The 72089-nt window shown below is 39.0% G+C and overlaps 1 protein-coding gene across 1 annotated transcript; it reads left to right on the top strand.

The window, feature by feature from the left end:
• The first annotated feature begins 39391 nt into the window (after positions 1 to 39391).
• Positions 39392 to 69030, top strand: LOC140819991 (loganic acid O-methyltransferase-like). Its single transcript, XM_073180283.1, has 3 exons — positions 39392 to 39484; positions 39575 to 40231; positions 68647 to 69030. The coding sequence occupies exons 1-3, from the start codon at positions 39422 to 39424 to the stop codon at positions 68986 to 68988; spliced, it is 1062 nt and encodes a 353-aa protein (XP_073036384.1). The 5' UTR covers positions 39392 to 39421; the 3' UTR covers positions 68989 to 69030.
• Positions 69031 to 72089: the final 3059 nt, after the last annotated feature.

Genomic DNA, 72089 nt, shown 5'->3' with positions numbered 1-72089 from the left:
AGATCCAAAAGTTGAAAGAACTTGTATTTGCAGGACATCAGTCTGGATTTCAGATGGCTTCTGATGGTTCTTTACGACTTAATGGTCGACTAGTAGTCCCTGATAATTCTGATTTGAAATCTGCCCTTCTTCGATAAGCACATTGTAGCAAATACAGTATTCACCCAGAAGGACGAAAAATGTATTTGACATTGAGACCTCAATTCTGGTGGAGACGTATGAAGAAGGGCATCGTTGAATTTATTTTCAAATGCCTTGTATGTCAGCAAGTGAAAGCCGAGAGAATGAAACTTGGAGGATTACTCCATAGTCTTGAAATCCTGAAATGAAATTGGGAACATATTGCTATGGACTTTGTGACTCATTTACCTCATTTGCCCACGGGCTGTGATGCTATTTGGGTTGTTATTGATCAGCTTTCGAAATCTGCACATTTTATTCCGTATGAGCGGAGTTATCCTTATCAGAGAATCTCACGTTTATACATTGAGAATATTGTGAGACTGCACGGTGTGCCAGCATCAATTGAATCAGATCGTGATTCCAGGTTTGTTTCTAAATTCTTGGGTAGTTTCCAAGAAGCGATGGTTACGTCTTTGGAGTACTGCTTATCATCCTCAAATTGATGGCCAAACTGAGCATAAAATTCAAACGTTAGAAGATATGTTACGTGCGATTGTGATGGATTTCAAAATGGGATGGCAAGATGCTTTACCATTAGTGGAATTTTCTTATAATAATAGCTTCAAAACGAGCATTAGTATGGCACCTTTTGAAGCCTTATAAGGGAGACGATGTAGGTCAATGTTATTCTGGGATGAAATTGGTGAAAAAAAATTGACTGGACCAGAAATGATACAAGAAATTGATGTTAAGTTTCAGTTGATTCGACAGTGGGTGAATGCTGCTTAGGATCGTCAAACGAGTTATGCGAATAAACGAAGACGACCCTTAGAATTCCAGAAAGGTGATAAAATATTTTTGAAAATATCTCCCTTCAGAGGCACTGTTCGATTTGGCATGCGAGGGATGTTATCACCTCAATATGTTGGTCCATATGAGATCCTTGATCGAGTTGGGGATCATTCTTATCGATTAACATTGCCACCAGCTTTATTTGTCATTCATGATGTATTTCATGTTTCTATGTTGAGAAAGTATGAACCAGATCCATCACATGTAATGCCCGAGATTTTATCCTGTTAATTCGAGATGATTAATTTATGAATTGATGTGATTATGAAAGGGCCACCCGAGACACGAATTGCGATTGCATGTGATGTTTTATGTGCGAGGACCTAAGGTCTCGCGCATATGCGCGGCACCGATGCGCGCATATCACATATGCGCGAGACAGGCAGAGGACCTCGTGCATATGCGCGGAACCGATGCGCGCATATGCGCGGGTATGGCAGAGGACCTCACGCATATGCGCGGAGATGGTGTGCGTGCGCGAGCTGCCGAGAAGACACGTGCCGAGACAGAATGTGAAACGTCTTCCCTTTTTATTGCTTTAAAAGTACAAGAATTTTTTTTTTAACTCTCAATTTTCGACCATATACATTTCCCACATGAAAATATTTTTCTATAAAATATTTTACCCCTTAAAATAAAACACCAATCAACTAGCATTTTAAAATTCAAGTGCAATAGTCATAAAATGAAATCATCAACTGTTTTACCAAACCTAAAAAAACAATAAGTTTGAAAAGTATAGCCCATACTAAACATCTCAAAAATCTCCCAAAAAGCATAAATAAATAGTCTTAAAAATCTTTAACATAAATCATGAGTCATAAATCATAATGCGGAAAAAAAAGTAGAAGCGCTAGTCCTCAGGTTGTGTGTGCCATCAGTCCAGTCAAATCATCCGTCAAGACCTCCCTCAACCTCACCTGCATCCATCACACCTAGTGAGTCTAAAGACTCAACACACCATAATCTTAATAACAAATAATACGTAATACAGTCAATATATAACAGTGAAAAATACTTGTACTTAAAATATCGTTTTCATGAAGATGCATAAACTTCAAACATGACCATTTTCATAAATATTTTCATGATGCATAAAATTTAAATAGAAACATTTTAATAATAATGCATCAACATGACTTAAAAATCGATTTTAACTTCAAAATACTTGTACTTAAAATATCGTTTTCATGACATGCATCATATATACCTTAACCTTTTTTTTCCTTTTTCTTCAACATGACTTAAACCTTTTAACATGATCATGAACATTTTCCTTTACCTTTGTTGAATTCTGTAATGCCCAGAGCAATGATTGACATGTACGAATTCATAGATATGTTGTGAAGATTGTACATAACCATAAGAAATAAGAAATGATATCTATTGAGATTAGATTGACCGATATCGAGAATGTTGGATTATTTATATTCGGTGAGACCGGAAGGACCGAACCAGGATCGGATCGTCCGATGCGTTCGGATCGTCCGTTCGGCGTTCGGAGCGTCCGAGCCAGGTGGCTGGACACATGGATGGCATGCAGAGTTCGGATCGACCGATCGTAGTTCGGATCATCCGAGAGAGTTGGCTAGAGACGTGGAAGACATGCAGGATTCGGAACGTCCGAAGTGAGTTCGGAGCGTCCGAAGTGTGTCAGATCGGAGCGTCCGAAGTGGATCGGATCTTCCGATCATTGTCTATAAATAGAGGCGCGAGATTTCATTTGATAAGTAAGTGTTAAAGAAACATTTCCTAGAAAGTGTTAGACATTCTATTGCAGATTCATCTTCACGACTGTAACAGCAATTCTACGACGAAAGGTATAATACATGTTTTGTTTTGGGGAATCACGACTCAAATGAGATCACATTTGAGTTTCCCAAACAAAACCACATACGAGTTTTATTGTTTATATCTTGATATAGGTATTATTATTATAGATTTGTTTATAGATCTTGTATGCAAATCTCGCTATGCTTTGTTTACAGATCATGTTACATTGCATTAGATGTTTATTAGAACTTGTATTCAATTCTTATTATGCTTTGTTTACAGATCATGTTACATTGCATTAGATGATTATGCTTGTTTACAGATTTTGTATTCATGCATTAAGATAGGACAGTCTGGAGATCAGGCAGACTTCTAGATGTTCGGTTCTATCCCAGCTTAGGGGAAGATCACCGCCCCTTTGTAGACGTGGATACAGATCAGGCCGAAGTCTAGGAATAAGACGTACCGTCACCCCGATTGGGAGGGTAGGTGATAGATCGTCTTATTCACACCGGGATCCCTAGAGTTTTAGTCGAGTCGCATCTAGACATGATTAGACTCGCATTACATGATTTTATATGAATGACATTCATATCAGCATGTTTCATGTTTTATAGTATTTATATGCATGTTCACATGTTTATACTGGGATGTGTTCTCACCGGTTTTCCGGCTGTTGTTATGTCTGTATGTGTGCATAACAACAGGTGGGGCAGGATTTGGGTCGAGACAGAGATGATCGTGTTAGCGTGGAGATCTCGGGCCTAGCAGACGGACCAGTAGTTGTCTTTTGTTATGTACTGTATTTTATTACTGGTTAGTTGAGGACATACAGAACAGGACATAGATTTTATGTTTGTATGTTGTAAATTAAATAAAGAACTTGTGCTTGTCTAGTTACATTTTGATTTAAATATAAAAGCGAAAAATTGACCCACATTTTAGAATAACAATCCATTTAATCCCAAGAAAAAGATTTAGAGCCCGGGTCCCCACAACAGGTGGTATCAGAGCCGATAGTTCCGTTAGACTGAAATAGGATAGAATGAGCGGGGTAGATCGAGTCTTCTTCCTTGCTTGATGATGTGCTAGCATGATTATTGCTTTCCTATTACATGTTGTTTGTGTTTGATTTCTTTCAGCATGTGATTGACTGAATCAGAACTGATTCTGGATCAGAGGTAAATGACCAGAGGAGGGCTGAGACAGTAGTATATTTTGTATACTAATCTGTTGGTTTATTAGATATGCCTCCTAGAAGAGCAGCAGTTCCTCTACGACCAGCAGCGCCAGAACAGGGGAGCACATCCGGAGATCCTATGGATGTTACGGCGACCCCTATGGAGACGTTGCTGAAGCGATTCCAATCCTTTCGACCTCCCACCCTAAAAGGTACCGAGAATGCCATCGAGTGCGAAAGCTGGCTTGAGGATATCGAAATGCTATTCGACTCTTTGGAGTACAATGATGAGAAGAGGATCAAGCTAATTGGCCATCAATTGCAAGATATAGCCAAGAATTGGTGGTTGAACATTAGGAGAGCTTTAGAGCAGCGGGGTACCGAGATTACCTGGAAGGTGTTCAAGACGGAGTTCTATCAGCGGTTCTTTCCCATCTCCTATCGCAAGGATAAAGGCGCTGAATTCGCAAACCTGAGGCAAGGAGCTCTGAACATTGAGGAGTACGTTGCCAAATTCTCTTCTTTGCTTCGTTTCGCACCTCATGTTTCAGGAAATGACGAAGCCATGGCGGATCAATTTATCAATGGCCTAAATCCTGACATCTTCACGTTGGTAAATACCGGAAGGCCTGATAATTTCGCTGATGCTTTAAACCGTGCGAAAGGAGCTGAGGCAGGCTTGCTTAGGCAAAGGAGTGCTCCGTTTGTAGCACCGAGTTCGAGACCGCCACTACCCCCAGCTCAGGTTCCTCCTCCTCGATTTGAAAGCGGCGGTAGTAGCAGCGGCAAGAAGGATCAGTTAAAGGCCAAGGGGAAACAGTTTAAAAGACCAGGGAGTAGCTCATCTAGCTCTAGTGGATCAAGACAGAGTGGTTTTGATCAAAGTTCAAAGGTTTCAGGTGTGTATTGCAATAATTGTGGAGGTAGACATGCGACTGAACAGTGCCAAGGAGTTACGGGCCGATGCAACGTTTGTAGGCAACCGGGGCATTTTGCCAAAGTCTGTCCACAGAGAGGTGCACAGCAATTCCAGAGTGGAAGAGCATCCGGTTCAGTACCTCAGTTTGAGCCGCAGGCATCATCGGTTCACTCCTTTCAGCCTCCCCCAGCACCGACTCCACCCAGAGGCCGAGGTAGTCAGACGGTGAGTCAACCTCCGAGGCAACAGGCCCAAGTGTTTGCTTTGACAGAAGAGCAAGCACAAGATGCACCTGATGATGTGATAGCAGGTAACTGCTCTCTTTATGGTTATCCTGCGTATATTTTAATAGATACCGGTGCATCACACACCTTCATTTCTGAACGATTTGCATTGTTGCATTCACTGCCTGTTGAGTCTCTAGTGGATGTTGTGTCTATTACTTCCCCATTAGGGAGTGGATTGATATCTGTAACTACTGTTAGACACTGCATTTTACAGTTTGAGGGGCATGAGCTTGACCTAGATTGTATAGTATTGGGTTTAGCTGACTTTGATTGTATAGTTGGTATTGACATGCTAACTAAGTACAGAGCTACCGTAGATTGTTTCCATAAGATTGTCAGATTCAGACCCGAGATGACAGACGAATGGAAATTCTACGGGAAGGGTTCCAGATCTCGGATTCCCTTGATTTCGGCTCTGACTATGAACAGATTGTTGCAAAAAGGAGCAGACGGTTTCTTTGTTTATGCTGTAGATATGCAGAAGTCGAGCCCGGCATTGGCAGATCTGCCAGTAGTACGGGAATTTCCAGATATTTTTCCAGATGAGATCCCAGGATTACCTCCGGTTCGTGAGGTAGATTTTAGCATTGAACTTGCGCCAGGTACCGTCCCTATTTCAAGAGCTCCATATAGGATGGCACCCATCGAACTCAAAGAATTGAAAGCACAATTAGAAGATCTTCTAGCCAAGGGATATATCAGACCTAGTGTATCTCCTTGGGGCGCTCCGGTGCTGTTTGTGCGGAAGAAAGACGGTTCGATGCGATTGTGTATAGACTACCGGCAGCTGAATAAGGCAACGATCAAGAACAAATATCCTTTGCCTAGGATCGATGATTTATTTGATCAGTTGCAGGATCCTCCGTGTATTCGAAGATTGATTTGCGTTCTGGGTATCATCAGCTCAGAGTTCGAGATGTAGACATACCGAAGACAGCGTTTCGAACCAGGTATGGACATTATGAATTTATTGTCATGCCTTTTGGTTTAACCAATGCTCCTGCGGTATTTATGGGCTTGATGAACCAAGTGTTTCAGAGATATCTAGATGAATTTGTAATTGTTTTCATTGATGACATTTTGGTGTATTCAAAGAACAGAAATGAGCATGCAGAGCATCTCAGAATTGTGTTGCAGACGTTGAGAAACGAGCAACTGTATGCTAAATTGTCCAAGTGTGAGTTTTGGTTAAACCAAGTTGTCTTTTTGGGACATATTATTTCTGGAGATGGTATTGCTGTGGATCCAAGTAAAGTGGAAGCTGTGATTAGCTGGCCAAGACCGACTTCAGTGACAGAGATACGCAGTTTCATGGGTCTGGCAGGATACTACAGAAGATTTATTCAAGATTTCTCCAGTATTGCAAAACCAATAACTCAATTGACACAGAAAAATGCACCATTTGTTTGGTCAGAGGAGTGTGAGTCTAGCTTTATAGAGTTGAAGAAAAGGCTGACCAGTGCTCCAGTGTTGACCATACCTTCAGGTACGGGTAATTTTGTTGTATATTGTGATGCTTCTCATAGAGGTTTGGGATGTATACTTATGCAGCAAGGACATGTGATCGCATACGCCTCGAGACAACTGAAGCCACATGAAGTACGATACCCCATTCATGACTTGGAATTGGCGGCTATCGTGTTTGCATTAAAGATTTGGCGTCATTATCTCTATGGCGAGAAATTTGAGATCTTTTCAGATCACAAGAGCCTGAAGTACCTATTTTCGCAATCAGAACTGAATATGCGACAGCGTAGATGGCTGGATCTTTTGAAAGACTTTGACTGTGAAATCAAATATTATCCAGGTAAGTCAAATGCAGCAGCAGATGCCTTGAGTCGTAAGGTATGTTCATTGTCCTTATCGACGATGGGTGTTAACAAGTTAGTTGAAAATTGCTGTATGTCTGGATTAGAATTTGATACAGATAGTAAGCCACTACGACTTGCTATGATTCAAGTGGAGCCTGATTTGAGTATGAGAATCAAAGAAGCACAAAGAACAGATCAGAATGTGCAAAGATCGATTCAAATGGTCAGATCAGGGCATGTATCAGAATACCAGGTACGTGACGATGTGCTCTACGTGAATAACCGTCTTGTGGTGCCAGATATTGCAGATTTGAGACAGCAAATCTTGTCAGAAGCACATTGCAGTCGGTTCAGTATTCATCCTGGTGGCAGGAAGATGTACAATGACTTGAAGATACAGTTCTGGTGGAAGCAAATGAAGTCAGACATTGCAGCATATGTATCTAAGTGCTTGAACTGCCAACAGGTGAAAGCTGAAAGAAAGAAACCCGGAGGATTACTTCAGAGTCTAGCCATTCCTGAATGGAAATGGGATCACATTTCCATGGATTTTGTGACGAAGTTACCTCGATCTTCTAAAGGCTGTGATGCGATTTGGGTCATTATTGACAGATTGACCAAATCTGCTTGTTTCATTCCGTATAAAATGACCTATCGACAAGATCAGATGGCGGAGATATATGTACGAGAAGTAGTCAGATTACATGGAGTGCCGAAGTCCATCGTATCAGATCGTGATCCACGATTCACTTCTCACTTGTGGCACAGTTTACAGCAGGCTTTGGGTACGACTTTACACCTAAGCACTGCTTATCACCCTCAGACAGACGGACAGTCAGAACGGACTATCCAGACGCTAGAGGATATGTTGAGAGCCGTGGTGCTAGATTTTGGCATTAGTTGGCAAGATTCCCTACCTCTTTGCGAATTCTCGTACAATAATAGCTATCAAACGAGCATTGAGATGGCACCGTTTGAAGCTTTGTATGGCAAGAGGTGCAGATCTCCCCTATATTGGGATGATGTTTCAGAAGTACCAGAACTTGGGCCAGATATGATTCGTGACATGACTGAGAAGGTAAAGGTTATTCAGAAAAGAATGAAGACAGCACAGGATAGGCAAGCAAAGTACGCCAATATCAGATGTAGACCGTTAGTATTTGAGGTAGGAGATAGGGTATTCTTGAAAATTTCTCCTTTTAGAGGCGTTGTGCGATTTGGCAAACGTGGGAAGCTATCTCCTCGATACATTGGTCCGTACGAGATTCTTGAAAAGATTGGCGATCGAGCTTATCGACTTGCTCTTCCTCCTTCTTTATCCGGAATACATGACGTATTTCATGTATCAATGTTACGCAGATATATGCCAGATGTTTCTCATGTTATTCAACCGAACGAAGCTGAACTTGATCAAACCTTGAGCTATATAGAACGACCGATACAGATTCTTGATCGGAAGGACAAACAGCTCAGAACGAAGACCATTCCACTTGTGAAAGTTCAGTGGAGTCGACATGGCATTGAGGAAGCGACGTGGGAAACGGAAGAAAACATGAGGCAGAAACACCCCGAGTTATTTATATGATATGAGTATGTATTCAGTTTTAGATTATCAAACTGTTTTAGATACTTTGTATGGTTACTTCAGTTCGAGGACGAACTTCTGTCTTAGAGGGGGAGAAATGTAATGCCCAGAGCAATGATTGACATGTACGAATTCATAGATATGTTGTGAAGATTGTACATAACCATAAGAAATAAGAAATGATATCTATTGAGATTAGATTGACCGATATCGAGAATGTTGGATTATTTATATTCGATGAGACCGGAAGGACCGAACCAGGATCGGATCGTCCGATGCGTTCGGATCGTCCGTTCGGCGTTCGGAGCGTCCGAGCCAGGTGGCTGGACACATGGATGGCATGCAGAGTTCGGATCGACCGATCGTAGTTCGGATCATCCGAGACAGTTGGCTAGAGACGTGGAAGACATGCAGGATTCGGAACGTCCGAAGTGAGTTCGGAGCGTCCGAAGTGTGTCAGATCGGAGCGTCCGAAGTGGATCGGATCTTCCGATCATTGTCTATAAATAGAGGCGCGAGATTTCATTTGATAAGTAAGTGTTAAAGAAACATTTCCTAGAAAGTGTTAGACATTCTATTGCAGATTCATCTTCACGACTGTAACAGCAATTCTACGACGAAAGGTATAATACATGTTTTGTTTTGGGGAATCACGACTCAAATGAGATCACATTTGAGTTTCCCAAACAAAACCACATACGAGTTTTATTGTTTATATCTTGATATAGGTATTATTATTATAGATTTGTTTATAGATCTTGTATGCAAATCTCGCTATGCTTTGTTTACAGATCATGTTACATTGCATTAGATGTTTATTAGAACTTGTATTCAATTCTTATTATGCTTTGTTTACAGATCATGTTACATTGCATTAGATGATTATGCTTGTTTACAGATTTTGTATTCATGCATTAAGATAGGACAGTCTGGAGATCAGGCAGACTTCTAGATGTTCGGTTCTATCCCAGCTTAGGGGAAGATCACCGCCCCTTTGTAGACGTGGATACAGATCAGGCCGAAGTCTAGGAATAAGACGTACCGTCACCCCGATTGGGAGGGTAGGTGATAGATCGTCTTATTCACACCGGGATCCCTAGAGTTTTAGTCGAGTCGCATCTAGACATGATTAGACTCGCATTACATGATTTTATATGAATGACATTCATATCAGCATGTTTCATGTTTTATAGTATTTATATGCATGTTCACATGTTTATACTGGGATGTGTTCTCACCGGTTTTCCGGCTGTTGTTATGTCTGTATGTGTGCATAACAACAGGTGGGGCAGGATTTGGGTCGAGACAGAGATGATCGTGTTAGCGTGGAGATCTCGGGCCTAGCAGACGGACCAGTAGTTGTCTTTTGTTATGTACTGTATTTTATTACTGGTTAGTTGAGGACATACAGAACAGGACATAGATTTTATGTTTGTATGTTGTAAATTAAATAAAGAACTTGTGCTTGTCTAGTTACATTTTGATTTAAATATAAAAGCGAAAAATTGACCCACATTTTAGAATAACAATCCATTTAATCCCAAGAAAAAGATTTAGAGCCTGGGTCCCCACAAATTCAGATCGTTAATTGTGACTTTCATGACATGACTTGAACATGAAAAATCGATGGATCCATCTACCTGAAACCGCAGTACTGGGCGGCAGGGGACACCAGCAACACTCTCACCGGTCAACTGGGCCCTGGCCTATCCTTATCGAATAAAAATACGATCGTCGGGGTTCCCTCGGGGGCCTTTTCCCATAAACGGGTTCCCTCTAGGGCCATTTCCCCTCACGATATTCCCATTCTTACCGTTACCACAAAACCGTTACTACATATTCGTAATGATGAAAATACGATCGTCGGGCTCCAACTGGGACCGTCACCCTCACGACATCTCCAACATTAACGAATTAGTCACAATTACTTCACTTCCTTCACCAATTAACATTCTCATCACTTTATAAAATCATGCAAAACATAACATTTTCGTTTTTGAAACCAAGCATGCAACATGTGTTTTTAATATTTTCCTTAAATCATAAAAATCCCATAGACATTTAAAAATCATAATTTAATCATGAACATTTCATAAACATTTAAAAATAATCATTATATCATAAAAACAGCATTTAGGGCACTGCCATGACGTTTACTAATTTCTAGGTGTAAAATGACTGTTTTACTCCTGGACTTAAAATTTCCCGTTTTTGACATTTTCTTGAATTCATTGACTCTAACATGTCCCAAAAGTTATTTAAGCCTACATGAGTTTTCCCATATTTTTATTTAGTATAAATCAAGGACTTTAAAATTAATCTTTAAATAAGACATATCATTGCGTTTTAATCCCTAATTAAACCAAACTTTAATAGAAAATTCCCAAATTAAAAACCAAGACTTATAATAATTATTTAAGCTTAAATATAATTTTTCATGAATTTATGAAGAATAAACTAGGCGTTTCAATTAACTCGTTAATTAGCGTTTCGGGTGACAATCAAATCCCGAATAAATCCAAAACTCATTATTTTGATCCCAAATTTTAAACATAAAATTTTTAAGATTTATTCTACCCTTCCAAGTCATAAGCCACCCCCGTGGACCCATGGATTCAATTTTACTTCTTTAATTTTTGTTTTAGACACCTTATCGAACCACCCGAGCCATCTCCCAATTTACTCGAGCTACGCCCGAGCCACCTTGGGCCAAAACCTAGCCAACCCACCTAGGGACACTACTGAACCATTAGAACCCATTGGACCTGAACCTAAGCTCCAAAACCGAAGAAACACCTAAGGTGCAGAAACAGCCCAAAAACCCACCTAGGCCCCCTTGAGCAAACGAGACATACATGCTTCTAACCACTTCATGCTTAAACCGACACGAACCGGACCCAAACCAGGCCCTAGATGTTACCCTTAGACAAAAATTAAGACCATGGTTAAGCCCCTTTTTACTCAGAACCAGCACCTAAGTCCCAAAAATCAGAAACGTGACAGCCCCTCATGTGAGGCCCATTTCTGTGCAGCTTTCGAGTTTCTGGTTCCAGCTCTCTACCCGACCATCCAGCCCATTAACCACCACCACAAGACTCAACCTAGGACCCTAAGGTACTACCAAACCACTGCCCTAGGCCCTGGAACGATCCAAGCCCCTAAAACCGAAGCTACACCAGCAACACCTGTCATGGCCGAGAATTTCACTCCTACTAGGACTCTTGTTTTCTGTTGCTAGCCACCCAACCATCGAGCCAGCCTTTGAACCATCCCCTCAGGCACTCTCCTAGGACCCTAACCACTTGACCTAGCCCAGCCTAGAGCCACCAGGCCGAGCCCCTTCCTCCCTGAAACAGCTGCCAACCTGCGCAACTTCAACAGCTTGTAGTTGTTCTCGGGTGGAGTCCTTCTTGGCAAGGACTCCTCCCAGCCCCTGGTCTCGAGTCCTAGCATGGCTAGGACTCTTCCCTTGACCCATGACATCCCCTGGCCTAGCCCTGGCCCAATCCAAGGCCACGCCAACCCCTTACTCATGGAACCCGGTCCCCCAAACATTTGACAGCAAAAATCGGTTTTTCTTTGCTTCCTTGTTTTTTTGGTGTTCGGTGTGTGTCTAGAATCCCCTACCTACGTGTAAAAACATCACTTGATCAAATCGTAACATCATGGCAGCCACTTAGGTGTAAAAACGTGAGACATGGCATAAAACAGATGGCACGTAAAGCATGCACATGTGAAAACGAAAACAGCATATCTGGACTTCATGCTTTCATATAAAAAAAAACTTTTAAAAATATATTATGACATGATGGATGAGAAAAGGAGATGTATGGCGTGCTTTTGCGTTATATACGCACGAAAAACCTTTGGCGACGAGAAACGGGACGCAACCTTGGCTTGTTTTTCCTTGAGCTCCTTCGAAAATCCCTTCAAAAGCTAGTGTATAGTGTCGTGTGTGATGTATCTTATTGGGAGAGTTTTCTGAATTCTGAAGTGTGGCCGTATATTATTGGTGGTGGGGAGAAGAGTTTTGAATTGATTAAAAGTGTGTGGCCGTGTGTTGGGTGGGTGGGGGAAAGGGTTTGATATAATAAATACTCATATAATTATTAATCAAGGCTAAGGCCTAATAAGCCACTAAATTAGTCCCATTAGTCATAATTAGGATTTAATAAAATATTAAAAATGTTTTTTGTTTAAATAAATTTGTGAATTTAATAGCTGGGTTGCCAAGAAGCTCGTATTTTAGTTGAAAACTCAACACCGATAAAATTTACGTCCGGCGTATAAAATCACCTCAAAACCCCCCTTTATTTTCAAAAATATGAAAAACCACTAACCATATTTTAAATAATTAAATACAATTATTTAATAAAATTATTTTCCATTTTTCAGCCATCAGTCTCTGTTCCTCGATCGCAACTCGAATAACTTTTTAAAAATATATTTTACTGCAATCATGTAGAAGAATATATTTTTAAACATGCAAATATGCACAACATAATTAATTCATGCAATTAAAACATTTAATTAAAATAAAAATGAATTTAATAATTGCATGCATGTGGTTTGCGTGGACCTTTAAATTTCTGGGACGTTACAATCTTCCCCCCTTAAATTGAATTTCGTCCTAGAAATTCGCTTATCCTTAATAACCTAAAGTTTAGTCTTAGTTCTAGTCTCCCAAAAATCCACGCTTCCGATGCGCTACTGTGATAAAACTTAAATTCTAGAATGTCCTTACGTCTCCTCGATTCCAGTTAAATTTTTCATTCTAAATCCTTATTTTCAACTTGCAACATAAAAGACCCAAATGACTTAGTGCTATTACTATTATAACCTCGAATTTCAATTTTTCTTACAATTCCCAATATTAAAAGATGGATAATCATACTTATCGTATATTACTTTCTTTATTTTTTACCCAAAATGTTCATCAACCTATCAAATTTCGATCTTAAAATCCCAAATGCATCTACTAACGATTAAATTTTCAAGCTTAATATTTATTCAATCTTAAAAATCCTTGATTAACATTCCTTACAACACTATAACCATGATATCACAAGGTTCCATATATTCTTAAAAAGTCTAAATCCTCAAAATTCTTACTATTTAACCCATTCAATTTGTTCTTATTACTAACTAGTCCCCAAATTTCCTTAACAATTGCAAAATAAATTCTTAATTTCCTCAAAAATTATCTTAATTGTCCTAAATTTCGAAATCATAGGATTAACCCATAAGTTCTTGGCATTCTTAATTTCCTTCTATTGGTTTCCCATAACATAAATTTTGATAATTTAAACTTATTTACCCACAAGTCAATAACTATAACCAATCTTATCTTTCATCAAAACTTAAAATCCCAAATTATACATTTTTTTATTCTCAAATTCGTTGCAATCCTCGAATAATTATTACTTATGAGTAATTCCCAAAAAAAATTAATTCGACTAGATAAATATTTCTTAGAAAATCTATGTGTCCCAAAACATTCATAATCTTCACGATTAGCTTATGACTCAAACAGTAGAACGTCACTACTAAAACCAAAAAAATCAACATAATCCAATTCCACCACGAAGCCAACATGCGTTGAAATCAAATAATTTCTTATTTCATATCGTATCACGTATAAAAATTCCAAAGCATATAAAACATATTTTATCATGAATCTAATAAACATGTGACGTGAACATATAATTCTTGTACTTATGTAGGTAACATCATAAAATCGTATAAAGCATGTAAACTTACAGATTGAGGCTTGACGACTGATCTTTCTGGCGCTGATGGTGGTGCAACCCTTTACAGGACCTTTTCTCTGATACCAACTGAAACGTCTGCCATTTTTATTGCTTTAAAAGTACAAGAATTTTTTTTAAACACTCAATTTTCGGCCATATACATTTCCCACATGAAAATATTTTTTATAAAATATTTTACCCCTTAAAATAAACACCAATCAACTAGAATTTTAAAAATCAAGTGCAATAGTTATAAAATGAAATCATCAACTGTTTTACCAAATCTAAAATAAACAATAATTTTGAAAAGTATAGCCCATACTAAACATCTCAAAAATCTCCCAAAAAGCATAAATAAATAGTCTTAAAAATCTTTAACATAAATCATGAGTCATAAATCATAATGCGGAAAATATAGAAGCGCTGGTCCTCGGGTTGTGTGCGCCATCAGTTCAGTCAAATCATCCGTCAAGACCTCCCTCAACCTCACCTGCATCCATCACACCTAGTGAGTCTAAAGACTCAACAAACCATAATCTTAATAACAAATAAAACGTAATACAGTCAACATATAACAGTGAAAAATATTTGTACTTAAAATATCGTTTTAATGAAGATGGATAAACTTCAAACATGACCATTTGAATAAATATTTTCATGATGCATAAAATTTAAATAGAAACATTTTCATAATAATACATCAACTTTAAGCATAAACATTTTCATGACATGCATCATATAAACCTTAACCTTTTTTCCTATTTCCTCAACATGACATAAACATTTAACATGATCGTGAACATTTTCCTTTTCCTTTGTTGAATTCAGATAGTTAATTATGACTTTCCTGACATGACATGAACATGAAAAATCGATGGGTCCATCTACATGAAACCGCAGTACTGGGCGGCGGGGGACACCGGCAACACTCTCACCGGTCAACTGGGCCCTGGCCTATCCTGATCGAATAAAAATACGATCGTCGGGGTTCCCTCGGGGGCCTTTTCCCATAAACGGGTTCCCTCTGGGACCTTTTCCCCTCACGATATTCCCATTCTTACCGTTACCACAAAACCGTTACCACATATTCATAATGATGAAAATACGATCGTCGGGCTCCCACTGGGACCGTCACCCTCACGACATCTCCAACATTAACGAATTAGTCACAATTACTTCACTTCCTTCAACATTTAACATTCTCATCACTTTATAAAATCATGCAAAACATAACATTTTCGTTTTTGAAACCAAGAATGCAACATGTCTTTTAAATGTTTTCCTTAAATCATAAAAATCCCATAGACATTTAAAAATCATAATTTAATCATGAACATTTCATAAACATTTAAAAATAATCATTATATCATAAAAACAGCATTTAGGGCACTGCCATGACGTTTACTAATTTCAAGGTGTAAAATGATCGTTTTACCCCTAGACTTAAAATTTCCCGTTTTTGACATTTTCTTGAATTCATTGACGCTAACATGTCCCAAATAATTATTTAAGCCTACATGAATTTTTCCATATTTTTATTTAGTATAAATCAAAGACTTTTAAATTAATCTTTAAATAAGACGTATCACTGCGTTTTAATCTCTAATTAAACCAAACTTTAATAGAAATTTCCAAAATTAAAAACTTAGACTTATAATAATTATTTAATCTTTATTATAAATTTTCATGAATTTATGAAGCTTAAACTAGGCGTTTTAATTAACTCGTTAATTAGCGTCTCGTGCAACGATTAAATCCCAAATAAATCGAAAACTCATTATTTTGATCCCAAATTTTAAACATAAAATTTTTAAGATTTATTCTACCCTTCCAAGTCATAAGCCACCCCCTTGGACCCATTGATTCAATTTCACTTCTTTAATTTTCATTTTAGACACCTTATCGAACCACCCGAGCCATCTCCCAATTTACTCGAGCTACGCCCGAGCCACCTTGAGCCAAAACCTAGCCAACCCAACTAGGGACCCTACTGAACCATTAGAACCCATTGGACCCGACTCTAAGCTCCAAAACCGAAGCAACACCTAAGCTGCAGAAACAGCCCAAAAACCCACCTAGGCCCCCTTGAGCAAACGAGACATACATGCTTCTAACCACCTCATGTTTAAACTGACTCGAACCGGACCCGAACCAGGCCCTAGATGTTACCCTTAGACACAAATTAAGACCATGGTTAAGCCCCTTTTTACTCAGAACCAGCGCCTAAGTCCCAAAAATCAGAAACGTGACAGCCCCTCATGTGAGGCCAATTTCTGTGCAGCTTTCGAGTTTCTAGTTCCAGCTCTCTACCCGACCATCCAGCCCATGAACCACCACCACAAGACTCAACCTAGGACCCTAAGGTACTACCATACCACTGCCCTTGGCCCTGGAACGATCCAAGCCCCTAAAACCGAAGCTACACCAGCTGCACCTGTCATGGCCGAGAATTTCACTCCTGCTAGGACTCTTGTTTTCTGCTGCTAGCCACCCAACCATCGAGCTAGCCTTTGAACCATCCCCTCAGGAACTCTCCTAGGACCCTTACCACTTGAAATAGCCTAGCCTAGAGCCGCCAGGCCGAGCCCCTTTCTCCCTGCAACAGCTGCCAACCTGCGCAACTTCCACAGCTTGTTCTCGGGTGGAGTCCTTCTTGGCAAGGACTCCTCCCAGCCCCTGGTCTCGAGTCCTAGCATGGCTAGGACTCTTCCCTTGACCCATGACATCCCCTAGCCTAGCCCTGGCCCAAGCCAAGGCCAAGCCAATCCCTTAATCATGGAACCCGATCCCCCAAACATTTGACAGCAAAAATCGGTTTTTCTTTGCTTCCTTATTTCTGTGATGTTCGGTGTGTGTCTAGAATCCCCTACCTACGTGTAAAAACATCACTTGATCAAATCTTAACATCATGGCAGCCCCTTAGGTGTAAAAACGTGAGACATTGCATAAAACAGATGGCACGTAAAGCATGCACATGTGAAAAACGAAAACAGCATATCTGGACTTCATGCTTTCATATAAAAAAAAACTTTTAAAAATATATTATGACATGATGGATGAGAAAAAGAGATTTATGGCGTGCCTTTGCGTTATATACGCACGAAAAACAGTTGGCGACGAGAAACGGGACGCAACCTTGGCTTGTTTTTCCTTGAGCTCCTTCGAAAATCCCTTCAAAAGCTAGTGTATAGTGTCGTGTGTGATGTATCTTATTGGGAGAGTTTTCTGAATTCTGAAGCGTGGCCGTGTATTATTGGTGGTGGGGAGAAGAGTTTTGAATTGATTAAAAGTGTGTGGCCGTGTGTTGGGTGGGTGGGGGAAAGGGTTTGATATAATAAATACTCATATAATTATTAATCAAGGCTTAGGCCTAATAAGGCCACTAAATTAGGCCCATTAGTCATAATTGGGATTTAATAAAATATTAAAAAAGCTTTTTGTTTAAATAAATTTGTGAATTTAATAGCCGGGTTGCCAAGAAGCTCGTATTTTAGTTGAAACCCAACACCGATAAATTTTACGTCCCGACGTATAAAATCACCTCAAAACCCCCCTTTATTTTCGAAAATATGAAAAACCATCAACCATATTTTAAATAATTAAAAACAATTATTTAATAAAACTATTTTCCATTTTTCAGCAATCGGTCTCCGTTCCTCGATCGCAACTCGAATATCCTTTTAAAAATATATTTTAAAGCAATCATGTAGAAGAATATATTTTTAAACATGCAAATATGCACAACATAATTAATTCATGCAATTAAAAAAATTAATTAAAATAAAAATGAATTTAATAATTGCATGGATGTGGTTTGCGTGGACCTTTAAATTTCTGGGGCGTTACAGAATGCTTCGCGCATATGCGCCGAGGAGGGGCACGCATATGCGGGAGACGTGCTGCACAAATATGAAGCCACATGTACCTTGCCATACATATGTAATATGTAATGCTTCATTTCATTCGATTCAGCAGCAAAGAAGAAGAACGAAAGCTCCAGGGAATATTACAAGTTTCTTGATTTTAGAATTTTGATTTTTCAACATCCGCCCGTTTGATTTTTGATCCGAGCTCAGTATTGTATTCCTCTCGTTACAGCCTTCTCACAGACGTAAGTTTTCTTATATTTTGATATGATTTGAAAATATGATATTGAAGGAATCAGATATGATTGATGTATGGTGTTCTTGATATAGTAGACATCATATAATCGAAACCTGATTGAAGAACAGATAGCGTATGAAATTGTTATGATTTATCAAAGTTGATTTGATTGAGATTATACATATTTGATATCATATTATGTTTTTCGATCGATTATGAGTTGAGATTGGCAATTATTGATATTTGTGTTGCTGGGTATATTTAGATTGTGTCGTTATGCCGTTGAAACAAAATTAGATTGAGTTCTGATTATATTCAGTATTGATTTGAGTGGTATATGGAGATTGTACTCCTCGATATTGTCATTGCCAGATTGAGAATTGACATATTCGAATTCGAGACTTCGACTTCGTCAGATCGACAAGAGAAATGTATAAATCAATGTTAACCGGGAGATCGACTCGAGTCAGATTGGACTTGAGTTTCACAAAAACCACATACCTTATTTCCTTGCATTGATGTTTGCCATTCATGAGATTGATATGCTTAGTCTATTGAGTTATAGCAAAGCGTGTATTGAATCATGGGCGGAGATGCCTAGTCTTTGGCGGAGATGCCAAGTCTTTGGCGGAGATGCCAAGACTCTGGATGTTTGGTTTATAGCGATGTTGCGTAGGATCAGATCGGCTTCTATTGCGGAGATTGCGTATATTGTGCCAATGTCTAGGAACCGGGATCCTTAGATTAGAGATGAGTCAAGTCTGAGATGATGAGTCACTAGTTGATTTACAGTTTTATATCGATTCATGTCTTTCAGATTTTGATACATGTTATTCATATATGTTTCATGCTTTTATATATGTTATATGATTGCATGTACACGTTGTTTATATTGGGAATGTATTTCTCACCGGAGTTATCCGGCTGTTGTTGTGTTTGTATGTGTGCATGACAACAGGTTGGACAGGATCAGGGTCAAGAAGAAGATGAGAGATTACAAGGTTAGCGTGGAGACTCGGACCCAGAAGTAGAATAGGATTCAGCATTGGATATATAGTAGTTGAACCCTAGTTTGATTTTAATGTAATTGTACAAGACTTGTACTTTTATGTTGATGTTTATATCAGATTGATTCCATTATGTTTCCGCACTTGTATTTTTTTTAAAAAAAATTAGACCCAGTTTATTGAATTGATCCACGAATAAGAGATGAATTAGTGTCTGGTCCCCACAGCAAGTGGTATCAGAGCAATATGTTCTAGAACTGTAGGTTCCTTAGACTGAGATAGAAAGAAGTGAGCGGGGTAGATTAAGTTTTCTTTCATGCTTCTACATGCTAGCATTGCATTATATTTTACTACTTTAATAAATGTTGACTTGAAATATCTGATTTGATTGATAACTGTATTATTGAGAATGTATCAAAACCGATTCTTGATCAGAGGTAAGATGATCAGAAGGGGAATGAGACAGATTTGTCAAATGTGATTGCTAATCATTTTGATAATCAGATATGCCTCCTCGACGAATCCCAGAACAGGGCACTACCTCTACTAATCAGATGGATGTTACAACAACCCCTATGGAAACACTAGTGAAGAGATTTCAGTCGTTCAAACCGCCAACCCTGAAAGAAATAGAGACTTTTGTTTCATTGGATTACATTGATGAGCGGAGGGTCAGACTGATAGGGCACCAATTGCTTGATGTTGCGGAAAATTGGTGGATCACGACGAAGAGAGCATTGGAGCATCAAGGTATGAATATTATTTGGAATGTCTTTAAGACAGAGTTGTATCAGAGATTTTTCCCAGTGTCGTACAGAAAGGAAAAGGGAGCAGAGTTTGCTAATTTGAGATAGGGTCAGTTAAACATTGAAGAATATGTGGCCAAGTTCCCTACCTTGCTACGATTTTCTCCACATGTTGCCGAGGATGACAAAGCTATTGTTGATCAGTTCATCAATGGGTTGAATCCCGAGATTTTTACATTGGTGAATACCGGGAGATCGAATAATTTTGCTGATGCCCTGAATAGAGCCAAAGGAGCAGAAGTGGGTCTGATGAGACAGAAAGGAGCTTCGTATGTTCCTCCAGCACCGAGACCACATCAACCCCCTCCCAGATTTGAGAGTGGCAGCAGCAGTGGTGGGAAGAAAGATTATCTGAAAGCCAGAGAAAGACAGTTTAAGAAGTCTGGCAGCAGTTATTCTAGCTCCAGTGGTTCCCGACAGAGCCACAGTTATAACAGGGGCTTATTGCAGAACTTTCGGAGGGAGACATCCGACCGAGCAATGCCAGGGAGTGATTGGTAGTTGTCGTATTTGCAGAGAGCGGAGACATTTTGCTAGAGTATATCCATAGAGAGGTTCCCAGGGATCCCAGGGAGCAGAATCAGCTGGATCAGTGGCTCAAACTGATAGACGATCATCAGCTGTTCATTCTTTCCAGCCAGCACCAGCCTAGTCACAGCCAAGGCCAGGAGAAAGCCAAACAGTTAGCCAGCCTCCGAGACAGCAGGCCAGGGTATTTGCTTTGATGGAAGAACAGGCCCAGAAAGCACCATATGATGTTTTTGCAGGTAACTGTTCTCTTTGTGGTTACCCTGCTTACGTATTGATTGATACGGGTGCATCCCATACATTTATACCCTTCTTACAGCCTCGGATTTGCATTGATTCATGCCTTGCCTGTGGAGTCATTATCTGTTGTAGTATCTGTCTCTTCTCCTTCGGGACAGGTTTGATTTCAGTGAATTCTGTTAAACATTGTGTACTACAGTATGACGGTCATGAGATTGAGTAAGACTGTATTGTACTTGGGTTGTCTTATTTTTACTGTATTATCGGTATCGATATGTTGACCAAGTACAAAGATGCCGTCGATTGTTTCCATAAGATTGTGAGATTCAGACCTTAGATGGCTGAAGAATGGAAATTTTACGTTAAGGGTTCTAGATCCAGAATTCCTTTGATATTTGCGTTATCTATGACTGGATTATTACAGAAAGAAGCAGATAGATTCCTTGTGTATTCAGTAGATTTATTGAAATCGAGCCCATCATTGGCAGACTTGCCAGTGGTATGTGAGTTTGTTGACGTCTTCCCAGATGAGATTCTGGGATTGCCTCAAGTCAGAGATATAGACTTCAGCATCGAATTGGTACCAGGTATAGTTCCTATTTATGGAGCTCCGTACATAATGGCACCAATTGAACTGAAAGAGTTGAAAGATCAGTTTGAAGATTTACTGGCCAAGGGAAACATCAGACCGAGTGTTTCTCCTTGGGGTGCACCAGTATTTTTTCTGAGAAAGAATTATGGTTCAATGAGACTTTGCATTGACTACCGGCAACTGAACAAGGCTACGCTAAAGAACAAATATCCCTTGCCTCGTATAGACTTTGTTTGATCAGTTGCAGGGTTCTTCGGTATATTCCAAGATCGATCTGAGATCTTGATTTCATCAGCTGAGAGTCAGAGATTCTGATATCTCGAAGACAGCATGTAGAACCAGGTATGGCCATTATGAGTTTATAGTCAGCCATTCGGTTTGACAAATGCTCCAGATGTATTTATGGGTTTGATGAACCGTGTTTTTCAGAAGTACCTTGATGATTTTGTGATTATTTTTACCGATGATATTCTAATTTATTCGAATAATATGATTGAGCATGCCGAACATTTGAGAATTGTTTTGAGAGCTCTGAGTACTGAGAAACTGTATGCTAAAATGTCAAAATGTGAGTTTTGGCTAAGACAAGTTGTATTTCTAGGGCACATCATATCTGGAGATGGTATATATGTTGATCCCAGCAAAGTTGAGGCGGTGATCAGTTGGCCGAGACCGACATCAGTGCCAGAGATACGCAGCTTTATGGGTTTGGCAAGATTTTATCGACGATTCATTAAAGATTTTTCAAGTATTGCTAAACCTATTACGCAGCTGACTCAGAAGAATGCACCGTTTGTTTGGTCTGAAGAGTGTGAGTCCAGTTTCTTAGAGTTGAAGAAGAGATTGACAAGTGCTCTGGTGTTGACTATCCCATCAGGTACTGGTGATTTTGTGGTTTATTGTCACGCTTCTAAAGAGGGTTGAGTTGTGTTTTGATGCAGCGAGGACATATCATTGCTTATGCCTCGAGACAGTTGAAGCCGCATGAGACTCGCTACCCAATTCATGATTTTGAATTGGCGGCCATTATATTTGCACTGAAGATATGGCAACACTACCTATACGGTTAGAAGTTTGAGATCTATCATGATCACAAGAGCTTGAAATATATGTTTTCACAATCAGAGTTGAATATGAGGCAGCGAAGATGGCTTGATTTATTGAAGGATTTCGATTGTGAAAACAAATATTACCCAGGGAAGTCCAATGCAGCAGCTGATGCACTGAGTCGTAAGATATGTTCTTTGTCCTTATTGACTATTGGTGTTTCAAATTTGATAGAAGATTGCTGTTTGTCTGGATTGGTATTTGAGACAAATTGTAAACCGTTGAGATTATCTTCTGTTCAAGTTGAACTAGAGCTGATTTTGAGAATTAAAGCGGCTCAGAAAGTGGATCTGAATGTTCAGAACTCAATTTTGATGGTCAGAGCAGGGCATCGATCAGAATATCATGTTCGTGACTGTGTTTTATATGTGAATAATCGTCTTGTTGTGCCAGATGTTTCAGATTTGAAATGACATATATCGTCAGAAGTGCATAGCAGTCGATTCAGTATTCATCCTGGAGGCAGAAAAATGTACGATGATTTAAAAAGACAGTTTTGGTGGAAACAGATGAAAGCTGATATTGCTGAATTTGTATCCAAGTGTCTGAATTGCCAACAGGTAAAAGCGGAAAGAAAGAAACCAAGAGGTCTATTACAGAGTTTGTCCATTCTTGAATGGAAATAGGATCACATTTCCATGGACTTCGTGACGACGTTACCGCGTTCCTCCCAAGGTTGTGATGCGATTTTGGTCGTGATTAACAGATTGACAAAATCCAAATGTTTTATTCCATATAAGATGACGTATAGACATGACCAGATGGCAGAGATCTATGTCAGAGAAGTGGTCAGATTGCACGGAGTGCCGAAGTAGATTGTATCAGACCGTGATCCTCGGTTTACTTCTCACTTTTGGCACAGTTTACAGCAGACTCTAGGTACGAAGTTACATCTTAGTACTGCATATCATCCACAGACCGACGGACAATCAGAGCGGACTATCCAGACACTGGAGGATATGCTTAGAGCTGTAGTGCTAGATTTTGGCACTAATTGGCAAGAATCTTTGCCACTTTGTGAGTTTTCGTACAACAACAGCTATCAGACGAGTATTGAGATGGCACCATTTGAAGCGTTGTACAGCAAGAAGTGCAGATCCCCTCTGTATTGGGATGATATATCAGAGCTACTTGAGATTGGGCCTGATATGATTCGAGAAATGACAGAAAGTGAAGCTAATTCAGAAGAGAATGAAGACAGCTCAAGATAGATAGGCCAAATATGCAAATATTCGACGTAACCGTTGGTATTTGAGGCAGGAGATAGATTATTCTTGAATATTTCTCCTTTGAGAGGCGTTGTCAGATTTGGCAAGAAAGGGAAGTTGTCTCCACGCTATATTGGGTCGTACGAGATTCTCGAGAATATAGGAGATCGTGCCTATCGACACGCCTTACCACTTCTCTATCTGGAATACATGATGTCTTTCATGTATCGTTATTGCGTAATTATATTCCTGATGCATCCCATATTATTCAGCCAGACGAGGTCGAACTTGACGAGACTCTGAGTTATTTTGAAAAGCCGATCCAGATTCTTGATCGTAAAGAAAAACAACTCATAACGAAAACTATTCCGCTTGTGGAAGTTCAGTGGAGTCGTAATGGCATTGAAGAAGCTACCTGGGAAACTGAATCAGATATGAGACAGATATTCCCAGAGTTATTTCACAGATCTGAGTTTTCTATTTAGCTTCTATTATACCTTCTGATTTGATATAATTTGATTGCCTGTGATTTCGGGAACAAAATCGTATCTTAGGGGGGAGAAATGTAATGCCCGATATTTTATTCTGTTAATTCGATATGATTAATTTATGAATTGATGTGATTATGAAAGAGCCACCCAAGACACGAATTGAGATTTCATGTGATGTTGTATGTGCGATGACCGAAGGTCTCGTGCATATGCGCGGCACCGATGCGCGCATATGCCCGGGTATAGCTGAGGACCTCGCGCATATGCGCGGAGATGGTGTGCATATGCGCGAGCTGCCGAGACAGAATGCCTCGCGCATATGCGCCGAGGAGGGGTGCGCATATGCACGAGACGTGTTGCACAAAGATGAAGCCACCTATACCTTGCCATGCATATATAATATGTAATGCTTCATTTCATTTGATTCAGCAGCAAAGAAGAAGAACGAAAACTCCAGGGAATATTACAAGTTTCTTGATTTTAGAATTTTGATTTTTCAACATCCGCCCGTTTGATTTTTTATCCGAGCTCAGTATTGTATTCCTCTCGTTACAGCCTTCTCACAGACGTAAGTTTTCTTATGTTTTGATATGATTTGAAAATATGATATTGAAGGAATCAAATATGATTGATATATGGTGTTCTTGATATAGTAGACATCGTATAATCGAAACCTGCTTGAAGAACAGATACCGTATGAAATTTTTATGATTTAACAGATTTGATTTGATTGAGATTATACAGATTTGTTATCATATTATGTTTGTCGATCGATTATGAGTTGAGATTGGCAATTATTATTTGTGTTGCTGGGTATATTTAGATTGTGTCGTTATGCCGTTGAAACAAAATTAGATTGAGTTCTGATTATATTCAGTATTGATTTGAGTGATATATTGAGATTGTACTCCTCGATATTGTCATTTCCAGATTGAGAATTTACATATTCGAATTCGAGACTTCGACTTCGTCAGATCGACAAGAGAAAGGTATAAATCAATGTTAACCGGGAGATCGACTCGAGTCAGATTGGACTTGAGTTTCCCAAAAACCAGATACCTTATTTCACTGCATTGACGTTTGCAATTCATGAGATTGATATGCTTAGTCTATTGAGTTATAACAAAGCGTGTATTTAGTCATTGGCGGAGATGCCAAGTCATTGGCGGATATGCCAAGACACTGGATGTTTGGTTTATAGCGATGTTGCGTAGGAGCAGATCGGCTTCTATTGCGAAGATTTGGTATATTGTGCCAATGTCCAGGAACCGGGATCCCTAGATTAGAGATGAGTCGAGTCTGAGATGATGAGTCACTAGTTGATTTACAGTTTTATATCGATTCATGTCTTTCAGATTTTGATACATGTTATTGATATCTTTTTCATGCTTTTATATATGTTATATGATTGCATGTACACGTTGTTTATACTGGGAATATATTTCTCACAGAAATTATCCGGCTGTTGTTGTGTTTGTATGTGTTCATGACAACAGGTGGGATATGATCAGGGTCAAGAAGAGGATGAGAGATTACAAGGTTAGCGTGGAGACTAGGACCCAGAAGTAGAATAAGCTTCAGCACTGGATATATAGTAGCTGAACCCTAGTTTGATTTTAAATTAATTTTACAAGACTTGTACTTTTATGTTGATGTTTATATCAGATTGAATCAATTATGTGTCCGCACTTGTATTTTTTTTAAAAAAAAATTAGAACCAGTTTATTGAATTGATCCAATTATTCCCAAGAACGATTAAGAGATGAATTAGCGTTCGGGTCCCCACATCACATGTACTTGCACCTGATGAAGTTGAACTTGATCCTTCTCTTTCCTATGTCGAACAACCTGTTTGAATTATGGATGGGAAGTAGAAAGTATTGCGTAATAAATCGATTCCGTTAGTTCAAGTACAATGGACAGGACATGGTGTGGAGGAGTCAACGTGTGAATTGGAAAAAAAGATGGAATCATATCCGCACTTGTTTGATTCTAATCCACATGTTCCATTGTATTCAATGTATAGTGATCCATTTACTGATTTTAGTTTTGATATGTACTATAACTTGTGACATATTATATGTTTGCCAATGTTATGTATATAGAGATGTTTGAGATTTCGAAGACGAAATCTTTTAATTTAGGGAGAAATGTGAGACCCCGAGAATAAACAATAGTCCAACAACTTTTAGAATAGTTTTTATGGCATATTTGTAAATAAGTTTAAAAATAATGAATTAATTTTAAGGGTAAAATGGTAATTAGTAACATATCTTGGTCATATGAAGTCTAAATGATTTTAGATTTGGATATAACGTAGAAAACTGAAAGATATAGAAGTTTCATGTTTTGAGTTTTAGAAAATTCGGTCATTTGACTGGTCGAAGGGATATACCGTTGCTAAAATGTTAAATATTATATATTATATTATTTTATTAATATAATATAATATTAAAAAAATTAAAATTAGAAGATAAATTTGAAAATGTTGAACGGTAAAAGCTTTCATTTCAAACAGAGAGAGAAGCGGACAGGAAAGAGAAAAGAAATAATAGAGTTTCGATTTTTCTTTTCGGTCGTGCGACTTATCGGTTTATCCAATCGACGAACCGACTTCAGTTCTGGGATCGTTGACACGATGTCTTCGATTTGAGGTATAAATTTTATAGTTTTTGTGATGTTTGAAATTCGTCTATTTTTGGAATAAATTCGATAAATTGTTAAATCATACAGAAATTGAACATTGTTGAATAATGTATGATTTTAACGAAGAAGAGATGATTATAGTGATATTATTTTGAATTATTCTCAATTTTTTATAATTAGGGAATTGGATTGAGATTGAAGAATTATTTGTCAGTTGTTATTAATTCTGATTATATATGTGGTAGAATAATCGACAAGAAACTAAATTTTGAAGTCCAAATTGAATTATATTATGATTTCAATTTGATATGAAATTTCAAAGTTTCAAAAGATATTTGAAACATATATTATTGATTTTAAACGATAACATTGATTGAAATGAATATGTTATTGATGTAGATAGAATATTATACTTATATCTTCAAGCTACATCGACTAAAACGAAGAATTGACGTATGTTGCGACCGAGTAACATACGACATGTATCTATATCATATGATATATATTTGATTGATTTGATTGAGAATATATGTCTATTTTCCTTATTTGTTGAGTTGATGTGGCATACATGACATATACTTTGAGCAATGATCCTTGGATACTTATTATGATTGGATTTGATTCTGGGGTTTTTGAACACGATGTTGTGTTTGACATTATGTGGCCCTTAAAGCATAGTCATTAGTGGCCCAGCTGATAGACCGAGATTTGGGATTTGATATAACTTTGTTGACGTTATCATACGAGTATCCCTGATTGAGGCCGGTGTGCCAGCTCGAGCATTAATTTGATAGCAATTCAATAGATTCTAACATGTGCTCAGTGGATGAGCATTTGACCTGATACCTCCACGTACGACATACATGCATTGCATATCATATATTATTGTTTAGATACTTGTGGTATATATTGTGGTTGTTTCAGACTGAGCCTTCCTCACTCAGATGGGGCTTGTTGTTTTTGTGTGTGGACAACAACAGGTACTCCAGGATATCAGGAGATCGGAGAGGGTACTCTGGAGGGAGTCATAGTTTGAGCTGAGGTTTAGTGGTCTATCCCAGTATATATGTATATGTCTTTATATACCGGAGCATGTCCCGGGGAGTATGAGTTTGTTTGTTTGTTGTTGTTTTGGATTATGTGTAAGCTTGTTTTATATTGTGATTGAGATCGACAAGACTATATTATATACTATTTGTAGTGACCCGTTCCAGAATCACCTACTAATCAAGAACTAAGCATGCACTTAACTTAATTAAAAACAATCAGAGATAAAGACGGAAAACTGTCACCAAAAGATAGTTATACAACCCAATCAAAAATCTAGAACAACTCAAACTAAAAATGAAAGTATACGGTACAACCATATCAAATCAAAATGTACCGAAAACCTAAACCAACCAGCTACTCAACGTCCTCCTCCTCCTCCTCCTGAGCTGTCCAACCTGAGGCCTGCCCCGTGGGAATGGGGTGTCCAAGATAAACAAAACCGAGGACGTGAGCGATAAGAACGCCCAGTACAAAAGCATGAGTATACAAGCCTATATGAAATGCACATGCTTATGATATGATACCAAGGTAGTCAAGAAACAGGAGTCACAAAAGATCTCAAAATGCTCAGTCTAGAGGCGCCAAGTGGATAGTGCCGCGCGGTACTCCTCTGGGTCACTGCATCCACTACAAGAACAGACGTGGACCTAAAATGTCCCGGATCACCGAAGCCCTCCCGACCCGTCGGCCACTGTGTACTCTCGGTGTCCATGCGTCCACAAGACAGGGCTGAGCGGCCCCACATGATATAGCTTATCTCGAAAGAGATACAGCTCAACAATAAAGGCTATCTCAAAAGAGATACGGCTCAAGATGCAATGTAACATGCAGTAATAAACGTGACATAATAGCATGCATTATATGACATATATCAATGCACCAAATAATCATGCAACACATATAAGAATGTATACTCGACCAGGATATCTCGGATAGTACTTTCGTACCTCTAACCAGCAGATCCTAACAATCAGCCCTAGACTCACGCTTGTGTCCGCAGTCCGCCCACTGATGCCGCTAGCTCCCAACTAGAGCACAGCTCCGCTACAACACCAGTAGCTCCCTGCTAGTGCCTGAACCTCGGAAAAACACTAGAAACCTATCAGAAACGACTAAAACGCTCTGGAACGCTCTGAAATGGCGAGTAAGAAATGAAGCCTCGCGCCTCTATTTATAGCCAACGTTCGGACGATCCGAACCACTTCGGAAGATCCGATCCAGCACACTTCGGACGATCCGAACCCACTTCGGACGATCCGAACCTTGCATGTCTTCTACGTGTCCAGCCACCTGTCTCGGACGATCCGAACCCTGATCGGACGCTCCGAACCCTTCCACGTGTCCAGACACCTGTCTCGGACGATCCGAACCCTGATCGGACGATCCGAACCCTCTTCGGACGATCCGAACCCGGTTCGGTCCTTCCGATCCCACCGAAATATAATTAATCCAATAATTAACTCAAATTAGGAATCGGGATACTACATTCTCCCCCCTTTAAAAAGATTTCGTCCTCGAAATCAGGTTTATAGGATGAACAAAAAGGAATAACCACATTGTTATTATATCTCAATTGTTGTTGAACACAACTGATATTTGGATTACAACGGAAAACACATACACATCCATAGTACAACTACAGTACAATTCAAAAGAGCTCTGGATGCTCCGAACGCATACGACTCTCTAGCTCCCAAGTGGCTTCTTCAGTGCCCCTGCGCTGCCACTGAATTAAGACAAGAGGAATGATCTTATTCCGCAACACCTTGTCTTTGCGATCTAGAATCCGAACTGGTCGTTCCACATAAGACAAATCCGAATCAAGTTGAACTTCAGAGGGATGCAAGATGTGAGACTCATCTGCTACATATCGTCTCAACAAAGATACGTGGAACACATCATGAATACTTGATAGATATGGCGGCAATGCAAGTCTGTAAGCCAAATCTCCCACGCTTTCCAATATTTCAAATGGACCAATAAATCTCGGAGACAGCTTACCTTTGAGACCAAATCTCAAAATCCTGCGAAAAGGCGAAACTCGGAGAAACACTTTCTCACCTGGCTGAAAGTGAAGAGGTCGACGCTTGGTGTTCGCATAACTAGCCTGTCGATCCTGAGCAGTCTTAATCCGTTTCTTGATTACTGCTACCTTATCAATAGCCTGCTGGACTAACTCCGGTCCCTCAACATGTCGTTCCCCAACTTCGTCCCAGAATAATGGAGTACGACAACGTCGCCCATACAACGCCTCAAATGGTGCCATACCAATACTACGATGATAGCTGTTGTTGTACGCGAACTCAATCAAAGGCAAATGATCCTGCCAAGCGGTTCCGAAATCCATAACACAAGCTCGCAACATATCCTCAAGTGTACGGATAGTCCTCTCTGTCTGACCGTCGGTCTCTGGATGATAAGCCGTACTCAAACTTAGTGACGTACCCAATGCTGACTGAAAACTACCCCAAAATCGTGAGGTAAAACGAGGATCTCTGTCACTAACAATACTGACTGGCACGCCATGTAAACGTAAAATCTCTTGAACATACAAGCGAGCCATACGATCGAAAGTGAAATCACGGTTATATGGCAGAAAATGAGCAGACTTGGTGAGTCGATCCACCACTACCCAAATAGCATCACTGTTCCTCGAAGATAATGGCAAGTGAGTAATGAAGTCCATCGCGATATGCTCCCACTTCCATTCAGGAATAGGTAAGTTCAACAATAATCCTCCCGGTCGACGATGCTCTGCCTTAACCTGCTGACAAACTAGACACTTGGAGACAAACTGATAAATGCTGCGCTTCATCCCTTTCCACCAAAATCGTGTCCTCAAATCTTTGTACATCTTATTGCTTCCCGGATGAACACTCAACTTGCTTCGATGGGCCTGAGATAAAATCTCTTCCCTCAAAGTATCATCCTCTGGTACTACAACCCGATTAGACAAACACAGAAGACCATTAGATTGATAATGGAAATTGCTATCTCCACCAACCAATCGAGCTAATCTCTGAGTCTTGAGATCAGACATCTGAGCATCTCGAATCCGAGCGAACAAAGTTGGCTCAGATAAAATGGTAGCAACACGAATGCTCTCCCTACCTTTCCGATGTTTAAACTTAAACCCCAACGAGCAACAATCTTGGACAGTACTAGACATAGCACTGGTCTGAAGTGCAGAGGCTCTCACCTTGCGACTAAGAGCATCGGCTGTGAGATTCGCAGAACCTGGATGGTACTTGATTTCACAGTCATAATCCTTTAGTAGATCCATCCAACGACGTTGCCTCATGTTCAACTCAGCCTGAGTGAACAGATACTTCAAACTCTTATGATCAGTAAAGATTTCAAACTGAACACCGTACAAATAATGACGCCAGATCTTCAGCGCAAACACAATAGCAGCTAATTCTAGATCATGAATAGGGTACTTCTCCTCGTGAGATTTTAACTGCCTGGAAGCATAAGCGATCACATGACCATTCTGCGTCAACACACACCCTAAGCCTTGAGAAGAGGCATCGGTGTAAACACTGAAACCATCAGATCCTGACGGTAACGCCAAAACAGGTGCAGAAGTCAGAAGTCGACGAAGCTCTCTGAAACTATCTTCGCACTCAGATGACCACTCAAATGGAACATCCTTCCGAGTAAGCTGCGTCAATGGTCTAGCTACCTGAGAGAAATTTACGATGAAGCGACGATAATACCCTGCCAGACCTAGAAAACTACGGATCTCGGCCACTGTCGTCGGACGTGACCAATTCAGCACTGCTTCAATCTTGCTAGGATCCACAGAAACTCCTTCCTTGGAAATCACATGACCAAGGAATACTACACGATCAATCCAGAACTCGCACTTACTCAGCTTAGCATACAATTGCTTCTCGCGAAGAATCTGCAACACCATCCTCAAATGATGGATATGCTCTTCCACACTATGAGAATAAATCAAGATATCGTCGATGAAAACCACAACAAACTGATCTAGAAAATCCCGAAAGACTCGGTTCATCAGATCCATGAACACCGCTGGCGCATTTGTCAATCCGAATGGCATAACTAGAAACTCGTAATGCCCATATCGAGTACGAAATGCAGTCTTGGAAATATCAGCATCTCTAACTCTCATCTGATGATAACCCGATCGCAAATCAATCTTGGAATAAACAGAAGTACCCTGAAGCTGATCGAACAAGTCATCAATACGAGGTAATGGATACTTGTTTTTGATCGTCACACGATTCAGCTGGCGATAATCAATACACAACCGCATCGATCCATCCTTTTTCTTGACAAACAAGACTGGAGCTCCCCAAGGTGAAACACTCGGGCGAATATAACCTTTATCAAGAAGATCCTGCAATTGCTGCTTCAGTTCTCTCATCTCTGACGGAGCAAGACGATAGGGGGCACGAGAAATCGGTGTAGTCCCTGGCATTAACTCGATGCCAAATTCCACCTCTCTAATCGGAGGAAAACCAGGAATCTCATCTGGGAAAACATCAGGAAATTCACAAACCACTGGAATATCATCTATACTAACACTACCTGTGGACGAATCAATCGCATAGATGAGGTAGCCTTCCCCGCCCGACTCTAAAGCACGACAGGCTTTCAGAGCAGATACCACTGGCATCGGAGGTCGCGCTCCCTCACCATAGAAAAACCAACTAGAGCTCTCAGTCGTACGAAACTGAACAAGCTTCTGGTAACAATCCACAGTAGCTCGGTAGGTAGTCAAAAGGACTATACCCAAAATACAATCAAAATCTTCCATCTCTAGGATCATAAGATTCGCAATCAATTCGTTACCCTCAAAATCTAAAGGACAACCCATCACTAGACGCTTTGCTAACACCGAATGACCCATCGGAGTAGAAACGGAAAGAATGACGTCTAGAGAAACATACGGTAACTTATGACGCTTAACAAATCGTGCAGAAATGAATGAATGTGATGCTCCGGTATCAATAAGAACAAAAGCAGGAATACCGCATAAACAAAAAGTACCTGCTATGACTCTCTCTGTCTCATCTGCAGCCTGATCCTAGTTCAGCGCAAATACCTGACCTTGGGCACGAGGTCGAAGATTGGAACTACCCATTGCCTGACCCTGCCTCCTCTGCTGAACAGTCGTCTGAGATCCGGAACCAGATCCTGCTCCACCTCGCAACTGAGGACAATTCTTCTTAAGATGACCCATCTCTACGCACTGAAAACAAGCTCCCGCGGCTGATCGGCACTGCTCCGATGGATGGTTCTTCCCACAATTCACACAAGAAGCCTTCTTCTTACCAAAGCGAAAAACACCGCTAGACCGTGATCCAGATCCAGAAGAAGAAGAACCTGACTTCTTGAAAGACTGAGATCGAGGGCTCAAAATACTCGGAGGTCTAGAAGAAAGAATAGACCTGCCACGCTGGAGACTGATCTCTGCCTGACGACACCGGTTCACTAACCCATCATAAGAAGTAGGATTATCGCAGACAGTGACTCGATCAAAGATCTCCTGGTTAAGACCCTGAAGGAAATGGTCATACTTGGCCTCAGAACTGCCACTGATATGAGGAGCAAAGGGTAACAACTCGAAGAACTTTTGCTGATATTCATCAACAGACATACTACCCTGCTTAAGATTCAGAAGTTCAATCGTCTTTGCCTGACGAAGGGCTGGAGGAAAATATAGCTGCATGAAAGCTGCACGGAAATCGGCCCAAGTCACCCTACCCTGAGACTGGACTATCGGCGCAGAAGTCGATCGCCACCACTTGCGCGCACGTCCCTCGAGAAGAAAACTAAGGGTCTCCATCTGCTGCTCTTCGGTGCATTGAAATGCACGGAAACAACTCTCTATGCGCTCTAACCAATCCTCAGCATCATCGGGAGTCTCACCACCAACTAAAGGCTTAGGCCCCATCTGAATGAAACGATGCATATCAAAACTCCTAGGACCATCCCGACGATGACGATGTTCACGATGACGCCTCCGATCATCCTGGTCACCCCAACGACCTACACTCCCCTGACTACTCTCATCACCAAAGTGGTCAGCCATCGCTACAACATGGAATGGGGAAAAAATGGTAAAATGGTCAACGAAAATCCCAAAACAGAAATCTATATCCCAAAATCATATGCATGCTCTGATACCATAAATGTAGTGACCCGTTCCAGAATCACCTACTAATCAAGAACTAAGCATGCACTTAACTTAATTAAAAACAATCAGAGATAAAGACGGAAAACTGTCACCAAAAGATAGTTATACAACCCAATCGAAAATCTAGAACAACTCAAACTAAAAATGAAAGTATACGGTACAACCATATCAAATCAAAAAGTACCGAAGAACTAAACCAACCAGCTACTCAACGTCCTCCTCCTCCTCCTCCTGAGCTGTCCAACCTGAGGCCTGCCCCGTGGGAATGGGGTGTCCAAGATAAACAAAACCGAGGACGTGAGCGATAAGAACGCCCAGTACAAAAGCATGAGTATACAAGCCTATATGAAATGCACATGCTTATGATATGATACCAAGGTAGTCAAGAAACAGGAGTCACAAAAGATCTCAAAATGCTCAGTCTAGAGGTGCCAAGTGGATAGTGCCGCGCGGTACTCCTCTGGGTCACTGCATCCACTACAAGAACAGACGTGGACCTAAAATGTCCCGGATCACCGAAGCCCTCCCGACCCGTCGGCCACTGTGTACTCTCGGTGTCCATGCGTCCACAAGACAGGGCTGAGCGGCCCCACATGATATAGCTTATCTCGAAAGAGATACAGCTCAACAATAAAGGCTATCTCAAAAGAGATACGGCTCAAGATGCAATGTAACATGCAGTAATAAACGTGACATAATAGCATGCATTATATGACATATATCAATGCACCAAATAATCATGCAACACATATAAGAATGTATACTCGACCAGGATATCTCGGATAGTACTTTCGTACCTCTAACCAGCAGATCCTAACAATCAGCCCTAGACTCACGCTTGCGTCCGCAGTCCGCCCACTGATGCCGCTAGCTCCCAACTAGAGCACAGCTCCGCTACAACACCAGTAGCTCCCTGCTAGTGCCTGAACCTCGGAAAAACACTAGAAACCTATCAGAAACGACTAAAACGCTCTGGAACGCTCTGAAATGGCGAGTAAGAAATGAAGCCTCGCGCCTCTATTTATAGCCAACGTTCGGACGATCCGAACCACTTCGGAAGATCCGATCCAGCACACTTCGGACGATCCGAACCCACTTCGGACGATCCGAACCTTGCATGTCTTCTACGTGTCCAGCCACCTGTCTCGGACGATCCGAACCCTGATCGGACGCTCCGAACCCTTCCACGTGTCCAGACACCTGTCTCGGACGATCCGAACCCTGATCGGACGATCCGAACCCTCTTCGGACGATCCGAACCCGGTTCGGTCCTTCCGATCCCACCGAAATATAATTAATCCAATAATTAACTCAAATTAGGAATCGGGATACTACACTATTTTTAGTATTATAATTACAGTTGACACGTTTTTGGGATCATTGTAAATAAAATTTGAACTTGTTTTCCGCTGTAATTAATTAACCCTAATCAGATTGTGTTGTAATAACGATTAGGAGTTAAGAGCCCCACAAACAAAATAATTTAAATATTATTTAATGTGTTAATGAGCCTAATATACGAGGTTAATGGGCCTAAGCTTGCATCATGGGTTTTAATTAAAATAGAAGCCAAAAACCCTCACCAAAACCCACACAAATCACACAGATACATCACCTAGGATAACTAGGACTCTTCATAAGAACACACCACACGAAATTCTTGAAGGAAAGTCACGTAAGTTTGAAGAATAAATTCAGCAAGCATCTTCCCCCGTCTATCCGCCAACGTTCTTCGCATCGCAAGTTGATTTTTGTGTATAATACACGCAAAGGCACACCTTAATCTTTTCTCAAACATATTTCACACATATTATATATATTTGATTATCCTTGCATGAAAAATATGATGCACTATTTTTATTTTTGTAATACACGCAAAGGCTCACCTTAACCTTGGGTTGTATATGGTATAATTATTTGTTATTAATCTATGGTCCAATTTTGGTTAAGTTTCGAGTTCATACGAGTCAAAACCGAGAAGTACGTCTAAGTTTAAATACAAATTGAGAAATTATTTGAGAAGCTTAAGTTTACATCTAAGAAATATTTACGGATTTATATTAAGGTGTCATGTTAAGTTTGGATATATTTGGGTCGTCATTTTAAGGTCTAAGGATAAATTGGGAATGTTTGGATTTCAGGGGCAAAACAGTTGTTTTACACTTGAAAAATGTTAGACGTCTTGGCAAAGCCTTGAATGCTGTAATATATGTTAAAATATTTATTTAAATGTTTATGAAGTTTTATGATGAAACGTTAATGCTAAAAGACATGTGTTCCATGCTTGGTTTAAAAGAAAATGATTTAAATATGCATAAATTTTTATAATTGATGGAATTATGAAAAGTTGAAGGAGGTGAATTGATTGTGAATAATACGATGATATGTAAGACCAATGCTCAGTTGACAGGTGAGAGTGTCGTTGATGTCCGCACCTCCCGGTACCGTGGTTATACGTATATGGATCCATCGACCTACAGCTAATAAGAAAGTCACAATTGAGGATCTGAATTCAATAAAAAAACGGAAAAATATATGTATATGATGAAATGAAATATGATATGACATGTTGAAAGGAAAATGTTTAAAGTTTATGTTAATGAAAAGCTATTTTCTTAAAATTATTTTCACTGATGCTTGTGAATGTATATGTATTACTTGCTAATACGATTAAGGTTTGCTGAGTCAATAGAGTCACTAGGTGTGATCGATGAAGGTGATCATGGTATTAATATTGATGGAGGTCTTGATGGTTGAACTAACAGGACTGAAGGTGCAACCCAAGGACTGTCGCTAGTTTTTCGCAAATAAAATTTTGATTAAGATTTAAGATACTTCAAAAATTTTATTACTTATCATGTTTTCGAGATTTTTTTGAGAGGATGTTAGAGCAAAGTTTATTTTTGAAATAATGTTAGCTTGGGGTTTGGTTGACGATTGACGAATTCATGTTTTGAATTCTTTCTTTTGGAATTTCAAATAATAGGTTGGTTGGTATTGAGATAGCAAAAATATTCAAACCTAAATGTTTAATGTTTCGGGCAAATAGATGAAGAAAAAAAATTTCTAATACTTTTTAAAAAAACGAGTAGTGGACCTTTCAGCTACAGTGGCTGCTATTTTGGATATCATGATATGTCACCCAAGTCATTTTGCAACACCAAGAGAAAAGTCCTCGAGTGGAGCATGTTGAAGGGGTTTGGTTGTATCGTCTAGTCTACCAGTCATTTATATATTTATGGAGTCTATGCTATTTACGAGAGAGATGCTTCGAGAATTATTAATTTTATTATTGAGTTCTATGTCGTTTTCTATATTTTATTATATTGTTATCGATTCTTACCGGCTCTATTATTTGTTGGATGTTTAATTTGTTTTTTCGTTGTAGGTGTGCCTGACCTGCATTGATCGTTGATGTTCTACTTTTAGTATTATATTAAAAATGTTGCTTGTATTTTTTGGCATGTCCTATTTACGAGGAAGTAATGCAAAATTTTTATAGGCACAAAGTATATTTTAAATTTTTTTGGAATCATTTTCCTTTGCTTAATAATTATTGCATGTTTTTTGACCGGTTAGAGTAACTGGGTCTTAAAATTATACTAAAAAAATATTCATCACAATAATTGCACTACTTGCAATCTATTGAAATTTAACAAGTAATTTTTTATCTGATAACAATTGTAAGATTAAACATTTTCCGATTTACTAAATATCATATATGTCATTTGGTAAAGATTAAATTAAAAATTTTAAATTTTACAGCAATCCAAGCTCTTTATGTCAACCACTTTCGCAACCGAGGCAATTATTACACCTTCGAATTAATATACTACAAAATTTATGATATTTTAAAAATAGTTATTAGAGAAGTTATAAATACGTGAAAGAAATGTATTGTTGGTTATCAAATCAACTAACAAAACTATGTAAGTGTAATCTTGACAAATTATAAAGAAATAAAAACCTATTGCCAAGTATTGTAATATTTTTTCTACGCTCGTTTTTTCCTATCATTATTCCAATATTAATTTTACGTGATCTCATACGTATATATATGTTAAGTAAATTACACTAACGAATAAAATATATTTATAAAAAGTGTAATTAATTTTATAATTTTTATATTTGTGAGTCATTCATCACGTGTAGATGTTCCGGTGGCTTGCTAGGCCATAAATTAACTAGCCCATAATTAGGCAGATTAGATACGGCAAAAACCTTTCCGAGGGAATATTTATTAAAAAGTGTACTGCGAAATTAAGAAAAATAGGTTTTGTAACGAGGAACCGAATTATGGCTTTAACTTTAAACTATTTTAGGATTGTTTACTATCACTAAATTTTTTTTATTGAATTTTGACTAATATTGAAATTATTAAAAATTTCAATTTTGTGTGTTTCTTGAACTCATATTGTGTTTGTATATCTTCTATTTAATTTAATTGAAATCCATGAGCTAGATGTTAATTATTCTTGTATAATAATGATTCTAGAAAAAATATTGAATCACTTATTTATCAAACATTGTAGCACTTCAATACTTTCAATTTCACTTTTGTTTCCAAACAATATCTACTCTTATTTTTTCCCAAACATTTTTTTAATATATAAATTTAATCACTCCTTTGAAAACACTAACGATGTGCTTTTATCCGAAAGGCCCAGTGATGAATCTCCAAGAAGATGTGTCCAACATGTCCCTCTACATTTTGTTCTCTAACGTTTATTAATCACGAAAACCTAACAAAAGACAAAAATCTGAATGCTTTTAAAAATTAAGAAGATGACAAAAAACAGTTTTAATTTCCAACTACCCAACTAAAATAATTGGATACGGACAACTATTAAATAGAAGTAGGTCTCTTATGAGACCGTCTCACGAATCTTTATATGTGAGACATGTCAACTTTATCGATATTCACAATAAAAAGTAATACTCTTAGCATAAAATACGACTCGTGAGACCGTCTCACACAAGTTGTTGCCATTAAATAGTCATGCAAAAGTATTTGTTCTTCCCGAGATTGAAATACTATAATTTTTTTATTTAAACAAATATTATATTATATAATATTTTAAACAAGTATAAAAATGAATTTTCACTATTCCTATAAATTACATTCCATCGAGGCCAACTACAAACAGAGAACATATCAAAAGTAAGCTTGCAAATCAAAGAAGAGGCATAATGGCAGCTCCAATGAATGCAGGCAGTGGCACATATAGCTATGCCAACAATTCAAGTTACCAGGTTCCACGTTTCTTCTTCTCTTTTTCTCCCAACAAATATTTCCGAGTCTCTTAAAAACAATTAGTCTTGATTTCTATCAATATGTGACAGCGAACGGGCTTCAATTCGGCGAAAAACCTGATCAAGGATGTCCTGATCCAAAGTGTTGACGTGAAAACCCTGATGTCATCAACTTCAAACACGTTCACAATCACAGACTTGGGTTGTTCAACTGGACCCAACACTTTCTTAGCCATGGAAAACATAATCCATGCCATCGAACAAAAGTATCGCTCCCAAGCCAACGATTCCAGCTGCCTCGAATTCCAAGTTTTTTTCAACGACCAAGTTTCTAATGATTTCAATACCCTATTTGCATCTCTTCCTGTTAATAGGAACTACTATGCAGCAGGGGTGCCAGGGTCTTTTCGAGGCCGGTTGTTCCCAAACTCATCCATTTGCTTAGCATATTGCGCTTCTTCGATCCATTGGCTTTCCAAGATACCTGAACAACTGGTTGACAAAAACTCTAAGGCGTGGAATAAAGGTAAAATTCACTATACGGACGCAAGGGATGAAGTTGTGTCTGCTTATGCAGCACAATTCGATGAGGATATGGACGGATTTTTAAATGCGAGAGGGAAAGAGATCGTGCGAGGGGGAATGATTGTGATAATCTCGCCTGGTGTGCCTGATGGAGTTCTTGCAAATCATGTCGGAATAACTTTTCGTTTCGTCGAATCCATCCTCATTGCGATGGTCAAAGAGGTAATATGGAAGATGGTTTACTTGTTTATTTTTCAAACTTCTAATGTGTGAGATTATTTACAAGATACATGTTTTTCAGAAATTTGTGATTTGAACATGATGATTGTTGGATCCGGTTTTTCTACGAGCCCAAACGCAGCGGAAGTTTTAAAATTTTTATTTTATTTTGACAATCAAAATATATTTGGACGCTCGTATGGTTTTAACAAAACATTCATAGGGCGTTAGAGTTTATACCTTTGGTGAATTAATCACACGGCTCCAACTATCCCGGATTTAGCGGAGATAGCTCTTGATGAAAATCCCTACGAACTTTCTTCAATTCTTCTAATCAGGTCCACGACCAGAAGATTTGTTCCTCTTCTAACTTGCACTAGAAAATTGGAAGAAGTTTTTCGTTTGAGATTTTTAAAATTTGAGAGAGACCCAAATCTCTTTTCTTAAAAAATGGAAAAACTATTTTGGAGGAATTTGAATTGTCATTCACGTGAATCACCATGGAAGAATGGGTGGAGGCTAGGTTATTTTAGGTCAAACTCTTTTATATAATAATCTCATGACCTAATACATAATTAACATTAATGGGCTTGATTTAATTAATTGGGCTAGTCCAACTAATTCAATTAATTTAATCAATGTCCATTAAAACTTTAATTATTTATTATGTTGGACTTGTACTCCTACAAGCCCATTTAACATATTATCCACCATATTTAATTTATTAATTAATCAACTCAACTCTTGAGCTTAATTAATTAAATCATTATAAATTCAACATTTGAATTTAATATTTAAATTATAAATTCAACTCCTTGAATTTATCACCTCCAAAATTTAATATTTAATAAACCCAACATTTGAGTTTAATAAATTAAATTCACAAATTTTATAAATTCAACTCCTTGAATTTATTCTCTCCAAATTTCATAAATTCAACTTCTTGAATTTACTATATTTTCTCAAAATTTAATTATCATAAATTCAACTCCTTGAATTTACTATATCATAATAAAAATTCAACTCCTTGAATTTATTCTCTCAACGGGAACAAACGATCCAGTACTTGTGTGACCCTCAATGGTTCAGGGATACAGCTAGCCGTGGGTTCACAACTCTTTGTGATTCAGGACATAATCCTTTATTCGGTCTTACCCTAGTTAGCCCCATTCTTTTCATCAACACTTTGATCAAGAATGTCAGAACTCATTTCTGATTGCACCCATCGGATCATGGTAAGAGCGTCTAGTAGCATCGCCCCATGATCCCCTAGGTATCACTGATAGTGCCTGCAAGAACCAGTCGATTATGATTAGCGTACAGTACGGTCCCTTCATCTCAAATATCCCGATCGAATCTGCAACCATTGGTTCATCGAGGGTTGCATATTAATTCAATAACTATGTGATAACTATAATAGTGGCATCGCGTGTACTATTTGGAGAACTCCTTCTCCAATGTACATCTCATACTCTGGCCAGAGATTCCATGCACTATTATTTCATTAGATCACATAGGATATCCACACCCGTAGGTGAGCGGTGAATCCCCGACTACAATGCACTGGCTCCTATATGTGTCGCAACTGTACCCAACCTCGCCACCTGATGACTCTCCTGGAGCCGGTAAACGAGTCAAAGCACAGCCCTAGCATATAGAGCCTCAGTGTTGTCCCGGGTCGTAAGGACTAATGATGTACAATCATAACCACGGACTTATACTCTCGATGAGTGATAACCACTTGGAAAGTCCGAGGGAGGGTTGTTCGGTATAATCATCATATGACTACCCATCTGTATGTTTGGACATCTCTATGCCCTTACCAAGAAACGTAGTACACAACATCACAGATGCTAGTCTCGAGCTCAAGCGACCTTTATCCATGTTTTAGGCGGCTGAATCGACTAGGAACGAATTTAGAATATGCAGTGTTTACAAATGAGTTTCAACATCGAATTACGATTCATTTGTATTAAAGCATAATCAAGGACTTTATCTATGCTGCTTGCATGGGTATACAGATAAAGTATTACGAAACCATTAAAAGTTAAATTATATTAAAATAAAGATTGTTTATTTCACTTGAGTCAATAAATTCCCTAGCCAACCGTTGGCTTGCAGGGCATCTACTCTAACAATCTCCCACTTGCCCAAGAGACAACTACCCTTAATCTCATTGCTTCGCGATGCTTTTCAAACAATGGTCCTGGCAAGGGCTTTGTAAGTGGATCAGCAATGTTATCTGCAGAGGGGACTCTTTCAGCTGATATGTCTCCTCTTCCCACCATCTCCCGTATGATATGGAACTTCCTCAGTACATGTTTGGATCGCTGATGAGACTTTGGTTCCTTTGCTTGCGCAATGACACTAGTGTTGTCCCAGTACAACGGGACTGGAACAACTCCATTAGGAATAACGCCCAACACTTGGACAAAAGTCCTCATCCAAACTGCCTCTTTGGATGCATCAGATGCAACAATGTATTCAGCTTCAGTGGTGGAATCCGCAATGGTGTCTTGCTTGGAACCTTTCCAAAAGACAGCCGCACCATATAGCATGAATACAAAAACAGAGGTCGATTTCGAATCATCTACGTCACATTGGAAGCTAGAATCCGTGTAGCCTTCCAATTTCAATTCTCCACCCTCATAGACCATGAACAAGTTCTTAGTCCTTCTCAAGTACTTAAGAATATCTTTCACGGCCTTCCAATGCATTGGACCAGGGTTCGCCTGATATTTGCTTGTAACACTCAAAGTATAAGTAACATCAGGACGTGTCGATATCATACCATACATGATACTACCAATAGTTGACGCATATAGAATACGTGTCATCATCTCTATCTCTTCATCAGTTTTGGGACACATAGCTTTAGATAGAGTAATACCATGACACATAGGTAAGTATCTTCTCTTAGACTCTTCCATAGAGAATCGTTTTATAATGGCATCGATATAGGTGGCTTGGGTGAGTGCGAGCATCCTCTTTGATCTATCTATATAGATTTGTATTCCCAATACGTAGGATGCTTCACCCATGTCTTTAATGGAGAATTTACTGGCTAACCATACTTTAGTTGATTGCAGTAATCCTACATCATTCCCAATGAGCATGATATCATCAACGTAAAGTACTAGGAATGTCACTGCACTCCCACTAATTTTCTTGTACACACATGGTTCCTCAGGATTCTTAGCAAAACCAAACTCTTTGATAGTGCTATCAAATCTGAGGTTCCAACTCCTTGATGCCTGCTTCAGACCATATATTGATCTCTGAAGTTTGCATACCTTATGCTCACTTCCTACTGATGTGTATCCCTCGGGTTGAGACATATAAATTTCTTCTTTGATGTCTCCATTGAGGAATGCAGTCTTTACATCCATTTGCCATATCGCATAGTCATACCATGCTACTATGGCTAGTAGTATTCTAATGGACTTAAACATAGCAACTGGTGAAAAAGTTTCCTCATAGTCAACTCCTTGCCTTTGAGTATATCCTTTTGCAACCAGTCTTGCTTTGAAGGTCACTACCTTCCCATCCGCCCCAAGCTTTCTTTTATAGATCCATTTGCATCCTATGAGAACGATTCCCTCAGGTGGATCCACTATTGTCCAGACTTGGTTTGAATATATAGAGTCCATTTCTGACTGCATGGCTTCAAGCCATTTGGTTGAATCAGTATCAGATATTGCTTCTTTGAAATTCATTGGATCATATCCAACAAAATACTCATCATGGTCTTGTTCATGAAGAAGCGTATATCTAGCAGGTGGTCTAATAACCCTATCAGACCTTCTAAGAGCTTGTACTTCAACTACTGGTTGTTGGAGATTAGGTTCAACTACTATAGTTGAGGGAGTATCTTGAATTTCTACAAGTTCTATCATCTTGCCTTTTTCAATCTAATAGAAATTCCCTTTCATAAAGGTAGCATTTCTTAAAAACAAACACTTTTGCTTCATTGGGATGATAGAAATAATATCCAACAGAATTCTTTGAATATCCTGCAAAGTAGCACAAAGTGGATCTACTATCCAATTTGTTTCCCACTGTCTGCTTCACGTAAGCAGGACATCCCCATATTCTCATGTAGGAATATTTGGGAGTTTTTTCCCATCCATATCTCATATGGTGTTTTATCCACTGCTTTAGTATGGACATTATTCAACAACATTGCCGCAGTTTCAAGCGCAAAGCCCCAAAACGATGTAGGCAATTCAGTGAATCCCAACATGGATCGAACCATGTCCAACAAGGTTCGCTTACGACGTTCAGAAACACCATTCAATTGTGGTGTTGCTGGTGGAGTCCACTGTGAGAATCACATTCTCTTTTAGATAACCCAAAAATTCAGCACTCAAGTATTCTTCACTTCGATCAGATCGAAATGCCTTAATTCTTTCTAGCTGATTTTTCTACTTCAGATCTGAATTCTTTGAACCATTCAAATGTTTCAGATTTGTGTTTCATAAACATATCCATACCTCGAATGGTCATCAGTAAGGATAACAAAGTAGGATTGCCCATATTTTGTGCTAACACTTAGCGGGCCACAAACGTCTGTTTGGATCAAATCCAGTAGACCATGCGCACGTTCCATGCTTCCATCGAATGGAATCTCGGTCAATTTTCCTTTTGGACAGGACTTACAAGTAGGTAGAGAATTTATGTCTGACAAGTCAAACATTCTTTCTCCCACTAGCTTGTGCATCCTTCTTTGGGAAATATGATCTAGTCTAGCGTGCCATATTTGTGTAGGATTTGGATCATCTAACTTTCTTTTGTTTGTTGTTGAAATAATGTTTACTTCGACATTCACTTATCATTTCCAAGACATTTCTGGCGCATATAATTTCTTATGTCCGGACTTCTTGCAATGAAATAAATATGTTCTAACTTATCGGGCTTTGTAGGCCTTTTAAATGTCTTTCAGAGTTTGCTTCTTATTGGGATTGTTTTTCTTGTGAGGGGCAGAACATTTCTTTCCCTTATCTTGTTGGCCATTTTCGTCTGACGAGAGGCCCATAAAAACAACAATTTTTCTTATTTTATGGTGATCTCATAAGTCATAAGCATATTGACTAGCTCTTCAAGGCTATCAAATATCTTATTAAACTTGAAGTTCACCATAACCCCGTCAAATGAGGAAGAGAAAGATAACATATTCATGTTTCCTAGTAACTCGTTAGGAATCACATATTCCAGGCCCACCACATTCTCAATAAGCCCAGTCATACGTACACTATGCTCATGGGCCAAAGCTCCATCTTGCATATGTGTAGTCATGAGCTCCTTGAAATTGGTGTGCATCACTGTACGAGTTTCATGTACCATGCAACTCTTGCATGTTTATTCGAATGTCAGCAACATTCAACATATCCTCAAACTGTCCATACAGTTCATTTGACATAGAAGCGAGCACATCACACTTTAGCTTGCACACTATGGTCATACCATCTTGCATGCTTTGTCAGTTCAACAAGACTGACATTATTGTGTATGTCATTTTCTCCGAATTCAGAACAATTTCCCAACCAGTCTTGAAAATTAGATTCGGTTAGCTAGTTAATAACAGAAATGTATTACGTGACGAAATCGAAAATATACTGATACGGAAACAGAATAATGGTTGCTGATTATTTTAAAATAATTTTAAGATATAAAATATGGATTTTTATTTTATAAATCTCCCTCCCACTATTTTGACATTTCCACCACCCTCTGATGAAAAAGAGAAATCGTATTTCTTTAGTGGGCACGTAGAGTCCAATTAGCCAATTATAATCCCGAATAATATCAGCCAATTCTAATTTCTAAAAGGTAGAATCCAATTGCATCCCTATGCAACCTCCGCGTGTTTTGCCTCACGTTTAATAAGGACCCAATAATATGACGCCGTTTATTTTCGCGTGTCAAACCGACCCATCAATATTGAATTGTAGTAGACGGTCGCCATGAGTTCCCCCAATAATATGAGCCGAAGTCATGGGAGTTCCACTCAATTCACATCATATGTCCGGTGGAAGTCACAGCTTTCCGGCGTACAGGCCTCCCCAATAATATGAGCCAGACACTGTCCGCGGGTAGCGATCAACATGCAACCACGGTTGATGGAAGGCAAGGAAAAATTAAACTCTTTTAATTTTTACTTATTCGGTTTGATATAAATTTTGAATCATATTCAAAATGAGGGATTTTAATTTTTAAATTGTCTCATCAATTTAATTTAAAAATCACGTGCCACGAGTTTGTATGTTTGCCGGATTCATGCAACTATATTATCTAATAATATACATACATGCATACTACTATATATCGCATATATATCATAATATGACATTCAACAATAAATAAGGATGATCGATCGCCAACACTATTAGATCCATGTGAGCCATACATGGATCCAGGTCCAACCTAGGTGAATGCAGGGATGCAAATGCAATTATTACAAGAGCTTCCAATAATTTACATGTCTTCATCTTGATCATCGGGCCCACCATCTTCCAGTCTTGACCTCCCACTATTTCTAATTATTACATTTGAATAGCCATGGCACATAAGTGATACATCTCATGGGGGTGGAACGGGCCATAAACCAGGTCCACTTTAATAATATCAAATATTATAAAAATGAATAAAAACAGTAAAATATCCTAACATACACATAACACATTGGTCAAGGCTCTCGATCATCCTTCATGCATTTAATATCAAATATTAACATCAATTTAATTAAACAATTTAATTAATTGATAAATCATATATCTAATAATTTTATCACTAACCACCACAATTATTAAAGTTTTAATAAATTAAATAAACTCCTTTATTTAATTTCCAATTAAATCAATAATAATTGATTTCTTGTAAAAACTCATTTTTACCATAAATAATTAAAATCATATTCTAATTATTTATTTCACAAGAAAATTATTAATTTTCCAAAATAAAAATTGAACCAATTTTCAAAAATATCAATTTACCCAAAAATTTGAAAAATCCGAAAATCGCACCCTAGGCCCAAACAATTCAAGCCCATTATTCGGCGTGCTACCCGAGACGCTCCCGGGCAGCCGCCCGCGCCGCCCGCCCCGCTGCCCGAACGTTTCGGGCAGCGGCGACGGCCCTGTGCGCGCAGAACGCGCACAGGCGCGCCGACGCGCGCGCAGGCGTCGGACGCTTGCGCTAGTGCAGTGCGCGCAGCCGTCCGGCGCCTGCGCTAGCGCGCTTCGCGCTGGCGTCCGGCGCCTGCGCGCGCTGCCGTGAGCGGCCCTGCGCGCACGGACTGCCCGGAACAGTTCCGGGCAGATTAAAATATTTTTTTTTAATTTCGAAAATCTGGAAAAAATAAAATTTTATGGTGCTAAATTTTCTGAAAAATTTTCTTGTGTGGTTAGAAATAAATTATTCAATATCAAAACCATACGATTTAGAAAAAAACCTGGCTCTGATACCACTGTTGGATCCGGTTTTTCTACGAGCCCAAACGTAGCGGAAGTTTTAAAATTTTTATTTTATTTTGACAATCAAAATATATTTGGACGCTCGTATGGTTTTAACAAAACATTCATAGGGCGTTAGAGTTTATACCTTTGGTGAATTAATCACACGGCTCCAACTATCCCGGATTTAGCGGAGATAGCTCTTGATGAAAATCCCTACGAACTTTCTTCAATTCTTCTAATCAGGTCCACGACCAGAAGATTTGTTCCTCTTCTAACTTGCACTAGAAAATTGGAAGAAGTTTTTCGTTTGAGATTTTTAAAATTTGAGAGAGACCCAAATCTCTTTTCTTAAAAAATGGAAAAACTATTTTGGAGGAATTTGAATTGTCATTCACGTGAATCACCATGGAAGAATGGGTGGAGGCTAGGTTATTTTAGGTCAAACTCTTTTATATAATAATCTCATGACCTAATACATAATTAACATTAATGGACTTGATTTAATTAATTGGGCTAGTCCAACTAATTCAATTAATTTAATCAATGTCCATTAAAACTTTAATTATTTATTATGTTGGACTTGTACTCCTACAAGCCCATTTAACATATTATCCACCATATTTAATTTATTAATTAATCAACTCAACTCTTGAGCTTAATTAATTAAATCATTATAAATTCAACATTTGAATTTAATATTTAAATTATAAATTCAACTCCTTGAATTTATCACCTCCAAAATTTAATATTTAATAAACCCAACATTTGAGTTTAATAAATTAAATTCACAAATTTTATAAATTCAACTCCTTGAATTTATTCTCTCCAAATTTCATAAATTCAACTTCTTGAATTTACTATATTTTCTCAAAATTTAATTATCATAAATTCAACTCCTTGAATTTACTATATCATAATAAAAATTCAACTCCTTGAATTTATTCTCTCAACGGGAACAAACGATCCAGTACTTGTGTGACCCTCAATGGTTCAGGGATACAGCTAGCCGTGGGTTCACAACTCTTTGTGATTCAGGACATAATCCTTTATTCGGGCTTACCCTAGTTAGCCACATTCTTTTCATCAACACTTTGATCAAGAATGTCAGAACTCATTTCTGATTGCACCCATCGGATCATGGTAAGAGCGTCTAGTAGCATCGCCCCATGATCCCCTAGGTATCACTGATAGTGCCTGCAAGAACCAGTCGATTATGATTAGCGTACAGTACGGTCCCTTCATCTCAAATATCCCGATCGAGTCTGCAACCATTGGTTCATCGAGGGTTGCATATTAATTCAATAACTATGTGATAACTATAATAGTGGCATCGCGTGTACTATTTGGAGAACTCCTTCTCCAATGTACATCTCATACTCTGGCCAGAGATTCCATGCACTATTATTTCATTAGATCACATAGGATATCCACACCCGTAGGTGAGCGGTGAATCCCCGACTACAATGCACTGGCTCCTATATGTGTCGCAACTGTACCCAACCTCGCCAACTGATGACTCTCCTGGAGCCGGTAAACGAGTCAAAGCACAGCCCTAGCATATAGAGCCTCAGTGTTGTCCCGGGTCGTAAGGACTAATGATGTACAATCATAACCACGGAATTATCCTCTCGATGAGTGATAATCACTTGGAAAGTCCGAGGGAGGGTTGTTCGGTATAATCATCATATGACTACCCATCTGTATGTTTGGACATCTCTATGCCCTTACCAAGAACGCAGTACACAACATCACAGATGCTAGTCTCGAGCTCAAGCGACCTTTATCCATGTTTTAGGCGGCTGAATCGACTAGGAACAAATTTAGAATATGCAGTGTTTACAAATGAGTTTCAACATCGAATTACGATTCATTTGTATTAAAGCATAATCAAGGACTTTATCTATGCTGCTTGCATGGGTATACAGATAAATGTTAGAGTAGATGCCCTACAAGTCAACTGTTGACTAGGGATTTTATTGACTCAAGTGTAATAAACAATCTTTATTTTAATATAATTCATTATTTCATGGTTTGTTATTTCTTTATCTGTATACCCATGTTATCAAACATAGATAAAGACCTTGATTATACTTTAATACAAATGAATCGTAATTCGATGTTGAAACTCGTTTGTAAATACTGTATGATCTAAATTCGTTCCTAGTCGATTCAGCCGCCTAAAACATGGATAAAGGTCGCTTGAGCTCGAGACTAGCATCTGTGATGTTGTGTACTGCGTTTCTTAGTAAGGGCATAGAGATGTCCAAACATGCAGATGGGTAGTCATATGATGATTATACCGAACAACCCTCCCTCGGACTTTCCAAGTGGTTCTCATACATCGAGAGGATAAGTCCGTGGTTATGATTGTATACCATTAGTCCTTATGACCCGAGACAACTCTGAGGCTCTATATGCTAGGGCTGTGCTTTGACTCGTTTACCGGCTCCAGGAGAGTCATCAGGTGGCGAGGTTGGGTACAGTCGCGACACATATAGGAGCCAGTGCATTGTAGTCGGGGATTCACCGCTCACCTAAGGGTGTGGATATCCTATGTGATCTGATGTAATAATAGTGCATGGAATCTCTGGCCAGAGTATGAGATGTACGTTGGAGAAGGAGTTCTCCAATAGTACACGCGATGCCACTATTATATGTAACACATAGTTATCGAATTAATATGCAACCCTCGATGAACCAATGGTTGCAGATTCGATCGGGATATATGAGATGAAGGGACCGTACTGTACGTTAATCATAATCGACTGGTTCTTGCAGGCACTATCAGTGATACCTAGGGGATCATGGGGCGATGCTACTAGACGCTCCTACCATGATCCGATGGGTGCAATCAGAAATGAGTTCTGACATTCTTGATCAAGGTGTTGATGAATAGAATGGGGCTAACTAGGGTAAGCCCGAATAAGAATAAATGTTATTCTGAATCACAAGGAGTTGTGAACCCACGGCTAGCTGTATCCCTGAACCATTGAGGGTCACACAAGTACTGGATTGTTTGTTCCCGTAGAGAGAATAAATTCAAGAAGTTGAATTTATATTATATAGTAAATTCAAGGAGTTGAATTTATGATAAATAAATTTTGAGAGAATAAGTTCAAGTAGTTGAATTTATAAAATGTGATAATTTAATTTATTAAACTCAAATGTTGGGTTATTAAATATTAAATTTTGGAGGTGATAAAAATTCAAAGAGTTGAATTTATAATTTAAATAATAAATTCAAATGTTGAATTTATACTGTATTTAATTTATTAAGCTCAAAAGTTGAGTTGATTAATTAATAAATTAAATATGGTGGGTATTATGTTTAATGGGCTTGTAGGAGTACAAGTCCAACATAATAAATAATTAAAGTTTTAATGGGCTTTGATTAAATTAATTAAACTAGTTGGACTAGCTCAATTAATTAAATCAAACCCATTAATGTTAATTATGTAATTAGGGTTTAATTAATTATAAATAATACATATAAAGACAAAACCCTAGCCCCACTATCTCAAAACCTCACGTGAGCCTCCATTCCAAAAGTGAAAAATTCGGCCACCTTGATTTATGGTTAGGGTTTGAGCCGTCTCTCAATTTTTCTCTCCTACGTAAAATCTTTTCTACTTTTCTAGTGCAAATTAGAAGAGGATCAAGCAATCTAGTCGTGGACTTGATAGGAGGATCAAACAAGGAGATTATTGAAGAAAGTTCGTAGGGAATCATCAAGAGCCGGATCTGTAATACCGGATCGGTTGGTGTCCACGTGATTAATTCACAAAGGTATAATTTCTAACATCCTATGCATGTTTAATTTGTTAAATCATACGAACGTCCAAAGCCATATTATTTTTTTTTCAAAATAAAATAAAAATTTTAAATCTTCCGCTGCGTTTGGGCGTGTAGAAAACCGGATCCAACAGTGGTATCAGAGCCAGGTTTTCTGAATCGTATGATTTAAATTATATTGAATAATTTATTTCTAACCACACAAGAAAATTTTCAGAAAAATCGATGCACCATAAAAATATTTTTTTTCGAAAAACAAAAAAAAAATTTTTTTTTTTTCGCGATCTGCCCGGAACTGTTCCGGGTAGACCGCGAGCAGGGCTGCGCGCGCAGCGCCCTGTGCGCAGAAGCGAGCAGCGCGCGCGCGCGGCGTGCGCGCGCGGAGCGGCGCTGCGTGCGGAACGTCCGCACGCTGTGCGCCGCCCTGCGCGGCGCACAACGCGGCGCAGCGTGCGGAGCGTCCGCACGCTGCGCGCAGCGTTGCGCGCACACATGTTGCTGCCACTGCCCGAAACGTTCGGGCAGCGGGCGGGCAGCGAGGGCGACTGCCCGGGATCGTCTCGGGAAGCGTTCTGATTGGTGGGCTTGAATTGTTTGGGCCCATGGTGCAATTTTCTGATTTTTCAAAATTTTGGGTAAAATTGATATTTTTGAAAATTGTTTCAATTTTTATTTTGGAAAATTAATTTTGAGAAATTAATAATTTTCTTGTAAAATAAATAATTAGAATATGATTTTAATTATTTATGGTAAAATGAGTTTTTATAAGAAATCAATTATTATTGATTTAATTGGAAATTAAATAAAGGAGTTTATTTAATTTATTAAATTCTTTAATAATTGTGGTGGTTAGTGATATAATTATTAGATATATGATTGATCAATTAATTAAATTGTTTGATTAAATTGATGTTAATATTTGATATTAAATGCATGAAGGATGATCGAGAGCCTTGACCAATGTGTTAGGTGTATTTTAGGATATTTTACTGTTTTTATTCAATTTTATAATATTTGATATTATTAAAGTGGGCCTGGTTTATGGCCCGTTCCCACCCCCATGAGATGTATCCCTTATGTGACATGGCTATTCAAATGTAATAATTAGAAATAGTGGGAGATCAAGACTGGAAGATGGTGGGCCCGATGATCAAGATGAAGACATGTAAAATATTGGAAGCTTTTGTAATAAGTTGCATTTACATCCCTGCATTCACCTAGGTTTGGACCTGGATCCATGTATGGCTCACATGGATCTAATAGTGTTGGCGATCGATCATCCTTATTTATTGTTGAATGTCATATTATGATATATGTGATATATAGTAGTATGCATGTATGTATATTATTAAATAATATAGTTGCATGAATCCGGCAAACATACAAACTCGTGGCACGCGTTTTTTAATTTAAATGATGAGACAATTTTTGAAATTAAAATCCCTCATTTTGAATAAGATTCAAAATTTATATCAAACCGAAAAAGTAAAAATTAAAAGAGTTTAATTTTTCCTTGCCTTCCATCAACCGTGGTTGCATGTTGATCGCTACCCGCGGACAGTGTCTGGCTCATATTATTGGGGAGGCCTGTACGCCGGAAAGCTGTGACTTCCACCGGACATATGATGTGAATTGAGTGGAACTCCCATGACTTCGGCTCATATTATTGGGGGAACTCATGGCGACCGTCCACTACAATTCAATATTGATGGGTTGGTTTGACATGTGAAAATAAACGGCGTCATATTATTGGGTCCTTATTAAACGTGAGGCAAAACACGCGGAGGTTGCATAGGGATGCAATTGGACTCTACCTTTTAGAAATTATAATTGGCTGATATTATTCGGGATTATAATTGGCTAATTGGACTCTACATGCCTACTAAGGAAATACGATTTCCCTTTTTCATCAGAGGGTGGTGGAAATGTCAAAATAGTGGGAGGGTAATTTATAAAATGAAATCCATATTTTATATCTTAGAATTATTTTAAAATTATCAGTAACATTTATCTGTTTTCATTTTCAGTATATATACGATGTCTACTCGTAACCCGCTTTCAATCATTCTCGATCAAAACAAATTGACTGGCCCTAACTATCATGACTGGTTTCGAAATTTAAAGATTGTTCTGAACTCGGAAAAGATTCTGTATGTGCTTGATAAGAAGCCACCGAAGGAAGCACCTTCAAATGTCACTCCGACTAAATTGGCTGAGCTTGAAAAATGGTGGGACCATGACATTCAAGCTAAGAGCTACATGTTGGCTTCTATGTCGAATGAACTGCAGAAGCGGTTCGAGGAGGCTGTGAATGCTGCTGACATTCACTTCCATCTGAAAGAATTGTATGCTGTACAAACTCGTTCAGAGAGATATGCTGTTGTTAAAGAACTCATGACTACACGCTTGCGAGATGGGGCTTCGGTCCATGAGCATGGTGTTAGGATGATTGGGCTCATCGAGAAGTTGGTGGGACTCGACTTGGTTATCCCTAGTGAGCTCTCGACTGATATTCTCTTGCTGTCTCTGCCCTCTTCGTTCGATGGATTTGTGGTTAACTTTAATATGAATAAGCTTGAGGCCACCCTTGAAGAGTTGGTCAATATGCTTACTAGTTATGAGGCCACAATCAAAAAGGATAAGCCTGTTTTTCTAGTGGGTTCTTCGTCCTGCACGAAAAAGGGAGCCCCATACAAAGGCAAGAAGCGTTCTGCCCCTCCAAAGAAGAACAAGCCTAACAAAAAACCATACAAGAAACCTAATCCGAGGCCCACAAAGCCTGACAAGTCAGAACAAATCTGTTTCCACTGCAACAAGCCTGGACACTGGAGGCGTAATTGCGCGGAGTATCTTGCCCAGAAGCGTTCTGGCCATGGTATGTTTTATATTGAAGTTAATGTTTCTATTAATTCCTCTTCTTGGGTATTGGATACCGGATGTGGTTCTCATCTATGCAATGATTTGCAGGTGATGGGAAGAAGCAAGAGGCTTAGAGATGGTGAGACCTTTCTAAGACTAGGAAATGGAGCAAGGGTTGCTGCTACTGCCATTGGAGACATTACTTTAATTTTGGACAATAATTTTAAGTTATTTTTGAGAGATGTTTTATTTGTTCCTGAATTGGTTAAAAACATTATTTCTATTTCTATGCTTGATAGGGATGGTTATTCTTGTGTTTTTGCTAAAGGTGTTTGCAATTTATACAAGAATGAATGTTTGATTGGAACTGGAGAATTAACAAATGATCTCTATAACTTAAAATTGAAAGAGATTCCTTTAAACAATGTCCAAGCGCATACGAAAACAACAACAAACAAAAGAAAAATAGAAAATCCAAATCCCGCACAAATGTGGCACGCTAGACTAGGTCATATTTCTCAAAGAAGGATGCACAAGCTAGTGGGAGAAGGCATGTTTGACTTGTCAGACATAAATTCTCTACCTACTTGTGAGTCCTGTCTAAAAGGAAAAATGACTAAGACTCCATTCAATGGAAAAGTAGAACGTGCACATGGTCTATTGGATTTGATCCATACAGACGTTTGTGGCCCGCTAAGTGTTAGCACAAAATTTGGGCATTCCTACTTCATTACCTTTACTGATGACCATTCGAGGTATGGGTATGTTTATTTGATGAAACACAAATCTGAAGCATTTGAAAGGTTCAAAGAGTTCAGATCTGAAGTAGAAAATCAGCTAGAAAGAAGTATTAAGGCACTTCGATCTGATCGAGGTGGAGAATACTTGAGTGCTGAATTTTTGGGTTATCTAAAAGAGAATGGGATTCTCTCACAGTGGACTCCACCAGCAACACCACAATTGAATGGTGTTTCTGAACGTCGTAATCGAATATTGATGGACATGGTTCGATCTATGATGGGATTCACTGAATTGCCTACAATGTTTTGGGGTTTTGCGCTTGAAACTGCGGCAATGTTGTTGAATAATGTCCATACTAAAGCAGTGGATAAAACACCATATGAGATATGGATGGGGAAACCTCCCAAGTATTCTTACTTGAGAATATGGGGATGTCCTGCTTATGTGAAGCAGACAGTGGGAGACAAATTGGATAGTAGATCCATTTTGTGCTACTTTGCAGGATATCCAAAAAATTCTGTTGGATATTATTTCTATCATCCAAATGAAGCAAAAGTGTTTGTTTCAAGAAATGCCACCTTTTTGGAAAAGGAATTTCTATTAGATAGAAAAGGCAAGATGATAGAACTTGAAGAAATTCAAGATACTCCATCAACTATAGAAGTTGAACCCATTTCCCAAGAACCAGTAGTTGAAGTACAAGCTTCTAGAAGGTCTGATAAGGTTATTAGACCACCTGCAAGATATACGCTTCTTCATGAACAAGACCATGATGAGTCTTGTGTTGGATGTGATCCAATGAACTTCAAAGAAGCATTATCTGATACTGATTCAACCAAATGGCTTGAAGCCATGCAGTCAGAAATGGACTCTATGTATTCAAACCAAGTCTGGACATTAGTGGATCCACCTGAGGGAATCGTTCCCATAGGATGCAAATGGATCTACAAAAGAAAGCTTGGGGCGGATGGGAAGGTAGTGACCTTCAAAGCAAGACTGGTTGCAAAAGGTTATACTCAAAGGCAAGGAATTGACTATGAGGAAACTTTTTCACCAGTAGCTATGTTTAAGTCCATTAGAATACTACTAGCCATAGAAGCATGGTATGACTATGAGATATGGCAAATGGATGTAAAGACTGCATTCCTCAATGGAGACATCAAAGAAGAAATTTATATGTCTCAACCTGAGGGATACACATCAGTAGGAAGTGAGCATAAGGTATGCAAACTTCAGAGATCAATATATGGTCTCAAGCAGGCATCAAGGAGTTGGAACCTAAGATTTGACAGCACTATCAAAGAGTTTGGTTATGCTAAGAATCCTGAGGAACCATGTGTGTACAAGAAAGTTAGTGGGAGTGCAGTGACATTCCTGGTACTTTATGTTGATGATATCCTGCTCATTGGGAATGATATAGGATTACTGCAATCAACTAAAGTATGGTTAGCCAGTAAATTCTCCATGAAGGACATGGGTGAAGCATCCTATGTATTGGGAATACAAATCTATAGAGATAGATCAAAAAGGATGTTGGGGCTCACCCAAGCCACATATATCGACACCATTATAAAACGATTCTCTATGGAAGAGTCCAAGAGAGGATACTTACCAATGTGTCATGGTATTACTCTATCTAAAGCTATGTGTCCCAGAACTGATGAAGAGATAGAGATGATGACACGTATTCCATATGCGTCAGCCATTGGTAGTATCATGTATGGTATGATATCGACACGTCCTGATGTTGCTTACGCTTTGAGTGTTACAAGCAGATATCAGGCGAACCCTGGTCCAATGCATTGGAAGGCCGTGAAAGATATTCTTAAGTACTTGAGAAGGACTAAGAACTTGTTCATGGTCTATGGGGGTGGAGAATTAAAATTGGAAGGCTATACTGATTCTAGCTTCCAATGTGATGTAGATGATTCGAAATCGACCTCTGGTTTTGTATTCATGCTTAATGGTGCGGCTGTCTCTTGGAAAAGTTCCAAGCAAGACACCGTTGCGGATTCCACCACTGAAGCTGAGTACATTGCTGCATCTGCTGCAGCGAAAGAGGCAGTTTGGATGAGGAATTTTGTCCAAGAGTTGGGCGTTATTCCTAATGGAGTTGATCCAGTCCCGGTGTACTGCGACAACACTGGTGCCGTTGCGCAAGCAAAGGAACCAAGGTCTCATCAGCGATCCAAACATGTACTGAGGAAATTCCACATCATCCGGGAGATTGTGGGAAGGGGAGACATATCAGTCGAAAGAGTCCCCTCTGCAGATAACGTTGCCGATCCACTTACGAAGCCCTTGCCAGGACCATTGTTTGAGAAGCATCGCGAAGCAATGGGATTAAAGTTTATGGGTAGTTGGCTCTAGGGCAAGTGGGAGATTGTTAGAGTAGATGCCCTACAAGTCAACTGTTGACTAGGGATTTTATTGACTCAAGTGTAATAAACAATCTTTATTTTAATATAATTCATTATTTCATGGTTTGTTATTTCTTTATCTGTATACCCATGTTATCAAACATAGATAAAGACCTTGATTATACTTTAATACAAATGAATCGTAATTCGATGTTGAAACTCGTTTGTAAATACTGTATGATCTAAATTCGTTCCTAGTCGATTCAGCCGCCTAAAACATGGATAAAGGTCGCTTGAGCTCGAGACTAGCATCTGTGATGTTGTGTACTGCGTTTCTTAGTAAGGGCATAGAGATGTCCAAACATGCAGATGGGTAGTCATATGATGATTATACCGAACAACCCTCCCTCGGACTTTCCAAGTGGTTCTCATACATCGAGAGGATAAGTCCGTGGTTATGATTGTATACCATTAGTCCTTATGACCCGAGACAACTCTGAGGCTCTATATGCTAGGGCTGTGCTTTGACTCGTTTACCGGCTCCAGGAGAGTCATCAGGTGGCGAGGTTGGGTACAGTCGCGACACATATAGGAGCCAGTGCATTGTAGTCGGGGATTCACCGCTCACCTACGGGTGTGGATATCCTATGTGATCTGATGTAATAATAGTGCATGGAATCTCTGGCCAGAGTATGAGATGTACGTTGGAGAAGGAGTTCTCCAATAGTACACGCGATGCCACTATTATATGTAACACATAGTTATCGAATTAATATGCAACCCTCGATGAACCAATGGTTGCAGATTCGATCGGGATATATGAGATGAAGGGACCGTACTGTACGTTAATCATAATCGACTGGTTCTTGCAGGCACTATCAGTGATACCTAGGGGATCATGGGGCGATGCTACTAGACGCTCCTATCATGATCCGATGGGTGCAATCAGAAATGAGTTCTGACATTCTTGATCAAGGTGTTGATGAATAGAATGGGGCTAACTAGGGTAAGCCCGAATAAGAATAAATGTTATTCTGAATCACAAGGAGTTGTGAACCCACGGCTAGCTGTATTATTGAACCATTGAGGGTCACACAAGTACTTGATTGTTTGTTCCCGTAGAGAGAATAAATTCAAGAAGTTGAATTTATATTATATAGTAAATTCAAGGAGTTGAATTTATGATAAATAAATTTTGAGAGAATAAGTTCAAGTAGTTGAATTTATAAAATGTGATAATTTAATTTATTAAACTCAAATGTTGGGTTTATTAAATATTAAATTTTGGAGGTGATAAAAATTCAAAGAGTTGAATTTATAATTTAAATAATAAATTCAAATGTTGAATTTATACTGTATTTAATTTATTAAGCTCAAAAGTTGAGTTGATTAATTAATAAATTAAATATGGTGGGTATTATGTTTAATGGGCTTGTAGGAGTACAAGTCCAACATAATAAATAATTAAAGTTTTAATGGGCTTTGATTAAATTAATTAAACTAGTTGGACTAGCTCAATTAATTAAATCAAACCCATTAATGTTAATTATGTAATTAGGGTTTAATTAATTATAAATAATACATATAAAGACAAAACCTGTAATGCCCAAGATTTTGTATCATGTTAATCTGAGATTATTGATTATTAGTGGACACGATTATAACCCGGACCAAGAAATAGGAAGAGCCAAGAGGTGGGCCGAAAGTGTCTCGCCCGGGCGGAAGTTTTTGTCCGCTCGAGCGAGACGGAATTCTGAAAGAGGGCCGAGAGTTACTCGCTCGGGCGGAAGTTTGTGCTCGCCCGAGCGAGACTGCTTGAATTGCGAGGGCCGAGAGTTACTCGCCCGGGCGGAAACTTATGTCCGCCCGAGCGAGAGACGTGTTCGGTAAAGGAAAGGGCCACGTCGTGTAATACATGCATGCAATATATATATATACAATCGTTCCTCAGAAGAATAAAGAAAAGGAAACCGAAAACTGAGGGAATTGTTGATTCTTTGCAATTCAAACTTCAACCGTGCAATATCCGCCCGTCCAAATTGTAATCCGACTTCGGTACTGTTATCCTATCGACGTAGGCTACACTTTGACGTAAGTTTTGCCACGTTTTGTCATGCTTTGAAATTATGCTATTGTCAGAATTGAATGGAACTCATATATGTTGTTCTTGACATAGTAGACATCATAGAATCGAAGTCAGATTAAGAAATAGACTGATTATGGAATTGTTATGATTTTCTGATAATAATCAGTTGATACCGGACATATTTGAATTACGGATTGATTATAGATTGTATTGGATATGAGTTATGAATTGTAACTGTTATCTGGTGATTGGGTATTGACGGAGTATGGAGATTGTACCGTTATGCCGTTGATTTTGAATTAAATCAAGAATTAGCAGATTGTTATTGATTCGAGTGGTATATTGACATAAGATTATTCATATTGTCATTACCAGACAAATTGTGAATCCAGGACTTCGACTGAGCAGGAAACCGAGACTGCAACGAAAGGTATAAGTCAATGTGGTATTGGGAGATGGACTTGAGTCGGTTTGGACTTGGGTTTCCCTAAATCACATACTTTACTTTAGTGCATTGATATTTGCATTTATTTGATTAATATACTTGTTCTCTTGATATTTAGACAACAGGTATTAGTCGAACTGTCTTGTGACACACCGTGCCGGATAGTGGTGGTATCGCCACGGCACATTGCACGATGTCACAAGATAGGACGCTAGCGATAGAGCTACAGTCCATGACGGTTAGGTCAGGACACTGGATGTATGGTTATATCGAGTAATGGAATCCATTACGGAATTCGATATAGGAACACCATATTTGGTTATATCGAGTAAAGGGGTTGGAATTCTTCTATTACGGAATTCGATATAGGAATACCGGGGCACTGGTTATATCGAGTAATAGAGATTATGGTTCCCTTCTTTACGGAATTCGATATAGGAATACCACATCCGGAAACCGGGATCCCTAGACTAGGATTGAGTCTAGTCTTAAATGATGTAGCTACGAGTATTGTAGATTCTTGTTTATGTTTCGGAGTATGATACATATTCATGTTACCTGATTACATGCTTTATATTGTTTATATGATTGCATGTTTCATTGATTTATACTGGGGATTATATTCTCACCGGTATATCCGACTGTTGTCTTGTCTGTATGTGTACTTGACAACAGGTGGGACAGGTTCAGGGTCGAGGAGATGAAGAGCTAGATCGTGATTAGAGTGGTGGCACCGGACTTGGACTAGAAGTAGGGTTAAACACTTGACTTTAGTTTAAACCCTAGTTTGAATAAATGTTTGTGATACAGGATTTGTATTTTATATATATACTGATATGTATATATGGTTTGATTTCACTACGTTCCGCATTTTAAAAAAAAAATTTAGACCCTGTTTTAATTGATTAATTAGTCCCAATTATGATTAAGAACTTGATTAGCGTCCGGGTCCCCACAACAGGTGGTATCAGAGCGATAGATCCTTGAGATTGAGATAGGAGCTAGTGAGCGGGGTAGAATGAGATTTTCTTTCCTTGCTTTTGATTGCTAGCATGTTTACTGCTTTAATACATGTTACCTGACTTATCTGCTATTGATATGGTATTGTGTATTATTGGAGTGGATCAGCTGTAAGATGATCCAGGGAGGCTTGAAACAAGGATTATTGTTGGAACTGCTAACCCTTTTGGTTATCAGATATGCCTCCGAGGAGAATGCCAGAACAAGGGAGTACCTCGAATCCTCCCATGGATGTGACACCTACAGCGATGGAGAAATTGCTGAAAAGGTTTCAGTCCTTTCATCCACCGACTTTGAAAGGAACGGAGAACTCTGTGGATTGTGAAAGTTGGTTGGACGACATTGAATCACTGTTTGACTCTTTGGAGTATACGGAGGAAAAGAGGGCGAAATTGATAATACACCAGTTGCATGACGTTGCTAAACACTGGTGGATCACGACAAAAAGGGCATTGGAACAGCGAGGTACGGCCATTACCTGGAATGTGTTCAAATCTGAATTTTATCTACGGTTCTTTCCAGTATCTTATAGGAAAGACAAGGGAGCCGAATTTGCGAACCTGAAACAAGGCCAGTTAAACATTGAGGATTATGTGGCTAAGTTTTCTACGTTGCTCCGATTCGCTCCCCACGTAGCTGAACATGATGAGGCCGTTGCGGACCAGTTCATAAATGGCCTAAATCCTGAGATTTTTACTCTGGTGAATACTGGGCGGCCCAACAACTTCACCGATGCCCTGAATAGAGCCAAGGGAGCCGAGGCAGGCCTGATGAGGCAGAAAGAGGCTTCGTTTGTGCTTCCAGCACCGGGACAACAACCACCTCCTCGATTTGAAGGTGGCAGCAGCAGTAGTACCGGGAAGAAGGATTTCTTGAAGGTTAGAGGAAAGCAATTCAAGAAATCAGGGACTACCTCGTCCAGTTCGAGTGGCTCTAGACAGACCGGTCAGAGCCAGAGCTATGCAGGACCGTACTGTGGTACTTGTGGAGGGAGGCATTCCACAGATCAGTGCCGAGGAGTAGTGGGCAGCTGTCGTATCTGTAGACAGCAGGGACACTTTGCCCGAGTGTGTCCACAGCGAGGTGCCCAGGGATCGCAGGCAGCTGAGTCATCTGGATCAGTGGCTTAGGCAGGTAGACGACCGTCTGCCGTGCATACTTTTCCGCCAGTACCGTCTACTCTGTCACAGCAGAGGCCAGGAGGGGGCCAGACCGCGAGCCAGCCTCCTAGACAGCATGCCCGATTGTTTGCTTTGACTGAGGAGCAGGCACAGGATGCACCTGATGATGTTGTGGCAGGTAACTGTTTTATTTCTGGTTATCCTGCATATGTATTGATTGATACTGGTGCATCGCATACTTTTATTTCTGAGAGGTTTGCATTGAGTCGTGCATTACCAATTGAGTCATTGTCTGCAGTAGTGTCTGTGTCTTCCCCGTTAGGAACAGGTTTGATATCAGTGAAATCTGTGAAACATTGTATACTGCAGTACGATGGACATACGATTGAGCTAGACTGTATTGTGCTTGGTTTATCTGATTTTGATTGCATTATCGGTATCGATATGTTGACCAAGTACCGAGCTACAGTCGATTGTTTCCACAAGATTGTTCGATTCAGACCTGAGAGGGCTGAGGAGTGGAAATTTTATGGTAAGGGTTCTCGAGCTCGAATTCCTTTGATATCTGCAATGAATATGACACGATTATTGTAGAAAGGAGCGGATGGATTCCTGGTATATTCAGTTGATTTACTGAAGAAGAGTCCATCATTGGCGGATTTGCCAGTGGTGTGTGAGTTTGCTGATGTCTTTCCAGATGAGATTCCTGGATTGCCTCCGATTCGAGAGATAGTCTTCAGCATTGAGTTGATGCCAGGAACAGTTCCGATTTCGAGAGCTCCTTACAGGATGGCACCAATCGAGTTGAAAGAGTTGAAAGAACAATTGGAGGATTTACTGGCCAAGGGATATATCAGACCGAGTGTATCTCCTTGGGGTGCTCCAGTACTGTTCGTGAGAAAGAAGGACGGGTCGATGAGACTTTGTATCGACTATAGGCAACTGAACAAGGCAACGGTAAAGAATAAATATCCATTGCCTCGTATTGATGATCTGTTTGATCAGTTGCAGGGTTCATCTGTGTATTCCAAGATCGACTTGAGATCTGGGTACCATCAACTGAGAGTCAGGGATTCTAATATCTCAAAGACAGCATTTAGAACCAGGTATGGACACTATGAATTTATTGTCATGCCTTTTGGTTTGACGAATGCACCGGCGGTATTTATGGGGTTGATGAACCGCGTCTTTCAGAAATACTTAGATGATTTTGTGATCATATTCATTGATGATATATTGATTTATTCAAAGAATATGATTGAACATGCTAATCATCTGAGGACTGTATTGAGAATTCTGAGGGCAGAGAAACTGTATGCTAAACTGTCGAAATGCGAGTTTTGGCTGAAACAGGTGATATTTCTGGGTCATATTATATCCGGAGATGGTATTGCAGTTGATCCCAGTAAGGTTGAAGCCGTGATTAGTTGGCCGAGACCTACATCTGTGCCAGAAATTCGCAGTTTTATGGGTTTGGCAGGATATTATCGCCGATTTATTAAAGATTTTTCGAGTATTGCCAAACCGATTACGCAGTTAACCCAAAAGAATGCTCCATTTAATTGGTCTGAGGAATGTGAGACCAGTTTTCTGGAGTTAAAGAAAAGATTAACCAGTGCACCTGTGTTGACGATTCCTTCAGGTACTGGTGATTTTGTGGTTTATTGTGATGCATCTCATAGAGGACTGGGATGTATACTGATGCAGCGGGGGCATGTGATTGCTTATGCCTCGAGACAGCTGAAACCCCATGAATCTCGATATCCAATTCATGATCTTGAATTGGCAGCCATAGTCTTTGCACTGAAAATATGGCGACATTATCTATATGGTGAGAAATTTGAGATTTATTCTGATCATAAAAGCTTGAAATATCTGTTTTCGCAATCAGAGTTGAATATGAGACAGCGGAGATGGCTAGATTTATTGAAAGACTTTGATTGTGAAATCAAATATTATCCCGGGAAGTCCAATGCAGCAGCTGATGCACTGAGTCGAAAGGTATGTGCACTATCCTTATCGACGATAGGTGTCTCGAATTTGATAGAAGACTGCTGTATGTCTGGATTAGCTTTTGAAATAGATTATCAGCCTCTAAGATTATATGCAATTCGAGCTGAACCAGAGCTACTTTTGAAAATTAAAGAAGCTCAGAAAGTTGATCAGAATGTACAGAATTCGATTGCGATGGTCAGAACTGGACATCAATCGGAATACCAGGTTCGAAATGGTGTTTTGTATGTGAATAATCGTATTGTTGTGCCAAATGCTTCAGATTTGAGACAGCGAATATTGACAGAAGCGCACAACAGTCGTTTTAGCATTCATCCTGGTGGCAGGAAAATGTATAATGATTTAAAGACACAGTATTGGTGGAAACAAATGAAATCTGATGTGACGGAATTTGTAGCCAAGTGTCTGAATTGCCAACAGGTGAAAGCTGAGAGGAAGAAACCAGGAGGATTGTTACAGAGTTTGTCCATTCCTGAATGGAAATGGGATCACATTTCCATGGATTTTGTGACACAGTTGCCGAGATCCTCCCGAGGTTGTGATGCGATTTGGGTCGTGATTGATCGATTGACCAAATCTGCATGTTTCATTCCATACAAAATGACCTATAGATATGATCAGATGGCCGAGATCTATGTCAAAGAAGTGGTTAGATTGCACGGAGTGCCAAAGTCGATTGTTTCAGACCGTGATCCTCGGTTTACTTCGCACTTCTGGCAGAGTTTGCAGCAAGCTCTTGGTACGAAGTTACATCTGAGTACCGCATATCATCCACAGACCGATGGACAGTCAGAGCGGACGATCCAGACATTGGAAGATATGCTGAGAGCTGTAGTGCTGGATTTTAGCGCTAATTGGCAAGATGCATTGCCACTTTGTGAATTTTCGTACAACAACAGCTATCAGATGAGTATTGAGATGGCTCCATTCGAAGCGTTGTACGGAAAGAAATGCAGATCCCCATTATATTGGGATGATATCTCTGAAGTTCCTGAGACTGGACCGGATATGATCAGAGATATGACTGAGAAAGTGAAGCTAATTCAGAAAAAAATGAAGGCAGCTCAGGACAGACAAGCCAAATATGCCAACCTTCGACGACGACCGTTGGTATTTGAGGCAGGAGACCGAGTATTCCTGAAAATTTCGCCTTTCAGAGGAGTTGTCAGATTTGGCAAGAAAGGAAAACTGTCTCCAAGATATGTAGGTCCTTATGAGATCCTTGAGAAAATAGGAGATCGTGCCTATCGACTTGCCTTACCGCCTTCATTATCTGGAATACATGATGTCTTTCATGTATCAATGCTGCGGAAATATCTCCCTGATGATTCACACGTGATTCAACCAGACGAGGCAGAACTGGATGAAAATCTGAGTTATGTCGAGAAGCCGATCCGGATTATCGATCGTAAAGAAAAACAGCTCAGAACGAAAATGATTCCATTGGTGAAAGTTCAATGGACTCGTCATGGTGTTGAAGAAGCCACGTGGGAGACTGAATCTGATATGAGACAGGAATTCCCAGCATTATTTCACTGATGTAATTTCGTATACAGTTTTGTATATACTCCTTATTAATACGATTGACAGTTTGTGATTTCGAGGACGAAATCGTATCTTAGGGGGGGAGAAATGTAATGCCCAAGATTTTGTATCATGTTAATCTGAGATTATTGATTATTAGTGGACACGATTATAACCCGGACCAAGAAATAGGAAGAGCCAAGAGGTGGGCCGAAAGTGTCTCGCCCGGGCGGAAGTTTTTGTCCGCTCGAGCGAGACGGAATTCTGAAAGAGGGCCGAGAGTTACTCGCTCGGGCGGAAGTTTGTGCTCGCCCGAGCGAGACTGCTTGAATTGCGAGGGCCGAGAGTTACTCGCCCGGGCGGAAACTTATGTCCGCCCGAGCGAGAGACGTGTTCGGTAAAGGAAAGGGCCACGTCGTGTAATACATGCATGCAATATATATATATATACAATCGTTCCTCAGAAGAATAAAGAAAAGGAAACCGAAAACTGAGGGAATTGTTGATTCTTTGCAATTCAAACTTCAACCGTGCAATATCCGCCCGTCCAAATTGTAATCCGACTTCGGTACTGTTATCCTATCGACGTAGGCTACACTTTGACGTAAGTTTTGCCACGTTTTGTCATGCTTTGAAATTATGCTATTGTCAGAATTCAATGGAACTCATATATGTGGTTCTTGACATAGTAGACATCATAGAATCGAAGTCAGATTAAGAAATAGACTGATTATGGAATTGTTATGATTTTCTGATAATAATCAGTTGATACCGGACAGATTTGAATTATGGATTGATTATAGATTGTATTGGATATGAGTTATGGATTGTAACTGTTATCTGGTGATTGGGTATTGACGGAGCATGGAGATTGTACCGTTATGCCGTTGATTTTGAATTAAATCAAGAATTAGCAGATTGTTATTGATTCGAGTGGTATATTGACATAAGATTATTCATATTGTCATTACCAGACAAATTGTGAATCCAGGACTTCGACTGAGCAGGAAACCGAGACTGCAACGAAAGGTATAAGTCAATGTGGTATTGGGAGATGGACTTGAGTCGGTTTGGACTTGGGTTTCCCTAAATCACATACTTTACTTTAGTGCATTGATATTTGCATTTATTTGATTAATATACTTGTTCTCTTGATATTTAGACAACAGGTATTAGTCGAACTGTCTTGTGACACACCGTGCCGGATAGTGGTGGTATCGCCACGGCACATTGCACGATGTCACAAGATAGGACGCTAGCGATAGAGCTACAGTCCATGACGGTTAGGTCAGGACACTGGATGTATGGTTATATCGAGTAATGGAATCCATTACGGAATTCGATATAGGAACACCATATTTGGTTATATCGAGTAAAGGGGTTGGAATTCTTCTATTACGGAATTCGATATAGGAATACCGGGGCACTGGTTATATCGAGTAATAGAGATTATGGTTCCCTTCTTTACGGAATTCGATATAGGAATACCACATCCGGAAACCGGGATCCCTAGACTAGGATTGAGTCTAGTCTTAAATGATGTAGCTACGAGTATTGTAGATTCTTGTTTATGTTTCGGAGTATGATACATATTCATGTTACCTGATTACATGCTTTATATTGTTTATATGATTGCATGTTTCATTGATTTATACTGGGGATTATATTCTCACCGGTATATCCGGCTGTTGTCTTGTCTGTATGTGTACTTGACAACAGGTGGGACAGGTTCAGGGTCGAGGAGATGAAGAGCTAGATCGTGATTAGAGTGGTGGCACCGGACTTGGACTAGAAGTAGGGTTAAACACTTGACTTTAGTTTAAACCCTAGTTTGAATAAATGTTTGTGATACAGGATTTGTATTTTATATATATACTGATATGTATATATGGTTTGATTTCACTACGTTCCGCATTTTAAAAAAAAAAATTAGACACTGTTTTAATTGATTAATTAGTCCCAATTATGATTAAGAAATTGATTAGCGTACGGGTCCCCACAAAACCCTAGCCCCACTATCTCAAAACCTCACGTGAGCCTCCATTCCAAAAGTGAAAAATTCGGCCACCTTGATTTATGGTTAGGGTTTGAGCCGTCTCTCAATTTTTCTCTCCTACGTAAAATCTCTTCTACTTTTCTAGTGCAAATTAGAAGAGGATCAAGCAATCTAGTCGTGGACTTGATAGGAGGATCAAACAAGGAGATTATTGAAGAAAGTTCGTAGGGAATCATCAAGAGCCGGATCTGTAATACCGGATCGGTTGGTGTCCACGTGATTAATTCACAAAAGTATAATTTCTAACATCCTATGCATGTTTAATTTGTTAAATCATACGAACGTCCAAAGCAATATTATTTTGTTTTTCAAAATAAAATAAAAATTTTAAATCTTCCGCTGCGTTTGGGCGTGTAGAAAACCGGATCCAACAATAAAGTATTACGAAACCATTAAAAGTTAATTTATATTAAAATAAATATTGTTTATTTCACTTGAGTCAATAAATTCCCTAGCCAACCGTTGGCTTGCAGGGCATCTACTCTAACAATGATAACACCTATGCACCAACTGTTTTAATTACAAAAATAAACTGTTTGTCAGCCAAATTAGAGTTAAATGCATGGATGCTCATATATATATATTACAAGAAAAACTTATTATCACGACTACCAGACATTCAATATTTTTATAAATATCTCACGCTATCGACTTACGTTTGCAATTTAGTTATGGGTTAATTACATAAACTATCCATGTGAAATAACGTGATTGGTGACACTCAACTTGACTATTAATCCCTTTTGTTTCTTTTGAGCGCACATAACCCTGAAAACACAAACAGTCGAGGACGTATATATTATGAGTCTTCGAGATTTGAAAAAAACCAAGAGTTAATAGATACTTTTTTTTAAATTGTATATTTTTAGTAGTCTCGTGATTTCACGGGTGGTAACTTTGGTATTAACCTTAGTTAGGACATCATTTAATTTATTTTTTCTTTACAGGGACTGATAAAACAAGATGAAGTGGACTCATTCAACATCCCTCACGTATATCCTTCAGTCAAACAAATGTCGAAAATCGTTGATAAAAATGGGTGTTTCAGCGTTGGGAAAATGGAGCTAAGGAACACCAGAACAGAACTCGAAGCATCTTTGGACCGTGAGGGTGCGATAATACACCTTCGAGCTGCGATGGAAGGAACTTTTCTCAAACATTTTGGAAGGAAAACATCTGAAGAACTCTTTAAAAGGACCATTCAGCAGAAATCAGAGCTTTATGACATGCTGGATAAATCAGGAAGTGAGATTGGTGCTCAGATATTCGCAGTTCTGGTGCGAAAATGACTACCGTTCGATTCAATAAGTACTTTAACAAAAGAGAAGACAACTCTTAATGCTACATTTTATGCTTCTGAATTAATAAGAATTTTCTCTTCTTTTTATTGATCACATGTCAAACAAACACGTAATTAAAAATCAGTTTATTTTATATGTATTTTAAAAAAAAGAAATAATCAGTTTATTATGTAATAAATAAAGTAAGACCAAGTGTAGCCGGAGATTTCAAATTGAATGCAATGGATAACACGTTTTCTGAAACTCGATGATTTTTTTCTTATCTTGTGTAACCATGTCGGTCGATATGTTTTAAGTTTTTATGGTCGGTGTTGAGATTGGTTGGGAGTGAAAAAATGTTTAGAACGAGGTTGAATAAACACTCAACAATTTTCACAACTTTTTCGAATAATGAATCAGTTAATTAGTGATAAACTGAATTCAAGAATCTTGTTGTCAGTGTCAATCAGTTAACTTATAAAATGCGGAAATAACTCAAGGACAGATATAATAAGACTGATAAGGAAAAACACAAGATTTGTGGATGTTCGGAAATTTTAAACACTCCTATGTCACACCTTCTATCTCGAAGATAGGATATTCACTAAAACATCTTGATATATACAAAGATTTATACAAACTCACTTCAGTTTGAACTTAACATTGCCAAGACTAAAACTCTTAGTATCAATACAATTTATCAGTACTCAACTGATGTGTAACTTCTTAGCATAACTGATCTCTACAAGATCGAATAATACAACACTGGGTGTTTGTGTTTTAAGCTCAAAGTATAGCCTGAAAGCTATGTGTAAAGTCCCGAAAATTTTAAGGTCCGCGTGAACCACATTCATGTAATTTATTAAATTTCTTATGTATTTTGAATAAATTGTTTTAACTGCATGAATTAAATATAGTGTGAATGTTTACAAATTTAAAATGCATAAAACTATATCTTTAAAAGTCATTCGAGATGCGATCGAGGAACTGGACCGATGAATAAAAAATGAAAAATGTTTTTATTAAATAGTTGTTTTTAATTATTTAGAATAAGGTTGATGATTTTTGTTATTTTTGAAAATAAAGAGTTTTGAGGTATTTTATTCGCTGGGACGTGATTTTTATCGGTATTCGATTTTCAACAAAAATACCAATTCTAAGAGAAATAAAGTTTAAATGCACTATTTGGCTTATTGGGCCTAGCATAGTTTACTAATGGCCTCAAGCTTTCACCCTAATGATTTTATCATAAATTAAGCCCAAAAACCCCACCCTTTATTTATATAAATTACATGCCCACCTCTCCTCATCACACAAGACTCCTTGCACCAAATACACGGCACACACACATTAATTTTCAAGGATTAGCATCGGCCCTTTCAAGCTTCAAGCAAGGGTCCTCGTTCGTCATCGTTCTTCGCATCGTCGACGAAATTCGTGCGTTAAATACGCAAAAGCATGTCATATTTCTTTCATTTTCTCATCTATCACTCCCTAATATGTATTTGATCATTACTTGCATGGAAAAAAAACTATCTTTTTTTTTTTTATTTTCGTTTTTTTGCAAAACATGAAATGTAAAGCATGGTTTTTGATAAAAAAAAAAATTGTTGTTTACTTATATGAAGGGGCTGCCATGATTAGGGAAGGTTTAATGGTTGTTTATACATGATTTAAAGAGTCCCATGATGCATTTAAATCGATGCAACGAGAAACGAACAAGCTGGAACCAATATGCATGTTTTAGGGCAAGGTGATCGGGTTATGGGTTAAACCATGCATGGCTTAGCTTTGGCTCGACCAGGATTGGCCTAGGGTCATGGTTGGGTCAGGAGAGGAGTCCTAGCCACTCTAGTACTCGAGCACCAGGGCAGGGGAGAAGTCTCAGCAAGCTAGGACTCCACCCGAGAGTGAGCGCGCGGGTTCAGCTGTTGCGCAAGGGAGTTTGTGGCTCGGCCAGGGGCTTAGGGTTGGGCTAGGCTAGGTATCTAGGGTCCTGAGAGGGTGCACAAGGGTCTCGGCTCAGGGCTGGCTCGGTTGTTAGAGTCCTAGGCGAGTTGCAAGAGTCCTAGTGCATGTAGGAGGCTCAGCCGCAGCATGCTTCTGTTAGGGTTGGCTTCGTTTTGGGCTAGTGTCAAGTCCTAGTGGTCCAGAGGGTTCATGAGGGTCCAGGGGAGGTCTGGTCCGAATATGGCTCGAGGTGGTTCGGGTGCGGCTGGTGGAAATCATGAGTTGGCACGAGGGGTTAGTATAGGGTTTGAAAGTTAGGGTTTAATGGCTAAGGGTTTGAAATGTAGTTCAACGGAGTTCGAATCATGGTTCACGAGGGCTAATTAAATATAAAAAGTCAAAGTTTTGAATTTGGGAATTTTAAATTAAAGTTTGAATTAATTCGGGAAATAAACACTAATTGAATTAATAATTAAAGGATAATTAGAAAGCCTAGAATTTAAGCTAAATAAAATTGTGGTAAATTTAATTTAAGCTTAAATAATTATTTGGGATGGTCTAGGGTCAATGAAAGTAAGAAAAAGTCAAATTCAAGGAATTTTACGTCTAGGGGTAAAACAGTCATTTTACACCCAGAAAATATTAAACGTCGTGGCAGTGCTCTGAATGCTGTTTTATATGTTAAAATGTTTATGGATTTTTATGATATAATTTTTACACTAAAAGATATGTTGCATGCTTGGTTTTAAAGAAAAAATTGATATTAATATGCATGATTTTATAAAGTGATGGAAATATGAAATGTTGAAGGATGTGAAGGGATTGTGACTAATACGAAGACGATGATATGTTAATACGTAAGGCCAAGGCTCAGTTGATGGGTGACAGTATCGTTTATGGCCCCGCCTCCCAGTACTATGATTACATGTAGATGGATCCATCGACCTCAATACGAATACTAAAGTCACAATCAGCGATCTGAATTCAACGAAAGTAATATGTATATGTTTATGATGAATATGAATATGTTGATGATGATATGCATATGTTTAAGTTTATCCATGATTAAGAAAATGTTATTTTTAGTAAAAGTATTTTGAGTGTTGCATGTGATATGTATATATATTATTTGTTATCAAGAATATGGCGTGTTTATTCTT

This window comes from Primulina eburnea, chromosome 18 (genome assembly GCF_022965805.1).
Source record: "Primulina eburnea isolate SZY01 chromosome 18, ASM2296580v1, whole genome shotgun sequence".
Lineage (NCBI taxonomy): Eukaryota > Viridiplantae > Streptophyta > Magnoliopsida > Lamiales > Gesneriaceae > Primulina > Primulina eburnea.
Note: the sequence above shows the minus strand (reverse complement) of the source record. Positions and strands in the feature narration are given on the sequence as shown.

What these genes read in the sequence shown, in the direction of transcription:
- LOC140819991 (XM_073180283.1), top strand. Translation starts at nt 39,422, where the DNA reads ATGGCAGCTCCAATGAATGCAGGCAGTGGCACATATAGCTATGCCAAC. An exon ending in CCAACAATTCAAGTTACCAG is followed by an intron (nt 39,485 to 39,574) that starts GTTCCACGTTTC and finishes AATATGTGACAG; the next exon opens with CGAACGGGCTTCAATTCGGC. An exon ending in TCATTGCGATGGTCAAAGAG is followed by an intron (nt 40,232 to 68,646) that starts GTAATATGGAAG and finishes TTTTCTTTACAG; the next exon opens with GGACTGATAAAACAAGATGA.